Raw genomic sequence first — 72,089 nt, forward strand, 5'->3', positions numbered from 1 at the left:
GGTGGGTGATAAAGTGATTTAATATCAACAATGTCTGGGCTGCTCTGTTCAGCGGCGCCAGAACAATTACCATCATCAATAAATGATAAAATGCCAGAAGAGAAGGGCGAGCGTTTCTCCAGTCAACAGAAGGATGGCGGCGCTGATGGAGAACCTGGGCCCTCGCTCCGCCAGGAGGCTCAGCACAGAAGCAGAGGTTGAGACAACAAAGGGGAAAAGAAAAACATGGGATGATTTGCTCATAACCCACATGAGGGTGGAAACAATATCAGACTGATGATCAGTCCCGTTAAAATTGTTGTACAGTTATTACTGCCTTTGTGAATGGAGGAGCAATCAAAGGGAAATACCACATATTTTCAGCATTAGAGTGGAAAAGAAATGTTCACCCTGGTTGTTGAATGGCTGATATAACAATTCCTTCACTTTTCTGTATCTGAGAACAAGGCAGTCAGGTGATTTGAGAGCCTGAACTGTGATGTACTGCTGATGTACCTTTTGGCCACACATCAAAAAATTGATTACGAAGGAACCAAAAAAGAACAAAAATAGAGACAAACCACAGGAAAATCACAGGTCAGTAATGAATAGTGTGAGTATAAACATCTTCAGAGATAACTAGGTACTCAGGGATCTGTTGGTTTCTTCACCAGGTTTGAGACAGCTGTTCACTATAAGGACAGCTCCCTTTGTAGCCGAGACTTCCTCCTTTGTACAGTTTACCTCCTTGGAGAGAGAGGGGGGGGGGGGACTCAAACTCCACCCTGAGGCGGGCTGAGAGTAGACCAATCGTCATCTGGGCCGGATCCACTGACCCCTGACCCCTCGCAGCGTTCCTTCTGCTTTTCCAAATGGCCAGTTTGGACACTCCTGAAACAGTGTTCACCAGGACATGGACTGATTTATTTGACACAGTGTACACAGGACCAAAGATAAAAAGTCAAAAAGAGAAGCTCTCCCCCAGACCCTGAACCCACCGCTCCAGTAGCCCAAACAGCCCCTGCAGCCCGGCACACAGAACAAACAGGTGCTGAAGCGTCTCCCTCTCAGAGCAGAAGATCCCATCCCACCCCGTGCTGGGATCCAGGCGTGCAAGATACCTGTCTGTGGCTACCGCCCCATGCACTATCCTCCACTGGAGGTAATAATGTATCTATTCAATCGTGTCGAGCCCAAAAAGTCGGATGTTTTTCGTGCTACACCTAACGAAATTTATTACATAAATATAACGCAATGTAGGTAATAATTTATTTTTGCTCCTGTAGAAGCCACAAGTCTGTATGATATGATGTGTTATTTGCAATGTCATGGAGACCACACTTCCCATAGTCCCTAGTGTGACAGCGAAGTCTCTGATTGGTGGAGCTCGCCGTTACCATGAAAATGTTTCCCGCACTGGCTGACGGGTACATTCAAATTTTCAGCCAGCTGTGCAAACGTTGACATTTAAATACAGTTTTGTACTGAGGGTATGACCCTATATCCCTATCCTCGCCCAACCTTGAATTAAATAGACCATTCAGAGAAAAAGCAAAACTAGTATCCTGCTTTTATTTCGTGCTAGTCAGAAAAAAAATTAAAACCATGCATTTTAGGTTCTAATACATCCATTGTCGCCTTCATGACAGACAATATTCTTCAAGTAAATAAACGTAAACAGTGCATAAACTAACGTATAAAACAGCAGCACGGCTTCCGGGCCATTGCACAGAGAGTTAAAGTTAGATCCTCATCTGACAGAGAGGATGACATAACTGCATTTCGGAAATCTGCCCCTTAGCCATAGTTAATCCACAGCGTTGACTGACAAAAATACTACAATGTATTCTTTATGTGGAATATGCTAAGGTGGAGATGAACAGTGCGTCAGGCAATCCCGCTGTACCCACGTCGTCTATGTTTTACATTCAATTATTTTTCAAGTCACTGGAGATTCCCTAGATTCCCTATTTATCCCCGGGGCACACAATACCACACAATAAAGCCTTCCCTTCTGCAGTGGCAGAGGGACGCGCAGTCTAGCGTTTTGTGATCGCTTTGCCCTCTCCCTGGCAATTAGTGTGCTTACTGAATTCCGTGATAGGGTCGGTGAGGTAAAACTTGTGATTAACCATTGGTGTTTGAGAGACCATAGTATTTACACACAGCAGCGGCGAGATGGTGAGGAAAAAAATAGTTTTAATTTAGGACCAGATTTATCTCCAAACCCGTTGACTGCAATATGCATTTCACGTCAGATGTCCTCGTGCCCTTGTTACCTTTCCTTTATATTTCTTTCTCTTCCTTCCTTTCCCCTTCCCTTTCTTGCCATGTATCTTTTCATATTTCCACTCCTTTTGTATGACTTGAGGTGTGCCTGAGTCAGATAGGAAAGCGCCACTCAATGTTCATTCATCTGAGAAATAAATGCATGTGCCTGTGAGGGGGGTCTTCTATTCCAAATTAACCACAACCCATTATAATCATTCCTATTTTGACAAATCAATATTCATACAATTGTGCCCCAGCTGCGTCCCAATTTCTTGAGCTATCCATAAAAATTTGGAGCGTGAACCCTCTTTTGTGGAACTGCTTTAATAAATCCCAATCTGCTTTGGTAAAATTACTCCGCCACTTGCCTTTTTTTTTTTTTTTTTCTTCTTCTTTTTTAAGCAATCCCCGCTGTTTACCGAGAGACGTGAGCAGTTTGCGGTCAAATGTATACAGCATGTGAGGCAGGGGAGTGTGTGAGAATTCTTCTGGCTTTCTACACATCATTGCTCCTCTAAATGATGGTGCTTTGCTTCAACAGTTACTCAGGTAATTGCTTTGACTGAGTTAAACTGGAGAAAAGAGCAGCAATTGACACAGCGGGGAGTAGTATGAGAGCAGGCATACATACTGATGCCTCAGCATCAACATGTGCAAACTCAAAATGTGTCTCCAAGCTTATTTTCTAACCGCGGTTGACACACTACAAAGGATCATAACATCACATATTATTACCATCAGTTTCATCTCCATGGTTCAACAAATTGGGACATGTCTCAGAATATCACACTTCACCAACTTTATGATAGTTTCTCTCCAAAACTCCAGGCAAAACTTTTTGGGTTTTTTTTATGAGTTGAGATTTGTGTCACAAAATGGTCTTCGTGCAGCTGGAGTTTATTTCAGTGCAGTTCAAATACGGATACAATTACAATCAGATCCGTCGTACTTTCCATTACTGCTAATAGTAAGTCTATCAGTGTTTGTGTTTGATTGTTAATTCCTCCACAAAAACCAAACACCAAACACAATCACACGCAATCACATTCTCTGCTATAACCTCAGTTTGCAATTATAAATCACATCACACTCTTTGTAAAACCCGCTGTTCTCTACATTAGACGCAGCATGACATAAAAACAAAATATTTTGTTAATTTGAAAAGCAGCAGCATTCAGAGGTAAACAACCGACTCTCTAAATCAGTGCAATTAAAAGAATAATGACTGTTTTGATCCTAGTTTCACTGTTATCTCCTTAACCATGGTATAGACAGGTATGCAAGTTTGGCCTAAATCATATCTAACAATGCAAATGGTCCCAGGGACGAGAGCATATCAAATTTGATATGTGGCAACTTTCATCTGAGCTCCGTGGGTCTAAACGGAGCTTGGAGCTGAAGCAGTCTGACTCAGTGGAGCCTGGATCTGATGGAGATGCTACGTGCGCGCTCTCGATATTAAGAGAGTCAACCAATCAGTGGAATGCAATTCAATACAGGATCAATATAGAACGTGACGCTTCCTTACGCAGAGCAAGAACTACTGACGGAACGATATTTAAACAATTTCAATATTTAAACACACGATTGCTAAAAAGGGCGATGCTGCACATAATAAAGATGTCAATTTACTTAAACTGATATAAAACACTTGATCTGGACGTTCCATTTATACTTAATTGCGTTCCCTTAAAATATGTTATTTAAAAATGAAAAGAAAAAATAAACTGATAGGAAGCATACACCAACCTGCCATTTCAAACTTTTTGAAAAAAAAAAGACAAGACAAAAAAACAAGTTTTTTTTTCATCATGTTGTTTTTTTTAAGAGATGGATAAAATAATAATATTAATAATAGTAACAATTGTCGCAAATAATTGTATGTGCGTGTACATAATGGGCGTGTGCACACTTTATTTTATCAAGGTATGTTCAATCCCACTAATATCATATATAATGATAAAATATATAATATAAAATATTATAATATCAATATACAGTATATAAAATACTGTGTAGGCACCTACTATGTAGCTGCAGAAAATAAGATCTGAACTGACTGCGTAAAACTTTTTGAATAAATGACCTACTTTTGAATTAAACCCTTGTTTGATTTCCAACAAAACTTCCGATATTTAATGCAATGCATTTAAGCTGCAGTTAAGAGCTGATTGCTGCATACCTGTCATAAAAAGCTTATTCTGAGACCCTAAATGGGTCTATTCTATGGGGAACGCAGCCCCTTCATTGGCCAGTGATTCGCATTCGTGTAAATAAGAAAGATTGTCATATACAGTATTCCAGTGTATCTAAAAGAAAAACAATCTAAAATTTATATTTAGATAATTTAAATAATAAATTATTATAATTATTAATGTATTACAATAATAGAAGAATTAGTGTATAAAAAGCACATCAATTATAACATCATATCCAGTATATATCCAGTACATATACAGTGTATATATATATATATATAAATATATATATATATTCGATTGATACCTGCCTGATAATTGCCTGGGACAGCAGGTATGTTGGAAATCTTAATGAAGAAGATGGAAACAAACACATATATTCAGACAAGGTGACTAAAATATATCCATTTCATAAGTATTTTTTTCACTTTCACAATAGCTTTACAATGTGGGATTTATCACGCGCAACTCAAGTCAAGCATCGGTTCCGTGTCGGACGCTGAACAGTGACTCTTAGCCGTGAGTCCTCAAACTATCCTGCTCCTGATCTAAGGAACCCTCTACCAGAAGTCAGTCAGGCCCGTGGCATTCAGCCTCGCTTACGACGTAAGCGACCTTTAGGGAATACACAGCTGCTCTTACCTCCGATCACGCAGCAGCCTGCTCATGTTGTGCCACCTCCGTGTGAATTGTCATTTCAGCTCAACTGACATTGGAAAACTGGACCTGACACAGTTACATTTTTGATCAGACTCGGCTACTTTTTGGCCCGATTTCATCTTTTGCTTGGTAACACCGAGCAACCGGCATGATGAAAGGTTTCAAAAAGTTTCTCTGCACCACTATTTCCAAGCTGTAAGTCAACTGAAGAGCTGTCGTGTTCCTTTATTGTCCATGTCCATTTTTCTGTCTGTTCCATTAATTCTAAATGAGACGTTATTCACTGTGAAGCTTACTTTGGGGATAATGTTTAATGTCGTCGACAATAAAAGCACGCCTCTTTGTGCCCGTTCTTCATTTTAACAGCCACCCGTTGTCACGTATTTTCCAAACTTCTCTCAGCACTTGTTTTGAAAGCAGATGGAGTAAACTTGCAGACAGATATTTAACACCCATTTTTGTGTGCGTGTGTGTGTGTGTGTGTGTGTGTGTGTGTGTGTGTGTGTGTGTGTGTGTGTGTGTGTGTGTGTGTGTGTGTGTGTGTGCCGCTCCCCCAATCCCACGGTGGATTGGTTGGGTCCGGTGGCCCTGGTGTAAATGACCAGCACAACACCCGGGCAACAGTGCCTGCAGCTTTCTTCTGCTGTTTCACTGCATTAGCCACCCACATGTCCACTCAATGTCTCCCAGCTCGCCCATACAACAAGAGAATCAGCTTTTATGCTTCCTGGTTTAATATACAGCTTGCAAGTTCAGCACTAGGCCCAAGTCACTGCAGCGTTGTTTCATGTCGGACTATGAGTTTGTCCTCTGCATTTGACCCGTCCTTACTGTTGAGAAGCTGCAGACAGCCACAGTGGCTCTAAACAGTACCTCGAAATTGACATTCTAACTAGCAATATAAATAACTTATTATCCGTGGTCATAACAATAAAAATTATTATGGAGTGTGGTATTTCTGCACATGTGGCACTGGAGCAATTAATTTGAGCGCCCGGCGTTGACCTTTTTCTCCATATGGACTTTTCTGCGGCTGAGGCTGAGCGCATGCATATATTGCGGAGGGCTTATTCATAGAATATCATTTTATTTCCATCTATTGGTAAACTTTGGAAGAGTTGCGAGCAAGCCGTGCGGGCGACGGACAGATGCTACCGTTGCTTATTTTGTGGCTTATTATAGTCTACAACACAGAGAAGATGGAGGCTGTAGTCCTTGGCATGGTAATGTGTGTCCAGCATCCTGCCGTTGCTGCCAAGTAATACAATGCAGTTTCATGAAAGAAAATCCATAGTGTCCAGATGTTAATGCAATTCCTATATGGTTTTATTGTGTGCACCTGTTCTCTCTCTCTCTCTCTCTCTCTCTCTCTCTCTTTATTTCTCTCTCTCTCTCTCCATCGTTTTGCCGCTCAGTTTGGCATGTGAAGACACTCTTCTTCATCCAACTTTCAACGCTCTTTCTGATCCTCTCTCTCTCTCTCTCTCTCTCCCTCCCCCAAACAGCAACTGATTCAAGGCCGTGTGGTTTCCATCCATGAAAAAACACATCAAACATGAATGAAGGAGATGCTCTGACATTCTCTCAATAGTTCTCTCGCAGACACACACACACACACACACACACACACACACACACACACACACACACACGCACACACACACACACACACACACACACATTCACACCTGTCAGTCATGTGGAGGCAAAATAAATGGCTGTATATTTCTCAGTCAGTGCCTCTGTCTTGCTTTCCCATTCCGTGTGTTCTTTTTCTATCTCTTACTCTTTCTCTCACTCGATCTGAGCCCATAACTCTGTGTGTCGGGCCTGTGTGTGCGCACTATTCATGAAGTATTTTGCTGCAACCTTTTTCAACGCTGCAGGGAGCTGCTTTCCTTTGTTATCCTCAGTCATGACAATGGGTCTGTTTGGTAATATCTTAATTTATTATCAGTGGCTGGCTCGGCAATGCACAAGCCATTCACGTCTCCTTTTTTTTCCTTTTGTTTTTTCCACTAAAATGTCATGTTATATTGATGAAAAGTTGACATTTTGTAAAGGAGTCGCCTTTCCTTTCATGCGAGGCAGATCCAATTTAAATTTCCCTATAGCTTAAAATCAGAGTCGTCCAAGAAGGATTTGATGGATAACATCGCTGCGGCGTGTCCACGCTCCCAATGGATTTCAAAAGCAGACTTTATACGCCGTGTGAGAACTGATGTCAGTCCCTGCAGTCGGAGCTCGGCAGCTAGATTGATATCAGTCACAATGCCCCCCTCTGTTCTGCACTGAATGCCATGACATGTACCAAAACACTATGAATATTCACCAGCAGCAGCAGTAGTCCTAGAAGGCCAATCAGGATGCTATTTTCAGACGGCGTCTCCAGCCGCGCATGACAATTCCTCACTCACTCACTCACTCACTCGCTCTACGATCATCGGAAGGAAAAGGGAGGAAAGGGGACGCTTCCTCTTGGATGTTGACAGGGAATCAATTATATTTGTTCCATTCTGAATTCTTCCAAGCTTTATCCCGAGGAAACTCGGCGCGGTGTTTCTTCTCCGATGTGCTCTCGTCCTTTTCCACAAGTGGAATGAAGCGCGGAACTGTATACAATGTGCAAACATGAGACGTAATACAATCTGGTGCTTATGGGGCTGAGAATATATTTGCCATCTTTTGTGTGTGTGTGTGTGTGTGTGTGTGTGTGTGTGTGTGTGTGTGTGTGTGTGTGTGTGTGTGTGTGTGTGTGTGGGTGTGGGTGTGGGTGTGGGTGTGGGTGTGGGTGTGGGTGTGGGCGTGGGCGTGTGCATGCGCAGCGATTTTGCATAGTTGCATTCTCAACTCCCGCCGTAGTCGACGCACACACACACACACCGGGAACAAAACATCTTCACTAAGTGACAGCAGCGAGTGTATCCCCCAGCTCAGGGATCCGCATAGGCTGGCATCATTTTCTTTCCAGTTTATTCTTTTACAAATACATGTGCGGTGCATTTCATTTATTTGCTCTTTCAGTGTGGATCTTTGGAGTCAGACTCTGGCCTAACACAATAAATAGGTATGGGGGGGGGGGGGCAAATTCAATTTCACCTCTGCTATTCCTACAAGCTTACAGTGAAATGAGAACACACATAACAAAAGGGGGTCTGATAAAGAAGTCACCCTATTTTATTAGATTTCACTTTGTGGTGGCGTGTGCACGTGTGGGTCGCTACACAGAGTATAAAAGTGCTCACACACGTACAGAACGATACACTCTCTCACACACACACAGACACACACACAGACACACACACACACACACACACACACACACACACACACACACATACACACACGCTGTTTTCCTGGATATCTGGACTTGGGCCCTGGTGTGATGGCCACACACGGGTGGACACTTTGTTCTTAGTTTCAGAGAAGCCTCTCTTATAGAAAGTATTTAAATCACATGTATAGATATGCTTATGAATATTTTAACTACATATTTTGATTATGTATAGTTTTTGCTAATTATATATGACCAGAGTGAAAACACACAAGATGTAATAAGATGCAATTTATGGGATTTGCATGATTGTTTTGGGCTTTATAATTTGGAATAAATAATTTACTTTTCTAGGATATGTCAAAGTAGATCAGCAGCTCACATAAGACGCAATAGACAATAATAATAAACATTACATTACATTAAGCAGACGCTTTTATCCAAAGCGACTTACAATTATTCAAACACTGTTGGATGCAGCCATCAGGAGCAATTATGGGTTAAGTGTCTTGCTCAAGGACACTGCAGCAGGAGCCTGGGATCAAACCAGCAACCTTTAGATTACTAGACCACCAGCTCTACCGCCTGAGCTACCACCCCCTAATAAAGCAATAGAATGAAAAAAGAGAAAGAAATTGGCGATATGTGATAAACCAAAAATTACCCCTACAAAATGAAAGAAATGGCAAGATACAATAACACAGGAAACCTATAACATTGGAGTCGAGCTCTAGTGCTGAGGTTGCTGTGTAGTGTATCACTGCTCGTATTGTAGCATTGCAACTTGGACTACTGGATTGACTCTGCACATTTCACTACTATTTGCTGATCTGCCAACAAGCTTGTGTTCCAGACACACCCCCTATTCAGGTAAGTCCTCTCGTATGTGGGCGTGCTCTTAAGCCAGGTGCAACCCTAATCACATGAGCAGCTGTATTCTATCACCTATTTATGGTCCTGCCCTTGAAGCGTTAGCTTCAAGCGTTGGCCCATTTGTAGTCGCTCTCGTGTGAAGACGCACGTCTACCTCTGCACGTCCACCGAAGCAAGGACACTGAACAAGGCAAACCTGCCTTCTTTCTCTCACTCCATACAAAATGTGCTACTACCGCATCACTACAACTTCAAGGTCACCCAGAAAGCCTCGTTATACCATACGCCGACGCAATCCTGGTAACCTCAGGTCCCTGCAGCAAACATCTTCTGCAAAGACCTCCTTCTCTGTTGGCTTGTGGAATTATCGATCTGCAGTTAACAAGGCAGACTTAATTTCTGGTCATTTCTTTCATGCCAACCACCTCTCCTTGGAGCTCCTTGCTCTCACGGAGACATGGATTAAACCGGAAGATAGCGCAACCCTGGCTGCACTCTCCACTAACTACACATTCTCCCACACATCCAAACCATCTGGCCGTGGTGGTGGGACTGGTCTGCTAATTTCCAACACATGGAAATTTAATCCACTGCTGCCTTTAAACAACTTTACCTCCTTTGAATATCACGCCGTCTTGGTGACCGCTCCGGTGAAAGCCTATGTGGTCGTCATCTACCGTCCACCAGGACAACTAGGTGACTTCCTACATGAGCTTGACACCCTGCTGTCATCAATTCCTGAGCATGAGTGTCCATGCTCGTCCTCGGAGACATGAACATCCACTTGGACAGTGCGAGCTCGGCTGACTTCCTGTCTTTGGTTCGCTCGTTCGACCTAAGACAGGTCCCGACTCCACCGACTCACAAGGCTGGCAAAGAGCTTGATCTCATTCTTGCTCGGAGCTGTACCACGGACAACCTATGGGTCACTCCTCTTCATCTCTCTGACCTCTTCTTCATCCACTTCAATGTCCAGCTACCAAAACAACCCCCCACCTCCCCACCCATGGTTACTATCTGCAGCAATCTCCGCAACTTGTCTCCCACCCACTTCTCCTCTGTGCTCTCCTCTTCTCTTCCACCCCACGGCACTTTCTCCTCTCTGCAGGTTAATGATGCCACCCGACTCCCTCTGCTCCACCTTGAGCTCATGTCTGGATAGCCTGTGTCCACTATCCACCAGACCTGCTCGATCAACCCAGTCGCACCCTTGGCTGACTGACACCCTCCGGACAACGCGCACTGACCTCAGAGCAGCCGAGAGGAAATGGCACAAATCCAAAACAATTGAGGATCTTGCAAGCTACCAGACACTGCTGTCCTCCTTCTCTTCCAGCATCACTGCTGCCAAGAAGGCCTTCTTCAACGATAGGATCAACGGTGCCACAGACACACGTAAGTTATTCGCCACCTTCAAGTCTCTGCTTTACCCTCCACCACCTCCCCCAGCTACTAACCTCACTGCTGACTGCCTTGCCTCCTTTTTTACTAACAAAGTGGCAGCCATCAGCAGCCAATTCACTAAACAACTTACTCACAACCTGTCTTCTCCAGCCCTAGGCTCATCGTTCCCTGGTTTCACCCCCCTCGCTGAAAGTGAGGTATCTAAACTACTAACATGTAGCCGTCCTACTACCTGTGCGCTAGATCCGATCCCATCTAACCTCCTTCAAGCCATATCACCGACTATCACCCCGGCAATCACACATGTGATTAATTCTTCCCTAACTTCCGGCACTTTCCCTTCCGCTTTCAAAGCGGCTCGGGTCGCACCACTGCTCAAAAAACCCTCACTCGATCCCAATCAAGTAGAAAACTATCGGCCGGTCTCTCTCCTCCCATTCCTTTCCAAAACCTTAGAGAGGGCGGTCTCTAGACAGGTTACAGAGTACCTGTCAAGAAACAACCTTCTTGATACACTTCAATCTGGCTTCAAAAGTGGTCACTCCACCGAAACAGCCCTGTTGTCTGTGACAGAGGCCTTATAAACTGCTAGAGCTGCTGCCAAATCCTCGGTTCTCATTCTGCTACACTTATCAGCTGCTTTTGACACTATCAATCATTGCATACTCCTGTCCATACTCTCAAGTATGGGCATAACGGGCAGTGCACTTTCCTGGTTCGAATCTTACCTTACTGGGCACTCGTTCAGTGTGACATGGCGAGGCCAGCTGTCTGTGCCTCACAACCTCACCACAGGGGTACCCCAAGGCTCGGTGCTAGGACCCCTCCTCTTTGCCATATACACCACCTCACTGGGCCCGATCATCCGCTCACATGGCTTTTCATATCACTGCTATGCGGATGATACTCAACTCTATCTGTCCTTCCCGCCCGACGACCCTACTGTCTCGACGCGGATCTCGGATTGTTTCGCTGACATATCCACGTGGATGAAGGATTATCATCTTCAACTAAATCTGGCGAAAACGGAACTGCTGGTCTTCCCGGCCAAACAAGGTATTTATCACAACATTGATATTAAAATCGACTCTCTATCTCTTGTTCCTACCAAGGCTGCAAGGAATCTTGGTGTCATTATTGATGACCAACTGACATTCTCGGACCATGTTGCCGCCGTCTCCCGGTCCTGCCGCTTCGCACTACTCAACATCCGAAAAGTCAGGCCGTACCTGACCCAATATGCCACTCAACTGCTGGTACAAACCTTGGTGATGTCCCGTCTCGACTACTGCAACGCCCTCTTAACAGGCTTGCCGGCCTGTGCGGTGAAGCCACTAGAGATGATACAGAATGCGGCGGCGCGATTGGTGTTCAACCAGCCAAAGAGGGGACACGTCACTCCGCTGCTCATCAAGCTCCACTGGTTACCTGTAGCCGCCCGCATCAAGTTCAAGTCTCTTATGCTGGCCTACAGAGTGATTGCTGGGAATGCTCCCGCCTACTTAAATGCTCTTGTAAGAGCACATGTTGCCCCCCGGATGCTGCGCTCGTCAAATGAGCGTCGCCTGGCTCTGCCGGCCATACAGCCACGGCAATCCAGGCTATTCTCATTTGTAGTTCCACGTTGGTGGAACGAGCTGCCAAAAATGACCAGAGCGGGGACCTCCCTCTCTGTCTTTAAGAAGAACTTGAAGACCCAGCTCTTCAGTGAGTACCTCCTGTCCTAACCTACAATTACTTAGCACCACCTTGCAGTATTTATTGTTACACGAATGTTGTTGTTACACTACTCTGTCGCAATGTAGCTTGAATGTTATTCTCCCTTGTAAGTCGCTTTGGATAAAAGCGTCTGCTAAATGACTAAATGTAAATGTAAATGTAAATGTAAATGTAACATTAATATTAAACAAGAAAAAATGGCAGTATACACTAGACATGAAAATGAACAATACAACAATAAACCTCTGTATCATCAAGTCACTGACAATAGGAACTGGTGCAATTGTGCATACATAAAATACAATAATATTAGATACAATACTATTTAATGCAATGATGTTAAATGTAATAATATCTCCGCCCCAATCCTGTTTTGTAGTTTTGACTGTTCCTACATGCATCATGTGATTTGCTCGATGGATGTCCCAGCTGTCATGCCCCCACCGATCTTTTTTTTTTTAACCTCACATCTCATTTGGATGCTCTGTCTGTGCCTGGCCCCTTGTGTGCAATATTACACCTCGCTCCAGCCACAGCACAAAAAGTTAATTAAAAATGTATGTGCTAACATGACCCGTTGAAGACTACAAGCTAAAGATGAAACGGAGAGCATTATATGGGTCAAGGAAGCTAGCGAGGCATTATCAAGACTGTGTTATGGACGAGGCAAAGCACAAAAGCAAGAGTTTCTAATGGTAAAGGATGCAGTGTGTTTGTGGCGATCTCCAACAAGCTCCACCCCTGTCTGAATTGGTCCAAAATTGACCAAAACTTGGTTGTCACTGCTGAGTACTACTTTATTTTGTGTTTCATTTCTTTTTTTTTCTTCTTTCTCTCGTAATAAAGGCACTGAATTGATTCATTGACGTCTAGGGCGTTACCCTTAAACCTGTTCAGCACAGATTGAAATAAACTAAACAAGGAAGCTTGTAAAAAGGTGAATGTAAACCAAATATTAATGGGCCAAGAAAGTCACCCCCACACCCTCATCCTGTCTTTATTGAGGTGAAGCTATAAATGCAGGGACGGCTGCCCAATGATGATGGTGTTCCATGCCAACAGGCATTGGAAAACAAGATGTCACAAAGGTGAAGGTATTTAATGACAGTAAAAACATAAACTAGACAAATCTATGAATTGCTCATTAAAAGTAGAAAAGAAGAAGGACCCACCCTCCCACCCAGATGGAGTCCAGATGCTGCTGCTGGTGCGTGGAGGTGTACCTGAGGAAAGATGAATGATCCACTTGGAGAAGCCAGACGTATCCTTGCCACTGCAGCAGAGGGGGAGGATGCGGGGCGCACAAACCGCGCTGCAGAAATGACAAAAAGACAAGGAAAAGGGGGGCAGTACATGTAGCGACAGAGAGATGATGAAGGGCGATGATAAGTGGGGGGACATGAGCAACTCTGATGAGGATGGAAGGTTAAAGGTGAAATCACGTGACCACGTGGGAAGATTCAGTTGGTAGCAAAGGCAGTTTGGACAAGCAAGTCTCCCATGACTGAACTTTCACTAAAGCTTCATTAGGCCAAACTCGGTCAACCGATGCTGACTGGATCATCCCAACTCATTGGCACGGTGGTTGATTCATCCAACAGTCGGAAAGGACACAGAGACGGCAGAATCTGAATTAAGAATAATATAGGGATGGTTACAAAGTGTTCATTTGCTCACTGCTTCAGACAAAACTATTTGCGTGTTGCCAGATTGACAGATTATAATTGGTTGTTGAATGGTGGAACGTTTTCCTGGCTCCCTCTGAGGAATACCCTCCTGCCTTATCACTAAGGACACATGCTGCTGGAACACATTTTGTTAATCACAATCGCTTGCAAAACTGATGTGGGGTGCCCCATCGTTTTCTCTAATCTACTCACACGTGTGGGCATGTTTGTGTGTGTGTCCACTTGTACACAAACTGCATGTTTGGTTATGTACCCCTGCATGTATTTACTATATAATGTGTCCTTTGATTCCATGTTTGGCACAACAGCGCTGCCCTGACGTTGAATGTTGGAGAGTGTTAGCAATCACTGGGGTGTGTTTACGAAGGAGTGAGCCAGGATTTACTGTGTGCCAAAATCTAAGTTTAACGACTCATGTATTATGACATTTCATCCATATCACATCAAATGCAAATTTTTGAATAGATGAGCTGAGGTGCAAATATAGAGGCGGAGTGCCTGAGGCGTGGAGCTGGAGTGGGAAAAAAGAGCAAGGAAAATGAAAACGATTCTGAGATCATCTCAAACTTTTATCTGTTTATAATGCGGAATCATTGGATGTTCTATCATATATTTTGCATTTTGGATACAACATACTATCAAATCTTTTTTTTTTCCAATGGACATTGTTGTTCCAGATAAGCGTTTTTTTTCCCAACTTACTGATGCTCCTACAGTATGTACGCACCATCTAGTGCTCTTGTGGAAATTCTGTTTGATAGGAACACAATGATTTCCCCATTGAAATCTGATAGGGTTGTCTCCTTAACTATAACACTGCATCTCGCTATTTTGTCTGAAGAATGTGCTATAATCACCATGCTCTCAAATCAAACAGAAAGCATCAATAATAAAGGACCCATGGGAAGTTCTCCATTTCTCCATTTTTTTATCAGCCGTATGTGGCAGAACTTAAAGTAGGATCCATTCCCTCAGACTTGTGTTATTTTCCTGCCTGGTTTTATATGGATCCCTAAAGGGATCTATATCAATGTGCCCCCGTGCCCCGCTTCCAGGCATACTGTATATTTTCGGTCAGTCATTTTCGCTTTAATATTCACCAAACATGTTGAATATATGATGAGACTGGGGTTAAAGCTTGACTACTATAATTGCAAAGATATAATGTTCCTCAAGAGATGAATGAGCTACTAATGTATTCATGTGGAATGATTCATGGCTCCGAGTCCGGAGACATATGATTGGAGTTATTCATTTGTCATGGCCAGCTTAAGACACGGGGCCTTGTGCCAGTGATATTCCCCCCACGCTGCTGTGGTACAGGAAATCATCCACAGTATGTTTGTATTTGTTTTCTATGTAACATTAAAATCAATATTGGGAAAAGAGCACAGCATGACAAATTACCGACATAACCTTCAATTAAATAATTTATTTTCACTCAATCATTACTATACTTTTAAATTAAATATAACCTTGATTTGTCTGCTTTTGCCACTTTCCCCATGGGCATTGCACAAGACCCCAATTTTTCCCCTTGCAGAGGGCTTCCTGTTCTGTGTTACCTATGCCGCCCGGCCACCAGGTGAACTTCCACCATGGGTAGGTCTTGGAGACCCTGTTCCATGCAGGATAAACTAGATTGTGGGGTTCACCATCATAGCATCAGCATCACCTGCAATTCTTGGACAGCCTACCAGGAGCAGAAGGCTTCGGACAGAGCTCTGAAGATCATTGGACCTCACAAGGCTTCCCCCACAACAAGGCCGTAATCCTCGAAGGGGTGTGAATGTCTCATCTCAAATGAGGACATTGTCTTTAGTGGCGAGGAACACTTAGAGAAACTCCTGAATCGAGGGAGGTGCCCTCCATAGAGGAGATAGGGCTCGTTGGCTTCTGGGGGGTCTTAACCAATGTCCCAGAGAGAGAGGTCACTGGGTGTATTGAACTAGCTCTTCAATGACAAGGTGCAAGGTGTTATTGTAATCTGTTATCAGACATGCTGTAGACAATGGATGATGTTGGGCTGTCCTGGTTGTCACAGCTCTTCAATATTTAGAGGACTCAATGGACAGGGCAGGCAGGCAAGTTTATTAGATGATTATTTTCTAAATGGGTCCATAAAGCTTTGATGGTTGTTGAATTTGAGTGAGTAAAGACTGGTAACCAATTGTAAAGCGCAACTGAAACTCCTCTTCAATTTACTTAAACAGTTGAATGAGGCTCCGGTTGTGTTCAGAATGTTAAATAATCGCATCGTCTTATCATATCAAGCGCTGCCTATCAAGTGCTTGGTTGTAACACTCCCGCTTGGGTTGACTGGAATTTAATTGTTTTAGGAGTGGGAACAGTGCCAAACAATATATCCCCATGGTGGAACAAGGAAAACAAACTATGCTTTAGCTAGGCATGTTAAGAGAGTGGATCACAAATGTGTCAGAAGAAAATTTGCCAAAAAAGAAAAATATTTGACTTGAAGATTTCGATTTAGTCGTTTTGGCCGCTACCTATGGAGAAAAGCGGTAATTGCAGGTGCGTTTTTGGACCTGACTTCCCAGAAATCCGAAGTGTCCCCTGTCTGACCTCAGTCAGTTGGTAATAAGCACATGGGCCACGCCTCCATAAAAATTTGAAGTCGCCAGTACACATGAAAGCGATGCATGCCGTGAAAGACAGCACAGTTCATACTCGGAATACTGCAAATGCAAGGGCTTTGATCAGCGGCCATAGGCTAAATCACCTTTGTGTTTCCTCATTTGACTATAGATAGTGACTAAACAAACATTTATTCAAATAAAAATCTTCGAGATTGGCACTTTAAGGACCAGAGTACGTATAACAAAAAAACTCTCTTTGGGGGTCTGATTTTCTCAGGTTTTTGTATCTCATTTAAGACTCATTCTGTGCTGAGAAACTGTGGAAGCACACCCTGCAAGCGAAGGGCATATAAGACAGTTGTTGGGTTAGTGCAGGACTTCCTCTAACAATGGCAGCGATCCTTTCAGCAATCGGTGCAATCTACACAACACAATCTTCTACGCTGATATAAGTATCTGCTGGACCAAATTACCATCTGCAAAATTAAAGCAAATCCTGTCCCCTTTGAGTACTGTAGAACCTCACCAAATAACATCGCGTTCCAGACACTCGGGGCAGCATATGTCGGTATAACAAGTACCCCGACAACATCTTTTAACTATTTCCCATGTATTGTTTTGCCTAGGTCCAGACCTTGAATCCGCCCACTCCAGAGAGTGGACTGCTTCTTCTGGTCTGACATCATGACATGAAACAGCGGTTTCTCGGTTGAAAAAGGATCGGTACAATGAGTGTCGATTAGCCAATCTGCTGCACGGGCGGGACTTACGCCGTTGTCAAGCCCGGAACAATAGAGGAGTATTAACAACAATGGCAACGGACAAGATATGCACTGCTATCGAGGCTGTTCTAAACCGATTAAAAGTACAAATTACTTTGAAATCAAAACAGCACTAAAAATTTTTTTTTTTAAATCCTGGCAAAACCATTTTTGCCATGTCTACGCATCAGTGTCAACTTAAAATGACGTTGGACTCAGGCGGCTACATTGGTCTCTTGTGTTTGGTTTGGGAAAATTGAATCCCCCTCCCCCATAGAAATCAATCTATGGGGGAGACTGAAGATGGAAACGGAGTGTAACCAGCTGACAATCCGTCTGATGTCAGGCAATGTATTGTTATCAAACGCTCTTCAGCCTGTTGCAGAGCAGTTTGTCGGAGGAAATAATGCCTAGCAACAGCTTGTTAAGCACTTACTGGTGGATCGCTTTGGTAAAGTTCATTTTTTCCATATTGATTGTTTAAGGTGCAGTGTGTAGAATGTAATGTTTCCCCTGCAATAGCCCAGAACGGACAAATCAAACACAGGCTCCAGAGAGGGCCTTTTGCTTTTTTCGCAAGTTTGGCGGCCACCATCTCTTCTACGGAGACCGCCATGTTGCACTGCTACGGGGAGGGGAATTCAGTTGGTTGCGATCTGCAACCTTGCCGCTAGATGCCACAAAATTATACACACTTCACCTTGAAATAGTACTTTAGCAAGTTTTCCCATGGCTGTCCAACTATATATTTCCCTAACAACTTTCTTAACCAAGAATTTGTTGTAACGCAAGAGTTTGCGTTGCCCAGAACATGCAATAAAAAAGGAAATAAAAACCCTCGCCAGATCGTTAAAGATCTGCATAAACTCAGCTTGCGATCTCCATTTTAAAAAAGCAAAGGCTCTCGTCTAATCTGCCCTCAGCTCCGAACTGCTGGAGCCCAGGCTATTTCCCGGGATAGCTATGACAGCTGAAGAGAAGATCTGTCACACTTGGCTAAACCCCTTTATTAGCGGCCTATCCCTCTGACATACACATTGTACTATTGGCTTCACCGCCTCACACTGGATCAGCCTAAAGCACTCTAGTGAGAGGAACCTGAGCCTTCTCTGTTCTCCACGATAACACGGGGGAATCTGGAGGACGAGACTTTAAAGGTGTATGTCGGCTTATATTGAGCGCTAAAGGTCATTAACATTAAATTGACCATTTCAAGGTGTGTACAGGTACTTGCAGGTACTTGAAAATGTTATACACTGTACTGCATATATTTTTGTTGATAGAATTCAGGGATTTTATTCTTCTGGTTTGTATTGCTTAATCTTTCACATTATGGTTTGATATAGTATCTGCTGCTTTAACAGCAAATGGGATGACCATGGCAAAAGGCTAACCTATTCTGTTTTTCTTACAGTGTCCCTATAGGTGGCGCTCTCCCAACTATCAATGCTGGTTATTTAGCACATTGATCCAAAAAACCCTGAAATAGTACAGTTTATGGAGGATCACATGAAAAAAAAAGACTTTACTTCCACGTACTATCCAAAGCGCAATTAAACAATGACAAATTTACTCGTGCGGTATTTTCGCTGTCCTGCTGTCAGATTTTTATACAAACAAACAGTGTAAATAATTAATTCAATGGCGTCTGATACAGTTCAGCTGTATCTATTTTCAAAGCTGCTTATTTAGTTTATATAACAATACACAGTACAATCAATACTCCCAGGCCTGATTCATTTCCTTGACTCCTAATGGTCTTCAACAGCGAGGTTTCTCTGGGAGGAGAAGGGGAAAATGGATCAGAGGAGGCTAGAGGAAAATAAAACGAAAGGTAATGAGTAAGAAAACAGGGGGGGTTGTGCAGATTTACGAAAGAGCAGAAGGAGTTAAGACATAGTTGTTGTTGCCAGACCTAGAAGTTATTCACCCCTACAAAAGACCTACAAAAAAGCACTTGCTGTATGAGAGGTCTGGCGCCCTTCTCAATGTGATCAATGTTCCTAGAGAGCATTATAAAGCACCTCCTTAAGTGTCTGTTTATTCAAGATTCAAGATTCACGAGGTTTATTCGTCACATACATATACATACTTTCATACATATAGGCAGTGAAATGTCAATGCAACGCACCCGGTGATTACATACAATATGTTCTAGACTGAACACAGTAGCTACATAAGAATTTCTACTTGACGAACTAACTAATTCCTAAAACGTAATGCAGTAAGTCGAATGCTATAGAATAAAATAAAATATATAGAATAGAATAAAATAAAATAAAATAAGAACTCAAGGGTAATGCAGGGTGGGGGTACAAAATAGATAAAGGGAATAGGCTTATGTATATGGGATAGACTTATGTATACGGGATAGACTATTAATGTATATGTATAATGTATGTATATATAGATATGTGCATTAAAGTGGCATGTGAATAAAGTGAGGTGGTGTTTGTATACAGTTTGCGGTAGAGTATGCTGCATATAGAACAATAAGGTAATGGAGCCTCAGTGAGGCCCCCTGGTGAGGTCAGCATTGACAGTTCTTATGGCTTGCGGGAAGAAACTCCATCTCAGTCTCTCTGTTCTCGCTGTGTGACTCCGGAGGCGCTTGTCTGACCGTAGCAGCTGGAACAGTCCATTGTTGGGATGATGAGGATCCTTCATGATCCTGCGGGCTCTGCTACTACACCTCCTGGTGTATAAGTCCTGCAGCGAGGGGAGGGTGTTCACCAGTGCTACGTTCAGCTGAACCCACCACCCTCTGCAGGGCCTGCCTGTCCTGAGCAGTACAGTTCCCAAACCAGACAGTGATGTTGCCTGTCAGGATGCTCTCCACTGCTCCAGAGTAGAAGGATTTGAGGATCCTTACCGAGACCCGGATTTTTTTTAGCTGCCTGAGGTGGTAAAGACGCTGCCTCGCCTTTCTCACCATGTGTGTCTGTTTGTAAAGTCCATGTTAAATCCTCTGTGATGTGGACTCCCAGGTACTTGAAGCTGCTCACCCTGTCAACAGAAGTCCCATTAATCACCAAGGGCGCGTGCTTCCTCGGTTGTAATCCTCGCCTAAATTCCACAATCAGCTCCTTAGTTCTGCTGACGTTCAGGTGGAGGCTGTTGTCCTAGCACGAGAGTGACAGGTCAGCCACCTACTCGCGGTAGGCCTTCTCATCGCCGTCGGTGATCAGGCCCACGACAACGGTGTCATCAGCAAACTTGATGACGGTGTTGTAGCTGGACCTGGCCACACAGTCATGTGTGTACAGGCAGTACAGTCGGGGGCTGAGGACGCAGCCCTGGGGGGGATCCTGTATTCAGAGTGAGGGAGCTGGACATGTGCTTCCCCACCCTTACCACCTGGGGCCGGGTTGAGTGGAAGTCCAGGATCCAGGCACACAGCGGAGTATTCAGGCCACCTCCTTCAGCTTGACAGACAGTCTGGTGGGGACTATGGTATTGAAAGCTGAACTATAATCAATGAACAGCATTCTCACATAGGCCCCCTTCCGGCCATCCAGGTGCGTGAGCGTGGTGTGCAGTACCTGGGAAACCGCGTCATCTGTGGATCTGTTCTGCTGGTAAGTGAACTGCAACGGGTCCAAGGTGCGTGGGAGGGAGGTGCAGATATAATCCTCAATCAGCCTGTCAAAACACTTCATGACCACCGAGGTGAGGGCCACCGGATGGTAGTAATTCAGGCAGGCAGGAGAGGTGATCTTCGAGAAAGGAATGACGGTGGACCTCTTGAAGCAGGACAGGACCACTGATTCAGCTGGTTAACACAGGTCTTCAGTACTCTCCCACATATGCCATCTGGGCCTGCAGCTTTCCTGGTTTTCACCCGCATCAGAACCTCCTGACGTCATGCTCAGACACTGAGAATGCACGCTTATCCCCAGCGGTGTCCCAGAGCGTCCTGAAGCGCAGCTTCTGATTGGTCCGTCCACCGCTTCACTTCCCTCCTCACCACCAATTCTCTCGCCATCAGAGGCCTGTAACCGGGAACCAGCGAAATCGTGGTGTGATCTGATTTCCCAAAAGCAGGGGGCGAGACGGTCTTGTATCCGTTCTTGTAAGGTGTGTAGCAATGGTCCAAAGTTCTATCTCCCCTGGTGGCACACGTGATGTGTTGGTGGAAATTAGGCAGAACTTTTTTAAGGTTTGCCCTGTTAAAGTCCCCAGTCAACATCACAGCCACGTTGCAATGTTTGTTTTGAAATCCGCACAACACATCATACAGGTGCGACAGTGCTGTGCCGGTGTCTGCTTGCGGTGGAATATAAACGGCTGTAATGATGACCGTGCTGAATTCCCGGGGGAGATAAAATGGACGGCATAAGATTGTCAACTGTTCCAGGTTCGGCGAGCAGGAGCGGGAGAGCGACTTGATGTTGTTGGGGTTACACCAGCGGTTGTTTACCATGAGGCAGACGTCTCCACCTTTGGATTTTCTTGACTCCCCCGATCTGTCGCCGTGAAACACGAAGAAGGACTCGCCTGACAAATGGCTTCATCCGGCTCCAGCGGGTTCAGCCATGTCTCCGTCAGGCAGAGAACGCAACAGTTTCTCGTATCCCGTTGGAACTTAATTCTCGCTCAAAGTTCATCCATTTTATTCTCCAGAGACTGAACGTTGGCAAGAAGGATGCTTGGCAGAGGTGGACGGTAAGCTTGCGTCCTCATTCTGACCCGAATGCAGCCTTGTTTACCACGGTGCTTTTTCCGTGGGTCCGCTCATGGAACAGCGGCTCCATTGTTGTTGTTATTGTTGAGAGTGTTCGCGCGTAAAATTTTGGTCGGCCACTCTAGTTCCACGGATAAAAAGTCCCAAAGTTGTTCATTTAGGGAAGTTTTTATATCCACGAGTGCAACGTGGCCGTAAGCGATAACTGCCAATGCTTTTTTGGTGGACATTATGATAAAAAACGGAAAAAAGAGCGACCGGAGCGTCGGCGCAGGTGACCGCAAGGGGCGGCACCACGATCGCCAATCAGTGTTTCTTATAAAGTGCCAGCTAAATAGATAATGGATGAATATCAAATATGGGATTTTTTTTTGAACAACTGATTCATACGGATTACCACTTGAAACTACACACCCTAAGCCTACACCTACTCGTAAAAAGTTACTGGTGGCTGGTGACAGTTACAGCTGACTCTTGACCTCCACCTGTAAATCTCCTTGTTGCCCCACCTTACTTTTTTTCAGATGTTGTGGTTCCAGTGCAGAGTGGGTGTGAAAGTGTCAGAGGAGGAGCGAAAATAAGGTGATTATATGTGATTAAAAGCATCGATTGCGCTTTGGTTACCGCACGTACGTTACCTTTGTGTAAATTGAATGGAACATCTGTGGTCTAATAATATCCTCTTTCACATGCATATTTCATGTGGTTTTTTTTCAGCTATTTCTCAAATCAGCTTCGGTGAGTCATTTAGTCATACATTTAGATGTCACCACATACCTTGGAAAATCAGGTTCCATTTCCTGCTCAAATTACTGCTCATGTTTAATTCACAACCGATACATACAGTATATTCTAATTTGACCACGCTAAATTATTCAGCTGAGAGATGACATAATCTGGGAGAAACATTAGTCCTGTGACTTTATCATACCTAGGAATGATATGCAGAATGTAAACTTCACATTTAGCCACCATAATAAATACGACTTATTGTTCCCACTTTATACATTTTGCAGGGCAGTGATTGATGAAGATGTATTACCTAGGACATTAAACTAAGCTACACAGCGAGGTATTGCAGTAAATTACCTACATTTGTTATGACTTGAGGACGCACGTGGTTTTGAAAGGAGAACTCCAGGTGAGGACAAAAGGTTGGACATGCACATACTGTTTTAAATTAGAGCTGCTGTCCTTGGACCAGCACTCACTGGATAAGCACTTCAAGTGATGATGCAAATTCTTGTAACAATAACCAAGGTTTACTGTAATACCCAGTTTACTTAAATAGGATATTTAATCATGGGCAAAACGTACAAGCAGAGTTTTAGTATTGTTTAAATACTTGTGTTACTCTCTCACTCTCACACACACACACACACACACACACACACACACGAGCACACACTGGGCTATGAAGCACTCTGCAGGTGGCATATAACAAGTAACGACAGCCACAATACAGACAAACACCACCATCTGTTGTGCTGCTTGGAAACATAATGCACTTGGCCAGTTTGTGCTGCTTTATTATGCATAAGCTAGGACTGTTCCTGTTCATTTATATGACGCCATACGGCGAACAGGTGCAGAGTTAATCCAATACAAACCTAAGGTCACTGATGATACGCCCCTGGCGCCATCACCGCTGCCCATGTCATAAATCCCGCAGAGGTGGGAAACGATGACGGGAATGGAGACAATGCAGGTGGTATTGGTAAGAGTGGAGCTGATCACAAACTACGTGCACACTGCTTATATGTATCCAAATATACGACTGGTGTCAATAAATGGATTCAATGAAAGCACATGCGATTTGCATTGAATTATATCAAATGACATTGTGGCACTTCTACCTTCGCAGCACTATTGTTGGCATTTGGTTTTTGGTGGCAACGTGAATAACAACAAAATAACAAAATAAGATTATCATATTTTAACAAAATAAACTGTATTCAATCAATGGACAAGTGGGCGTGTCTTGCAATATTTAATAATAAAATCCGTTCATTAAAGTGTAAAATTTCCTTTTAATTAACACATCACTAACATTTTCATTCTAAACATTTAGACACTTAGACATTCGAAAGTTTTCCCTTGCTTTTTTTTTAGTTGTGTAGTATTTGCAATGCAAGTTAGTGAAATTCTGCCCGTCTCTGATGATGATGATGATGATGATGATGATGATGATGATGACCATACCCAGGATAGAAAATGATCATGCAGGTTTATAATCCAGCCAAATATAATGGCAGCTGATTTAAATAATACCACCTTTCAAAACCAAGTCACAAAGAACTGTACCACCCAGAAAGCAATAACTAGATGAACCAGAGGCAGATAAAAGCAAAGGCCCATGTCGGGTGAAGAGGTGAGCGGAGCTGATTCACTGGGATGAAAAACAAACGCTCACCTTGGCACAGCACTTCCCAACTACACAGTAGTTCAGTCATAATGACATCATGGTGATAATGACAACGAGTGGAGTAGACAAAGTGAGGTCCGAGAGAAGCGCTGGAGCTCATGGTGAGGAGGAGGGTGGCGGTAAGGTGACGAAGATGACAACACACAGCGATGTCAATTGAACGTGTCAAAAGTGTGAGGCAACAGGTCGCAGAGAGTTATTCCGTCGTGTGAAACATTGCCCTCTCACCAGCGGCTGTATCGCATCGCTTCATGAAACTGAGAACTAATCAATGGATCGCCCGTGTGCCAGTCCAGAAATAGAGCGGATAAAAATGGCTGGATGTCACCGGGGAAATCATAGGCTTGGCCGTCGCTCATATCCATCTCAACCAGTAGCAGCTGTGAGCAATGTTGCTCACCAGACGCAGTGTGTGTGTGTGTGTGTGTGTGTGTGCGTGCGTGCGTGCGTTTGGGTGTGTGCGTTTCTGTTTGAGGGGTTGTTAGGGTAATCAGAAAGCAGGATATGGAAAGGGTTGGCCACTTCTGTAAGCGTTGTTAAAGAGGGCCGCTGAGGAGCCTCGAGCACTGCTGGATTATTCAAAAGAGAGGAACACAGGGAGAGCGGGAACGAGAGGCTAATAGCCTTTTAAACCCTGCGCTGTGTAAGTCAGCTCTGCTGGCACTGACGACTGTCCCGCTACGAGCCGCGAAATGAACTATGATCTGCATCGATACTTGGGTAAAACGGGTGTAATATGAGGACTGATCCAGCAACGCTCAGGGGGAGTGGAAGACACCATACCAGACAATAATACCAGTGAAATAATCTGCAAATTATTTATGTTACATTTAGAGGTGTTACACACACACACACACACGCACACACACGCACGCACGCACGCACACTTACACACGTACACACAGCTACCATTATAGTGTGTGAAATCTTTGGCCTGATTTTAATTGCCTCATAGCTATGTTTTAAGTGACACAGTGAATCAAACATGAGAACAGAAGTGAAGATTAATTATTAGCTCTGTAGAGAAAAAGGTTATACAGACATGGCCAGTGGTTGTAATGTGAAATATAATTATGTTCTTTGTCCCCAATGACATGATAATCATCGGGGCTTCTTGCTACAAAGACTGAATGACTGTAATGCCCCGAATGTCTAATTACATGTTGTCAGCGAAAGTTATATGCATTGGAAATGAATGCTACTGCGTGTCTGTGTGTGCGTACGTGTGTGTGTGTCCGTGCCTGCGTGTGTGTGTGTGTGTGTCTGACCCCAGAGGTGTTTTATATAGTCAAATCCAATGCCACGATGAGGGCTATTGTAATAGATCACCAGAACAAATCGCGTAAGCCCTCTGATCATTTGGGCGCGCATCCCCCTCTCTGGCACCTGATTGAGTTTGCCTTAGTGGGGATGAGGAGCAGGGATGATGGGTGGTGACACAGAGGGACGCTGGGATTGATGTGGAAAAATGAGAAGTCAATTGCGGGCGGGCAGGGTCAACTGCGGTCGTGTGGCACATATTATTGTGTGTATTATTACACACACACACACACACACACACGCAGGCACACACACACACACACACACACACACACACACACACACAACTTACTTTATCCTTTCCCCCTGGTACATGCTGTATTCTCTTGCATAAAAAAGGACCATGGCCACTATCAGTATCACATTGGCAGAGTTCATCATATAAGCAATATATTACTATACTACACCAAGCCATGAAAAATGTCTTCTATTGAACTTGTGTCAGTATTATACATAAAGACTATTAACTATCATTACATATCATAAAACGCTCTCATTTCTCCTCATTTCCTTGTGGGCTTTTTCGCCCTGATACTGTAGATGGTGCACACACACACCAACCTGCTTCCATTCACACGTACACAGACAGTGACAGTTCATCCTGTAGCTCATCTGTTTCTCAAAAGAACAGCGGTGCTTGAATCCCGCACGCCATACAATATAATTGCTCCAATACTCAATGCATAATGAAGGCGAGGTTTTGCTAAATGCCAGGCTCATTATCGAAAGACGTGAAGCCTTTCCACTGGAAAGTTCCTGTCGCAACGAAAGCTTTAAACGGTTACTTTTGCCACAGTCGCTGACACGGGTGCATTTCGAAAGAAGCTGGATGAGGAGATAGAATAAAAATATTTAAAATCAGGCTCATTTCATTGATTCATATTGCCGGCAAACTCAAGGTGCTGAAATTCTAGAGCCATGTCCAAACAACTGTGACATACAAACAAAGTCGGTTCTTTCTTCTCTCAAAGGGACATTTACACGAGGCGCCGCATGAGTCCAGGCCCGAGCTGCGACCTGAAATAGCCGTGGCCTTCGCTCAAAAGGCATTATGTAAAAGTGCAGCATGGATTCAAGTTGTGACCGACGCAGGTTTTTTTTTTTTTTCGAGTGGGCAGATGCAAGTTACGTAAACATGTTGACATGAACCACGCGCACCGCGGCAGGTTGGACGGAGAACCTGCGGCGGCTTCCGATGTTTGACTGAGCCACAAACAAAGAAACTCTAATGGACTACATCCTGTATATACTATCCTATATACTATACCTCTATCTGCTCTCTCTCTCCCTCTCTCTCCCTGTTTTTGAAAAATGTGTACTTTTACTTTACTCCACAGCCCCCTTCATACTCGGTCCTTCCTTCCCTCCTTCCTTCATTCCTTCAACTGTCCATCTTTCCCTACATCCAACCTTTTCTCATTTCTCTGTGCGTGCATTCCTTCCCTCCTACCCTAGTTCCTTCCTCCGCTTCTTTCTTCTTTCCTCCCACCCTCCCCTTCTCTGGTGCCTCTTCCTTTCCTTCGTCCATCCATCCGTCCTCCCGTCCCTGTCTTTTTCGCAAGGGTTTCTTCCTTCCGTCGATCCCTTTTTCTTTCTCTCTCTGCTTCCCTCCTTCCATCCATCCCTTTCCCCTTCCTTCCGCTGTAACCCTTTCCCTCCTTCCTTCCCTCCCTCTCTTGTTCCTCATCCCTTCCTTCCTTCCTTCATCACTATTATCGCTTTCCTTTTATTTGTCCATCTATCTTTTTTTTCCCCCATTAGTTTTTTCCTTCATTGTCTCTCTTTTCTCACTTCCTACCTTAGTCCCTTCATTATTTTTTTTCTATCATAGCCTTTGTCCTTCCTTCCTTCCTTCCTTCCTACCTACCTTAGCTCCCTTCTCCATCCTACCGATTCCATGCCTTTCCATCTCTTTTCCTTCTCCCTACACTCTAATTTGTCCTTTGCAGTCTTTCTTTCTAGGCTGATCCTTCCCTTCAGCTTGACAGTATTGGGCCATATGAGCACTGTGAGGCCTGGGACCAGCTGTGTAGTGACAGACACCCCTCCTCGTCCCATCCCCCTATTATGCCGCCGCGGCCGGCATCGACCTGGGCGGCACGTAATGGAAAACCTGTGTTTCCTCCCCGCGCTAACCCCCGTGCCCCCTGCCACAGAACGCCCCCCCCTCGCCATATTCCACACCCTCCGAGTCGGAGACGAGCTCAGGCAAGAGGAGGGACCCAACCCGGAGTCACAATCTCCTTCTGCTTCACCCCTCGCGGGAGCACCAGAGGGGAGGAAGTAAAAAAAAAATACACACAGAGGATGTAAATCGTACTGCGTAACGGGCTGCGTCCATCATTTGTAATCGTGCCCATCGCGGCCGATGGAAGGCATTTACAATTAAGAATGTTTTGCCCAGAACCTTATACGGCACACTGAAGGGTGTTGCTAAGGGTGATATTGGGATCAAGAATGTAGGGGTTTGGCTGCGTTAGGGCTCTTGAAAGAGAACCTATTTAATCAATAGTTTTATTGCAGGGAAACATTTCTCAAGTACCTCCCTGCTGAAGCGTCCGTCTCAGAGGAGCTTTGTGAAGATGTGCGTACGGGTGAGTGTGATTAGAAAGTTTTTTTGCGTCAATCATTTGCTGTAATTTGGAAGCCCATTTCATTTTTTTATTTTTATTTTATTTTTACACAGGCCTTTCAATACTCCCACTCGCAACGGCTCATATCATCATACAGAAAAACACATCCGAAATCCTGCTGGGCTAATGTGCAGCTTGAAGAAAAATGGTCAAATGAGGTGCTTGACTGAGGGACAGCAAATGCAAAATATGAACTCTATTCTATTCTTACCCCCAAGCACCACAGCTGTCTGCGAGGAAAAGACACCAACATGAGCACTGTGGTGCAAAGATCAGCTTTTAATGGAACACACAGAGGCTTGCATTTCCTGCAAGTGTAACAAACCTCCAATTTTCACTGTAGAGGCTCGATTCAATTTCGGGCAATGCTAGGATACTCCCAACCAACAATGGGAATATGTACTTTTTACTGCATTCTCTGTATCATCCAGAACACTGAGGTTAAACAGGGTTCGACGCTTCTATTTTCACGTTGCTATTCAAACCACTTCAAGTGCTTCAATGTTCAACTTGATCCTGGTAAGAGTTCCACTGCTGCAGGACGCTCAGGCCTGATGCAAAATGTGGAACTTGTAACATTGTTCTTCCAGGGTCTTGATAGGGTTTTTATAGTACATACAGAAAATTGTATTCAAGACATATTGAAGTTATTTTTTAAATGTAAAGGTCAAACATCTGGAAAACTCTGGTTTTCAATCTATCTATCTATCTATCTATCTATCTATCTATCTATCTATCTATCTATCTATCTATCTATCTATCTATCTATCTATCTATCTATCTATCTATCTATCTATCTATCTATCTGTGTCCCTGACAGAAAACTTCTGGCAGACAACTCTTAGATTTATTTTTAAGTGATCGTTATTTATTTTGCATAGATTGGGATTGGCGTCTGGGCTCTACAGCTCATCACTCCCGGGGCCGCGTACAGGAGCACAGTGACACAGTGAGCAAGGAGGCAGCAAAGCAGGCACGGCAGGTGGAATTGGCTGCTTCAACAAGCCGGCCCATACGGGCGTTGAAGCATGTGGCTCTGTGAAGTTGTCGACAGAACTAGCTCCGTAAGCCTCGTTTTTTTTCTTTTTCATTTTTATATAATTTCATTTTATTCGATTGTTTTTCCTTTTTTTTTTTTTTCCTCTGAAGAAGTAATCGAATTGCAGTGCAATTTTAAGATCTGTGTCCATTATTTTATTCCCCATTGAAAATTCAAACCTTTAACTGTATTAATGGGAAGAAAGTGCCCGTAGGGCTAGAAATCCAGTGGAACTGAGAACCTATTTTGTTAATCCACCTGAGAACTGCACTGTGCGTGGCTGGGCTGAACTAACTGAACGGGAGTGGCATACAAATCCTCTTCCTTTAATGAAGAGATATCAGAAATGAAGAGAAGTGGAGCAATATGGGGGAGGTTCAGTCGTGACTCTTGTCTAATCCACATTTGCATTCAGTGCGGACAGGCACTCTTTGATGGAGCACTTCACTGTTATCAATTACATCTCTCTGAAGTTCAGCACTCTCCAGTGCTTTGCCTGCGATTCTGAGGTTTAACCATTAACTGCCATGAAGATCCCAATATGGCTTAACTGTCGTTCTTAAAATGATATGGAAATTATACCCGAAAAGGCAAGGAAATGATTGGAGGCCTAAAACATGAGAAAGAGTGCCCTTTCGACATCAAGCCCCTTCTTTAGAAAATAGAGCCAGTTTTAGTCATGAAATTAGAGCTTTGAGTCACTTTTATAGGTTGTTTTGTCAGGCCAATTGTTCCTTATCAACCTGGAACTTTTGATGGACTGAAATGTCGGTTTCTGCCATATTAAATTTGTTAATGAGAGAATACTCGGGGGAATTGATTTTAATAAGCTAAGATTAAAGAATTTATCTAATAGCAAGAGTTATTATGCAAAGATGTGGTTTCCTGCTGTTGTTCGTGTGTCAATTAATTATTCACTGGGCTATTGTGAAATTTGTTTACTGCTGTTGGTTTAAAGTTGATTGAAGTTGACATTTAACCATCACGTGGTGTTTTCCTGTGGGTTATTGAATAATTATGATTGTAAAGCACACACAGCAGACTTAATATAATGTATAATTGCATTGTGTAATTATCATTATGCAGTTATGTATGTCGGAGTTTAGTAAAACAGACAAGTGATTGCCTGTGGTCCGGTAATTGTTATTCGTGCTGAGAGGTATTTTGAAAATTCAAAGCGTTCCTTGTGAATACCTAATCAGCTCGGATCCATTTGTGTTGGCTTGCATGCAGGACAGTTCTATTGATGTGGATTTGGTGTCTAGTGTTACTTCCTATTTGATAAGTGATAGTCTCTCCCACAGGAGAAAGGTCAGGCCAGGCTCTGTCATTTAGGGATGGGTGAAAAAAAGTGCATTCTGGGTTATTTGTATTAAGTAAAACAATCGGAATCCTTAGGGGAGGGACAAGACTTTTCCACACTCACCGGTACCCATGCGATACTTCCGGGGGGGTACGAGTGATCGTGGAACATTTTGTACTTGATGGCAGCCAAGCTCTATGTTGCAGCTGCTCCAATGGATTACAGAGATTTAACTTGGAACTTGGTCCTCCATTGGGGCGACCAAGGGATACTACCAACACCAAAGCCGACAGATGACAGCCCATGCATAATACATTAAACTCTTGTCATGAGTGGTTGGCAAACATCTCAGAACATCCCTTCAAGATATCAAATTTTCTAAACAAGTTCTTTGGTGTCATGGTGGCTCAGTGGTTAGCGCCGTTGCCTCACAGCAAGAAGGTTTTGGTCTCAGCCTGAGTGAGCGCTCTGCAGGGAGTTTGCGTGTTCATGTTGGTTTCCTCCCACCCCAGAAGACATGCACTTCTGTTCACACTCAAATGACCCCGGCCGAGGCATTGGCCCCTAGAGCTTGAATTGGTCCCCGGGTGCTGTGCTGTGGCTGCCTATCCCCACTTAGAAATAGTGAGGATGGGTAAAATACAGTGGAAAATTTTGACCATGGGGATTAATAAAGTGATGCTTCTACTCCTTTCATATATTTTGAAATCCAAACAATGAACCAGCATAACAACCACACAACAATCCAAATATTTCTCAGTTCTCCATTTTAAACAGGCAGCTGCTATCTAGTGCACACAGAGGGCAGAAGTACGCACATGCCGCTGGAATGGAGAAGTGAACTGGAGTCTTCATCCCTGCGGTCTGCAGGGATGAAGACTCCAGGACTGCAGGTTTAAACACTTCCATCTATATTGTTCAGTAACATTACTATTTGATGGTCATAATCATGTGTGTGTGTGTGTGTGTGTGTGTGTGTGTGTGTGTGTGTGTGTGTGTGTGTGTGTGTGTGTGTGTGTGCGCACGTTTGTACAAAGAATTCATTTTTGTGACGTGTGCATTTCACACAACCCTGGGGCTGTGTTCTGACATCACCCTGAAGGTCCTGCTCCACATGTTTCACAGAAGGTGTGCATATGTGTGTGTGTGTGTGTGTGTGTGTGTGTGTGTGTGTGTGTGTGTGTGTGTGTGTGTAGGTGTGTGCGCGTCTTATCCCTCTCGAGAATCCTCACAGTGTGAAATTGCACCAGGCAAGAGGTTCAAGGTACTGTCGAAAACTCTGACGTAAACGAACAGTGCTGTCCAGCACCCGAAGCCATACTCTGCACTGTAAAGGTCATATTTGCGAATGTGTGTGTTTGTGTGTGTGGGTTTGTGTGTATGTGTTTCCAAGGTTCAAAGTAATGTTGCTATATTGGCACAGATGTGCTTATTAATACAAGAATAAAGATGTGAAATTTTAATTTTAATGCAAACTGACAGATGCCTCCAGGCTTGAACAGATACTTACAGTACTTCAAACTACATGCTGCTTAAGCACATGTTGTATTGAGCTTCCTGTGATTTACAACCTCAACAGATCTCAAATCACCTCCATGTGGAAATGGTAGAGAGAAATGCATTCTATAGAAGCACAAAATGTACTCGCCGATAAGACACTGGCCAACTCCTGTCTCATAAACCCTGTGAAGGAATAAATGAAGCTACTCTGGAAGCTCCTCATGCCCGTACTTAATGTCAATGTTATTATGCCCAATAAACTCCCAGTGACCTACTTCGGGAGGACATACTGCGGGGAAGCATTCTGAATTCAAGCTCTCAATCTTTTTCAAATACTATTCAATAGACTGTTGTTTTCTCATGAGAGTAAGTCGCCCATTTAGCTACCAGAATGATCATACGGCAAGCAGTCGCCGCACCTTAAAGTAAAGTCAAATTGCCTTTTCTCCTTGTCCACCGCCAGGCTGTGATTAGTTTACTCCCCTTTCACCTACAGACCAAACTTTGTTACAGAACCCCCTCGCTGTGGGGTCCCTTGCAGAGCCGGAGTGAGTTGGCTGACTCGGGAGGCTACAGACAGAATAACTTCTGCAACTTTATCAATGGGTTTTTGTGTTTGTGTGTGTGTGTGTGTGTGTGTGTGTGTGTGTGTGTGTGTGTGTGTGTGTGTGTGTGTGTGTGTTTCCGCGTGTCCGTGTGTGTGTGTCAATGACGACTTGTGGTTGAGGTATGTAGGGGAGGTATGGGTTGTAATCTTCTACCTGGCAAACTACGAAGAGGGCCTTTGCTGTGTGTGTGGGCTGCCTGAAATGGACGACTCCCCAAGGGTTACAGGTCCAGTCACGTGGAATGAAATTGTTCTTCACCCCTAAGAGTTGGATCAGATGAGCCAAGCTTAAAAAAAACATTTTTATACTATAGTTTACTGTAAATAAATGGACTCTCACATTGAAAGGTGTTTCCCGTGTTAAACATACCTGATTCAACATTTTTTGTGAATGATAAAATACTTCACCTTTTTAACCTCGTCCACATCTTGTTGAAATAAAAATTTGCTTAATTTGTCTCTGTCCTTATCATAAAGTCAACATTACTGGAGTTTATCATCCAGATCATTATCTTCCAGATTCTTGGGAAACATTGCTGGAAGGCAGAACATGTAAACATGTGATATTTCCTTCATCAATACAGTAAGTGTACACTTGATATAAGACAGAGCCTCGCCAAGGGACACAAAAGGCATTTCTACGTCAACTCATGAATTTTTGATTTTTGGTTCGCCATTTCGAATGTACAGTATATCTAATGCGAGCGACTCCAGTGTCCCCAGGGAACATCTGAAATTATTCTCCAATTAATTTGATAGTTAAAGGCAGTGAGCTGATAATCTAAGCGCACACCCACCCCCTAAATTGTTGTTAAACAGCGTGTGATTGACGCCCGTTGTTTTGTACGTACATCGAGAAACCGGCGAGGAGGGAAAAAGAGAACATTACGGTGACAGACTCCTTCATAATACACAGAGGTGATGAATTAAACATACCGCAATGTTCCAGAGGTCAAGCAAGCAGTGGATGTGTAATAAAGTAAATATGGCTGAGACAGAATGTGACTTTTCCGCCTGTTTCCTCTGACTGATAGATGGGTGTTTCGGCTTTCCGCAGCACGAGTAAATGGAGCAGTTTTTAATTGTGAGGCAAAGTGTGAGAGAGGGACCCATTCGTTATATGAGTGCTCATAGTTTACATGAAAAGTTGCCCTTGAATTAATAATCACGGCATTGAAAGACCTAGAAAGGCATTTCTAAAAAGATAGAGAGAGAGGAACAAAGAGCCAGAGGGAAAAGACAAGAAGGGCTAATATGATGATGATGATGATGATGATGATGATGATGATGATGAGGAGGAGGAGGAGGAGGATGACGTCAACAACAAGCTGTGGCAGCGGTCACGTACTTTGAGGCACAAAAAAAGATCAAAAGTCGTCAGTCCATTTTGGGTTCTCTTTTCAAATGCAGGAGCCTCGCACACCTCCAGAACATTCAGCTTCACTGTCCACCAAACAAGACTAATGATCCATATTCATGTGCGAATGAGAAGGGGGGCGATCAATGAGACTTGACTCCCTTCAAAGGGAGCGGAATCGAAACCCCCCCCCCCCCCCCCCCCCCCCCCCCCTCGCCTTGTCCTCTCCTCCCCCTGAGGTAAGAGAGAGAGAGAGAGAGAGAGAGAGAGAGAGAGAGAGAGCGAGAGAGCGAGGGAGAGAGAGGGAGAGAGAGGGAGAAAGAGAGAAATAGAGAGAGAGAGAGAGAGAGAGAGAGAGAGAGCGAGAGAGCGAGGGAGAGAGAGGGAGAGAGAGGGAGAAAGAGAGAAATAGAGAGAGAGAGAGAGAGAGAGAGAGAGAGGGAGAGAGAGAGCCGCCTTAATGAGTACTACTCCTCTCTCTCTCTCCTTATCTTTCCCACACACACGCACATTCACACTGTGGCATGACGTTATACGGTTTATAGTTGTGATTAGTATGCATTGGACTCTGTATAGAAAAATATGACAAAATAACTAACACAGTAGTGAATAGTAACGTTTTAGAGAAAATAAATATAAAAATAAGAATATCTTGCCCACACAAGGGTGTGTAAGAAGAAGTTGTAAGGACATTCAGAGCATTGAGTTTTTGTTTTGGTATTTATTGATCTGCTTTATCAGGACTTGATGTGATGCGTGACCCTTTAGTAGATGTCTATGAATTAGTCATTATTCTGCTATTGCAAAAACCCAGCTTATGACGCCTTTTTAAACATCATTTACCAGTAATTGTAAAAAAATGTTTGGCCATATTGGAAAAATCATTCATTGGTTAATTTGAAAATAAACGTTGGCAAGCGAGCCCCTTCCAAACCATGCCAAAAGAACAGACAAATATTGTTGCACACCAATAAAAAAATAAAAAATAGTGTAAACAGATGTCTTTATCTGAGAGTGAAGACATGAAAATATTGAAAGTCAATATTTTCTTATATTTACAAACTCATGCCTCTACATAATCACACACATATACAAACATGCACACACACACACGCACACGTGCACACACACGCACACACACGTGCACACACACACACACACACACACACACACACACACACACACACACACACACACACATTTTTTTCTTAGCTCTTTCGCTCTAACCTAAATTCTCTTTTATACCTCAGATTCAACTTGTTCACCCGCCAGTTGAAAGCAGCCACTGGCAGGATTTGAGGGAAGTGAAGCCTTCTGTTGTTGGTTGAACTGCTGATACTCGCTCATTCCATTTGGATTAACCCTCTTGAGCAACAAAGACACACCGGGGTGCGATTGCACTCTGATTGTACTATCATTATGCAAAGGGATGCCACGGGGAAGGATGAGAGACTCGCTATGAAAGGGCAACTGGCAGTATAATATCTGTAAACTCTCTTAAATGTTCAAAAGAATAGAGGCACAAAAGATCCCGGACTGAAAACGTAGCTCTATTCTTTAAATAATCCCTCGGATGTGGGAAGATTTTAAGCCATAGTCGTTTGACTTGGTAGAGTGTATTTAATGTGGTAAATGCGGGGTGTGTAAAATGCAAAACAGCCCGTGTATTCCGGTGGATTATACCATTACATCCGAGGCGAGGCGTACTGTACGTAAGCCTCAGCAGGCAGGCATTCATGTTTTTCTTGCATACTTTATGGTACAAATGCTAATGTCTGCACCCCGATTCTTATTAATGAATCAGTAGCGTCAGCTCAGTGCGGCTCTTCTTAACCGCGAGAACCACGTAAGGAGCTTTGAGGAGGCTTTGAGAGAGCTTGACAGTGGGAAAATGAGGGCAAGAGAGTAGTTAACAGAATAACAGAAGCATAACCAGGCGCAGATAAAGGTTATATGGTACGCTCCCATGAAAAAGCAAGAGTTGGCTGGACCTCAAATTTGAGGTTCTGCCACAGAGGTTTGATGGGGTTATGGTCAGGACTCCGACTGGGCCATTCGATTTTCTTCGTTCGAATTCACTCCTGCGTTTTTCTGCCACCGTGTCCTTTGGGTCGTTGTCCCGCTGAAAGACAAATGTCCTCCCCGGTTTAAGCCTCCAGGCAGAGGGGAGCAGGTTTTTATCCAGGATCTTTCTGTACTGTGAACCATTCATCGTCCAATTAACCCTGCCCAGATTGCCAGTTCCCGCTGCAGAAAGGCAGCCTGTACCATGATGCTACCACCACCACCACACTGTACTGTGGGGAATCGGAGATGGTGTTAGCCGGCAGATGCACTGTTAGATTTACGTAACACATACAATTGTGTGTTCAGGACGACCTTGTTTCGAATGCTCTTTCGCCTTCCTTTTGGCTTGTCGTATGGAAAAGCTGTACCACACTGCTGGACCTTAAAGAGAGAGTGGGTATGTATCTGAAAACAGGTATTGCACCAATTCCCTACAAAGGTGGAGATCATAAACCAGTTTGACTGAGCTGGTAAGGTAACATATTCCACGTGAGCAAAGTTGACTTTATAATTGCAAAGGGTGCGAATACTTTAAAAATGTCTTGGCATGATGAACAATGTTTTGTTAACCATCTGGAAACTGTGATATATTTTGGATTTATAATCTGTGAAAATAAAACGTGGAAACAAGTTTGGAGGGTAACCTCTATTCCGAGGCACTGTAAGCTGTGTGGAGAAACCCCACCGTGGAAATGAGGCTCAAAGTGTGAACACGGGGTCTGGTGCGGCCGAATACTCACGTCCCATGAATAAGGTATGAGGCTTCCGTCAGAAAGTCCAGTGGAGGGCCAAACGCATTGGGGTTACCCGGGCAGATCCCCACGGGGATCCTGCTCTCATCTATCGCTGAATAAAGCTTCAGTTGAATGAAAGGGAGAGGGACAGGAGCGATGAAGAGATGCTGAGAGGAAGAGAGAGGCGGGAGGAAGTGAGAGAGGGAGAGACAAGGTTAGCGAAACAGGCGGGGAAATCGAAGGAATGCTGAGAACAGGCGGGGAAATAGAAGGAATGCTGAGAACAGGCGGGGAAATAGAAGGAATGCTCAGGGGCTCGGGGGAGGGGGGGGGGGTCAAGGTGAGAGAGGAAGACAGTCAAGAAACAAAGGTCTAAGAACAACTGTCGGGGAGGGCGACGGTGAGAAGTTGTGCGGCAGAAAGAGGGGGATGAGAAATGAGGAACAGGATAATCGGTGAAGCAGAGGATGTGGCCAATAATGACGAGGTAGAGAAATGGTAGCGAGGGGAAATAAGGGGTGAAAGGTAAAAGAGTGATGGTGGGGGTTTAAGAGGCGCCTCCCGAGGGGAAAGATCCATGCTATCAGCCACGACTGATGGCAGAAGTACGCACATTATCAATATTCAGTCCCAGACAAGGGAGGGTTCTGCCCTAGAAACAATTCCAACCCCACCGTCCTCCATTCCCAATTTAAAAAAAAACCATGTATGGAATGTGCCAAAGGCTTCGAATAGAAATGTACAGTTTTCTCTGAGCCTACAGAAACAGGGCACATAGACAGAGCAGATGTTTGTGATAAAAGCTCTGATAGTACAGCTACTTTTTCTATTAGTTGTCGCCGAACAGGGATTTGTTGGTATTGATCAAGCAGTCAACGCACCTTCTGTAATGAATGACCTCAACTGATGGCTAAAGATAGGAGAAAAGCACGGCACGCCCTTGGTTTCTGCAGCAACGCCCCTCCACATCCTGCCGTCTTCATGAAGGAGAGCCAGATCGCCATATGTGATTTGTTTTTCTGTTCCCAAAAAAATCTGAATGGAAAGAAATGCAATGACATTCCAACCAATTTATATGAATGTGAACATGAAGGACTTCCAGCACGGCTTCCAAAATGAGGCAGATCCTTGGAACAAATGCATTTCATCTTTGTCGGAATGGAAAAGCACATAATAAGGATGAAAATATTTATTATTTGAAATCAGTTCTAAGTATAAGCTATACGTGATGACATTTTGTGACATACTGATTTTAAATTGCCATAAGGTTTGGAATTGACCTCATCGAGCCGCAACAGAACCACATGGTGAGGCCCTGTAGTGTCTGTAAAGACCTGCTAATAGAACACTGGAGGAGATTATACTGCTGCATGGGAAGAGGTTCATGTATTACAAACATGGTGGCAAGTGGGTGTGTACCATTTCCGGCTACCAGTTAAAATGGTAGTCGACATTGTAAGTTGTGCGAGATCTGCTACTTACAGACAGTAGGAAAAAAAAACGAACAAAAGGAACCCCAGTGCTTCCACCATGCCTAGTTATCCATGTCCACTTGTGTATTTTATATTTTATAAACGTCCCGCTGTACGACTGGTGAGGTAGAATTTTCAAACTCCCGTAGTCCTTCAGCATTGGGTTCAGGTTGCATTCGATTATAAGGGTGTGTAAACACCCAAATGTTATCTTTTTTCTGTTAATATTATGAATTGTGGTATTTTCAACTTCTTAGTCAGAGAAAATGAATAGGTTAAACTCTAAATGCTCTATCGCAAACCTCTGTCTTTCATATCCGCCACGTACTTAATCATCCAGTATTTCACAAAGACATCGTACAACTAACTATTGTATCGCTCTGTCTCTTGAGCGACTCATCAAGTGTAACAATGCTTCTGTTCGTTTTTTTTGTTTTTTTTCAGCAATAATATTATTGTTCATGTATACATAAATTCACCAAAAAGGATCAAAACCAGAAGTTATTTTCAAAAACACTGACGAGATGCAAGTATCCCTCTGACTGTGTGAGCCGGTAGTTAATTGATGGGTTTATCTAACATAGAAACGCAAGCTGTCGCCAGCTCCAGCTGTGAACTACTATGCTTGGCCAGCGCATACTCTGCTCGATCATCCACTCCTCCTCTGCGTCTCCTCTCTCTCCGGCTCTGTTTTGACACACACATACGGCGAGGCTAAATCAACACACTGTGACAGCTCATCGCAGTAAAACAGGAGCTTTCGCCCAGATAGACCACGTTTTATTGATTTCCAGCAGAATGGGAATTCAGGCCGTATACGAGGGACTAATTAATTCCCTATATTCCGGGCAGTGTTCTGACAAGAGTCTCTGATGGCCATCGCTTCTTGGCGGATCACTGCTGCCGTTCGTCGGCTTTCTGGGCGAGTCTCAAACAATGTCATCATTGACGCGTGCTGCAAAAGAATTGAGGGGAACGGTGGAAAAACCTGACTTTGGAACGGAGCAAGACAGCCTGCTGGTGTGTTGGAGGTGGTCTTATCATCCTACTATATGGACCCTCAACACAGGCAAGACTTCAAAGGAATGGGAGGTCTCAAGGTTCGCTGGAATGCATTCATTGTACGCATCTCTTCTTACTTCAAAGCAGCACAGTATCTGTGTGTGTGTGTGTGTGTGTGTGTGTGTGTGTGTGTGTGTGTGTGTGTGTGTGTGTGTGTGTGTGTGTGTGTGTGTGTGTGTGTGGGTGTGTGTGTGTGGGTGTGTTTTTGCTCTGTCTATGCGTTCATCTTGTCTGTTTCTCTCTGTGTGCATGTGCAACCAAAGTGTAAAAAATAATAATAAAAAAAATGAATTAGTGAAGTTCGCAAAAATATCAAGTGCTTTTATTTTTGCACCTGGTACTTTTATTTTTATAAGTTTAAAACTTCCAGGGTAACATGGTGAAAGGGTAAAGTCACTGAGACTTCTGGTTCCAACCCCTGTATCCATGTGGACCAGAGAGCTGATTTTGATTTGGAGCGAAGCTGGAGTCTGGGTGCCAAAGTTTTGTTGTTTTTTTATTGCCAGGCACTGGAGCAACAAAAAGCTGTTGACAGACCTGAATCGCGTCTTGCGTTCTGCCTTCCATACAAGATCAGAGGGTAACAAATGGTGCCCTGACTCTACGTTCTGATCAGTGCACAGCCGATCTCCGGGGGAGCACCAACACCAGCATCGCCAACAGTCAATACAGTGGTACAAAACCCATACAGTAATGACGTCACCCATGGGTTCATTTGTAACATTTGATGCCAGAATCGTTGGTCACTGAATGAAGATTGGTTTTGTTGTTGTTTTTATTTTGCGGTACCCATTTTGAATGTATTTTTAGTTCTCTAGCATTGTAGTTGTATAAATCCAGTTCCACTGTTTGGTGCATGGTGATAACAGGGTTATTCCTATTTTTTTCATATATATTGTGTGTATTTTAAACTACTATTTGAGAAATGACGGAACTGTTTTGAGGACAGTTTGCGCCAGAGGGGGGCTGTGCCTAAGGGCTCTGTATGTTTTTTCACCTACCTCAGACTATGTTTCAATAGATATCGACGATGTTCATAACGAGCAGGGTGACGACCACAACCGCAACTCGATTATGCTTTCGATAACCTCCACTCCTTGGGCCCCAAGTGGCGCAGTCAGACAGCCGAGTGCATCGGTGGAACAGGCAGGCAGACATGTAGGTGATGTCACAACGAGACTCCTCTCTCAGGATGAGAACAATAGATCTCGACTACATTCCAGTGGGTTTGATTCCAGCATCCAGGGTACTACTCTCGATTCATCCAAGGTGAATGTTATACTTAAATCTGACGCCAAAGAACCGCCAGTGTATATGGGGAATGGATCAGGAGAAGGGGCACTGAGCTCACAGAACGGTCAGATGAGATAATCTATAGACTCATGGGTAAGGCTAAGGAGAGGGTCAGTTTACGCAGCGACACATCACTCAGTCATGTTAATCATCCAGAACTGATATGGAATCCTCAAGCAACACTTGAGATGTATCGTATTCAAGTTTGCCACTTGCAGACTTTTATAGTACCATACCAAGACACAGTGAGGGCCCATATGATTACTGGCTTCGCATGAACAGAGCAGCGTACGTTGCGGAAGAATGCATTAAGCGGGCAGGAGTAGCAGACAGCCTCAGTAGTGAGATCGTGCTGATGTTTACAAGACACTGCCCAGACCCAAACTTGGCATTTATATTTAGAAGGAGACCTGCAGAACAGTGGACTGTGAGCGATTTTCAAGTGCATTTGGATGAGCACCAATGTGAACACAAAGTTAGAGCCGGTTACTCCTTCCATGCACCTCAGAACACTTTTCCTCATGAATGCAATGTGCAATCTATGGGTCCCGCAAGGGCTGGGGGCCAACTCCAGGTGAACCAGAACTCACTTGTTACCGACAAAGGCGAGTGCTGTGCTGGGCTCCCTAGAACAGCAGCTTTTATACCAACAGCCTAGAACTCTCCTACAGCACTTAACGAACTGTTTAATGTTTGTGGAAAGCCAAGTGGAAAGCCAAGATGTGTGAACTCGTTGTGAGATATAAAGACATATTCTCCAGACATTCCCTAGACTGTGGTGAGGTGAAACATTTTGTACACAGAATCCACCTCGTGGACGAGAAACCCTTCGACCTTCCATACAGACATGTTCCGCCGGCTCAGTATCAGAAACTGCGCATTGCTCCTAATGAGATGGAGGAGAGAGGGATAATTTGTAAATCTGCCAGCGAGTATGCTTCACCCAAGATTCAGTCCTTCCTTTGACTCGTCATGTGGTACCAGAGGTTCACCGAGAACTGCTCATCAATCGGTAGACCGTTGTTTGAGCTAATGTCAGGGTGCAAGGGGAAGAGGAAACAGAAGAAGGGGGGCCCTCCTGCTAGGAAACTCACCAAGGCAGACTGGACTGTGGCATGTGACAAATCTTTGGCAGAGCTGAAATAAGTGCTGATGGCATAGGTTATGTTGGCACACCCTGACTTCAACCGCCCATTCATCCTGTTGACCGATGCATCCTCTGATGGCCATGGTGCCAGGTGATGGTGATGGTCTTGTCGCAGGTGGTGCCTGGCGAGGATCTCGCCCGGCCGATTGCTTTTGATAGCAAATCACTGAATAAGGCTCAGAGCAGGTACCTGGCACATCGGCTGGAATTCATGGCCCTTAAATGGGCAGTATGCTTCAAGTTCAGCCATTGTTTGAAGGGGCACTGTTTCACCGCCTGGACAGACAAAAACCCTCTTACGCACATACTAACAACACCCAAGTTGGATGCGTGTAAGCAGTGGCGTATGCACGTATGCATTCAGAACCCGGGGGATGGTGTTGAAGGAGAACATCTACCACAGCATCAGTGGACCCTGCTGAACCGCACTGAAGTCGGCCGCTTCAAGTCATCTTTGAAGAAATGGGGCTTGGCAAACAGCGCAGCATGTGAATGTGGCGAGTCAGAGCACACTCCCGAACACATAACAACCTCCTGTGTCTGTACAAACCACCATCAGAGATCGGATCTTCCAAGTGGGACCAGAGATGAGGGCATGGCTGCACGACACTGAGTTGGACATCTGAGGATGATACACGAGAAGAAGTGGTGAGTGGCAAAACTCGCAGCTTACGAGTTCGATATCAAATACGGCCCAGGCCCAAAGAACACAGTCGCCGATGCGTTGAGTAAGGAACCCTTATCGGGCCAGAGGATTAGTCACCGCCTGACTAGAGAGCCTTACTCAGTGCTGTTGGGGGAGTCGGAGAAGCTAGCAAGTTGTGCTATTCAGGACATGTTCCGTACCAGCGCAAGCCAGAACACCCAGTCAGGGAGTAGGAGAGAGCTCAGCAGGTCCTCTGACGGCTTTAGTAGTGAGAAGAGCGAGGTGCCTTCCACTGAGGTAGCCGCTGTGCTGCGGAGCCATGTAGAGTGGGAGACAGGAGCGAGGACGAGGACTCTCTCTATGGTGAACCATGTTCAGCAACTTGCAGATGCAGGGGAAGACGCACTCCCGTCATACACAAAATACGAGCTGAGAGCCGAGCAGTTGGAGGATCTAGATTTAGCCAAAGCCGTTGTCTTTGTAGAGAGTGGTCGTTGTCCCTCCAGACATGAGAGAGCAAACGATACGAGGGGAGTCGTCAGACTTCTTAAAAAATGGAATAAATTGTTCATCAAGGATGCCATCCTATACAAAGTGTCCAAAGACACCCTTACCAATCGCAAGAGATACCAGTTTGCTGCTCCCTCACATCTCTCTCCATGGTAGCCCAGTGGAACCTCTGGCAAACCAGGTAGAGTGTTCTGAACTGACCCAATGTGACCTGCGTCCTCATGGCAGCCTTTCACAACCTCACTCTTCAAAGATGCCGGTACGAGTTAAGTCATGTGCCCGCTGTGTCATAGAGAAAACCCCAGAACCCGAGGGCCGTGCGCTACTAGAAAGCATTAAAACCACTGCTCCCTTAGAACTTGTGTGCATAGACTTCTGGTCTACCGAGGACTTGAATAACAAAACCGTGGATGTGTTGGTGATAACCAATCACATTACAAAGCTCGCTCATGCGTTTCTGTGTCCAGATCAGACCGCAAGATCCGTTGCCCGGAACTTGTGGGACTATCACTTCTGCATCTATAGCTTCCCACAACGTATTCACTCTGACCAGGGAGCGTCATTCGAGACTGAACTTATTGCCAACCTCCCAGGTCTCTGGAGTCAAAAAGTCTTGCACGGCGGCTTACCACCCATGTGTAGCAAGCGAGCGTTTCAACACAAACAAAGCAAACAAAGCAAAGCTGGCCTCAGATGCTGCACACGCTCACAATGATGTATAACTGTACTGCCCACGAGACCACTGGCTTCCCTCTGTTCTATCTCATGTTCGGCAGAGTTCCTCGCATCCCGGTGGACGTCATCTTTAAAAGTCTACTGCAGAAAGGGGAAGATGTATCCTTCAATAACTACATTCATCCTCTGCAGAAAGACTTGAAGGAAGCTGTTATCCTTGCCAAAGCTCACACCACCAAGGAGCAACATCATCAGGTCGAGGGTTACAACAAGAGAGACAAGGGGGTCAGTTTCGGAGTTGGAGACAGGGTTCTCGTGGCCAACAACGGTGAGCGTGGATGGCTAAAGATCGCAGACAAATAGTAAAGTGTTATCTATACTGTAGTGGACCACAACCCACAGACACACATCTACAAGATCGAGCACCCAGAAACTGGAAAGCGGAGAGTAGTTCATCGCAATCTTCTACTGTGTGTCAACTTCCTACCACTGGACTGTGGCGGAGAGGAGGAAGACAGTGATGCCTTAGGTCAGTTCTCTGAAGCGGACTCTTATCTAGGAGAGCAGCCTAGTGAGGTGGTACATTTTGACAGAGCTGCCTCCAATCACGGCCCCTCTCCACCTAGGAGTTGCCAGGGTTCGAGAATCAACTTGGATGTGTCAGATGAGGAGGATGGCGGTCTGGAGACGGAGTCTGAGGGTGTAGAGCAGCAAGTAATCCAGACATCGTGCATGAGGTCCAGTCAGATGGCATTGAACTCACGACAGCCAGGTCTAGGGTTGGCAGACTCTTAAAGCCGGTGTATCGCCTCATCTATACCATGAACAGTCAGAAGGTGCTAAGCACAGGCATAGACACATTTAAGAAATGGGGGACTTCAGTTTTCAGTGTTCGGTCCCAGCCTTAATTTGTATGCACTCTAACATGACCGTTATATGAATTAGTAAGCCTGTCCTACATTTGGGCATTTATAGTTTTTGCTCTTAGTCTGAGGCTAGTATAATCCAGTTTAGTTAGGAATTGTAGTTTTGAGGTGTAAAAGGCACTTAATTTGGTTGTTATTGTGGAGGGAGTGGTAAGGCCTTCACTCTCTCTCGTTAGTGCTTAATGGGACCAAACAGTTGATCTTCAACGACAAGGGACAGCCTTCGTTGGATGTGACAATTTCAGTATTACTGTAATTTGTGGGACATGGTTGTTCTTTTTTTTTTACATTTTGTTTTCATTTGTGTATTTTGCCGAATTCAAGAGGGGAAAATGTAACCAAAGTGTATATATGTTATAAATAATTAGTGAAGTTCGCCAAAATATGTTCTACAGTACTTTTATTTTTGCACCTGGCACTTTTATTTTTATATGTTTAAACTGCACGCTGAAAGGTTAAGTCACTGAGACTTCCGGTTCCGGTCCTCTGTATCCATGTGGACCAGAGGGCTGATTTGGATTTGGAGCAAAGCTGGAGTCTATGTGCCGAAGATTTGTTGTTTTTTTTATTGCCAGGCACTGGTGCAATAAAAGGCTGTTGCCGGCTCCGAATCGCTTTTTGCGTTCTGCCTTCCATACAAGATCAGAGGTTTACACATGTATGTTTATGTATGTATGTAATTTACAGTATGTATGTAAGTATGTATGTAAGTATGTATGTACTGTATGTATGTTTTATGTTTGTATGTATGGATATAAATTTGTATGTATGTATGTGTGTCTTTTTGTTCCCATGTTGTATGCGTGTTTTATTTTATTTGATATATTTTTATGAATTTTTACAATGTGTGCAATGATGAAGTACAATAACATGACTTTCCTTATTCTTAAAAATACAGCCCTACCTTTGATGTCGGGCGGAGGGTGGAGGACGTGTTATTACTCAAAGCAGAATGCCGTAATCACTGGGATTGAGACTCTAATCACCCTCTCCACTACGACTTTGATCACAGTTTCACTGCAGTCAGAGCACCCTGGATACGGACTTCCTACGGTCTTTATTATGCAATCAAACAGAATAGGTTTGAGGGCAAAATTTTCCACAATGCAATCAAAAGATGCTTAAAATACATTTATGATTAAAAATGTATTAATGCGAATCAAAGACTTTTGTTGGCGAATCCAAAAGTTTTGGTTGTGATTCCAACAGTCTTGTTTGGTGTTGAGCTGAATCTCGTGGGTGGGACCTACGCTGATAGATAGATGACACATCTCTATTGGCCAGTCTCAATCGGAGTGGCAGGTCGGCAACATCCACAGTTACTAAACGAGAGCGGGAGGGGGTTTTTTTAAGTCCATGGAGAATACAGAGAGAGGGGTATGCTGAGGCTCAGGTATGTTTACACATAACTTCTATCTTAGTAAAAGGAAGAACGTTATGTTTGATATGGTGCATGTGATGTTGTAATGGGTTATAAAATAGATATAGTTTTGTCAGCCTGTAGCTGCTAGATTAGCTCAATAAGCTAGTCACTCGCTCGTCATAGGTGTGGCGAGATCTACTTTGTTTTTCCAATTGAGTAATATTTTCTTGGCGGTTGTTAACACGATCAAAATGGGTTGCTGGTGTTTGAACGGTGGGTCAACTGTGGAGAGGTCACCGAGGAGACATATAGCAAGGAAACTGAAATGCTGTCACCAACAAGGATCGATAGCTTCTGGGTGATGTTGGTCAAGAATGTTTGACTGTGGGCAGAGCCAGATGGCATTAAAGTAGTCATCTCTGGTAGTGAGGGAACAACGTAAAGATAAAGTGTTATCTGTATTTATTAAAAGTTTGTATATTCTGGATAAAGGATTTTTTAAATGACCTATATGAGTAAGATGTTCAATCATGGTGGTTGTAGGATGTTGTTTGTTAATCAGATTTTAACTTTTAGAGACTGCTGCAGTTGAATGAATTGCAGGAAACTGTGACCACCGATATTATACCTTTGGATGAGGGTTGGGAAAAATATAAGTGAATTGTCTTCAAAATTGTGTTCCAGATGAGTAATTCCTTTTGTATGTTTTAAACCACAAAATACAGGCTGTGCCAAATTGGAGTAAATTCGTTTGGAGATGTGTGTCACCACCGAGTTTGTTGAATTTCCACCAGGCTGACAGAGTTGTGATGGTAAATGGGTTTTTAAAGCAATTATGTGTCTTTATAGATTCAGTAAGGAATGGGAGATTAGATATTGATAAATCCTGACATTCTGTTTGTTCAATGTCCCGCCATCCTTGGCCGCAATGTTACTCTGGTTGTAAGCACTTGATTATAAATTGAAAATGTTTGTCAAATAGTAGTATCTGAAGTTTGGGACTGCTAGGCCTCCACAGTCTTTGTTTTTCTGTAGTGTTGCTAGTTTAATTCTCGGTTTCTTGTGTTTCCAATATAATTTATTGATTATAGAGTCTGGAGTATTAAAGCAATTTACTGTTGGTTGGACTGGGGTCATTCAAAATATGTTGTTTATTTTTGGTAGTACAGTGGTACCTCAACTTACGACTGTAACTCATTCTATAAGAACGGTTGTATGTTAAAACAGTCGTATGTCGAAGCTATTTTTCCCATATACACCATGCTCATATTTTTCTATGATTTCCTTTTAAGTTTCAATGGGAGTCATTGCCTTTTCCGTTTTCCATCATCCTTCTTCTTAGGACTCATCATGTAGGGTGAAAATAAACAAAATACAGAGAACAAACACAGCAAAATATGAAAAAATTATCGATAAGCCACGATCTACGTGCACACACGATGTAGGTCGCCTGCTGACTGACTGCTGCTGACTATTGACTGACTGCTGCTTACTGCTGACTGACTGCTGACTGACTGCTGACTGACTGCTGACTGGCCGCTGACTGGCCGCTGATGCGCCATCTGCAAATTTCCACACTCGTATCTTGGAGCAGTCGGTCGCAAGTCGATACAAATTTTGGCGACTATCGCTACTCGTATCTTGGATTAGTCGTAAATAGATGCAGTCGTAAATTGAGGTACCACTGTATGTTCATTTTTACTGCTGCTATCCTGCCAATTAGTGAGATGGGTAGGTTGTTCCATCGATTTAGGTCTTCTTTGATTGATTTGAGCAATAAAGTAAAGAGTAAACAAATCTGACAGATTGGTGGGGATATCGATACAAAGGTATCTAATGTTGCCTGTTGTGATGGCTAAGGGAAATTTCTTTGGTACAGCATTCAATGACAAAATAGGTAATGTCTTGCTAATCAATTGAAATGAGATAGAAAAAAAAACCACTTATCACAGCGATCAAAGGTCCACAGGGTAGGATAACACACACCCTGCAAGACATCAATAAAATATTAAGAGACTTTGATAATAAGCTATATCACTCAGATAATGAATCAAATATATCAAACATTAACTCATTCCTCGATAACATCAACCTCCCAAAACTATCCACACATTAGGCCATCCCCCAACTGTAGAAGAACTCAGGAAAGCTCTCTTTTCTATGCCTAGAAATAAATCACCTGGATCAGAGGGCTACCCATTGGAATTCTATAAACACTTCGGTCACTCATACAGTATCCCCACTATTCATCAGAACGATTCCGGAGATTGAGTCAACCTCTACCATGCCTCTGCAGATGGAATACTGCTCTCATTTGGGTTTTGCTCGAACCCAATAAGGACCCAAACCTCACCTTCGGCTATAGACCCATAAGCCTAATTCATTGTGATTTAAAGGTCATTAGTAAAACACAAACCAACAGAATTGAAGAAGTCATTTCATACATAATTCTCCCAGACAAAACAGGCTTCATCAAGGGCAAACACTCATTCAGCAATATGCACCGTTTATTCAGTCTGATCAGTATCTCTCAAAGGAACAACCTAAATACTGTAAGCATTTGACAGAGTAAATTGGATCTATTCTATACTAATATCTATTCTCCACCCTCAACAGATTTGGGTTCGGAGGGTCACTCATTCAATGGATTAAAATTCTGTATAACTTAATCTGTTTCTGTCATCACCAATGGTTACACTTCGTCACATTTCACTCTACGTGGCACAAGACAAGGATGTCCGCTCTCCCCTTTACTATTCGCCATCTTTATTGAACATCTCATGGTTGCCATCCTTCAAAACAGTAATATCATTGGCATACAAACAGGAAACTCTGTTCACAAAATCAGTTTAGAGACAACATTTTGTTTATTTACAGAATCTAATATCATCCATCAATCTTATATGTAAATTTTCAGCCATCTCAGACTATTCAATAAACTCGACTAAAACCACTGAGTGGTCTTACCACTCAGTGGGGAAGACTGGAATGCTGTAACCCAGAAACTTCCCTTAGCCATCACAACAGGTTCTGATTTATTTTTAAAGGGCTGAATTGTTTGTCTTTGGAAAATTACCTCTGTTGTTTGCATAGTTGAAACATCTATTCGGCCTAGTGACTGATTTGAATAAATTTGATTTTATTCTTTCCATTTTTTTATTAGTTATCCAGTTTACTAAGAACAACATATCCAGATATGAATGATCTTCAAGACAGATGGCTTCTTTTCAAAGCAGTAGGTGCACTTTAAAGAGGACCTATTATGCTCATTTCCACTCGCTATATCATTGTTCTTGGACTCCGCTAGAGTGGCTTTGCATGATTCACAGTTCACAAAAGACATTATTTATCTTATAATGGCCCTTTACCAGAGCCTGAATTCAGCCTCTGCTGAAACAAGCCATTTTAGCTCCTGTCTCTTTAAGGCCCACATCCCTAAAAGCCTGCTTTCTTCTGATTTGCCAACTTTTGGAAGCACGCCGTGGGCCATACCCTTTGTAAACTTTCACTGATTACAGCTTATTAGTTCACCATAATCTGTTTCTGAACAAATTTGAGACGAGAAATAAGCAACCCAGTTGCTGAATCTTCACTCATATTAGATCTACAAGACCTAATTTAAAAGTTTCACAGCGAGGAGTTTGGATCATTGTGGGATACGGCCGAGCTTGGGGTTTTTGAATTAGTTTCATTCAATTACAACAAAAACATCGGAAAATGAAATAAAATAAATACATCTACGGTTTTGTTTTGATGGCGCACCACAGCCTTCAGTAACCTTACGTGGACACACACACACACACTGACACACAGAAACACACAGCAAATACTTAAATTTCCTTCGTCTACTGTTTTGTCACTGTAGACGTCTGACTTAATTCCTCTTTCTATTAAAAGACTTGTGCTGTGCTGTTCTATTTTGTTCTGACTTTCGTTGCCGTTCTACAGGCTTGTGGGAGATAGACACCTCATCGGGACTCTGCTCACTCTCGAATGTACACACTGGTTCTGTCCTCTGACCAGCATTCCCAAAATTAACACAAGCCGCCAAATAAGTTGAAAAAACCTTTCTAGAAGGAAAATTTGATTTTTTCCTTTGTGTTTTGTTTTTTTATCTCTCAACGTATTTTCAAAACCGAGTTTGATTTATAAATAGTCGATAAATGTTAAACCGTGAAGTTAAATATTCACGTTAGATTACATGGGGAAACACAGTTCACTTACCGAGATGCTGAACAGCGTGAACCGACGCCGATCGATCGTTTCCTTTAAAGCAACCGTCCAGGTGAAGATCATTCGTCCATATTCCATGTGATGTGAAGTCACAATGTGAAACCGTTTTGATAGAGTTCAACACTTCTTTTACACACACTTAGAGACATTATTGTGTAGGTGGCGTATACCAACAAAGAAGACAAGCTGACGTCACCAAGTTTTGGGAAAACTTTGAGGGTGATTATCTCAGAAACACAGTTTGCTGCACCCTCATCTTCACCAAGCCATAGCTTTAAAAATATTTGCTTGATTTGCACACGTGACACCTTGTTTTGAAGCTCTGATTCTCTACTTTCAAATGATGTGGAAAAAATTCGAACGGCATGAAAATTACCTAAAATCTGCAGTGGGTCACATATAAAGTGCCCCTCCAAGATGAGCTAGATTTTACACCACTACCAGCAGATGCACTGGAATTTGCTCTTGTGCCAAAAGCAAAATGCAAACAATGCAAGACAGTGATGGCATTGCAAATTTTGGCTCTGCCCATTGACCACTGCAACACATCAAACTTGGAAACTGAGGTAAAAATGTTTCCTATGTCACTTAGGCTTGTGAGGCTTTATTACATTTCACTGCATATATGTATGGAAGTATGTATATGTATGTGACAAATAAAAATCTTGAATCTTGAGATCAAAATGCACTTACATTTTGTGTAAGAAGAAGAATGTAAATTGGTTAGGACTTAGTGAGCAGGACGAGAGTGGTTGAGGAAAGCTTTGTTTTGAATCCACCACTTATTTTGAAAATTCACTCCTCCTTATGACTCTGACGTAATCTTCCACGCTGCAGGTTTAACAATTTTGTTGTCATTTTCCAGGTGCCTGCATATATGCAGGTGAGGTCCAATGTCCAACATGCACATAAACATTTCCATTTTCAGACACAGAACTACATGCAAGCTTCTGCGGTGAAAGGTGATTGTGTGTCAACTTGTCTTATGTATCTTTGTTTATAGGGTTGGTAGAATTCCTTGGCTCCAGGATGGCTCTGTGTTTATTATGGTTATGATGGACTTTTACATAAACATAGAATGATATTAATCTCACAGGTCAGAGGTGAGGTAATAGACAATCTAGAACTGTATGTTTAAAGGACAAGGTAAAATGTATTCCTTTTGTTTTCACATTAGTAGAGGAAAGGATCTAGCTTGCCAGCTTGACACAGTCAAGACATGTGCAGATCTGGATCATATATCATTGTAACCTGTCTGGCCATGTATCATTTCATTAATTTGTTAAAATACAGTGCATTGTGTAGTTCATTTAAATAATTTGAAACTTTCAAGTGAGGAAAATATTTTCATTGGGTAACGGCACAGACTGCAACAAGACCTTCAAAATCTGTGACGGTATGATTGAAAGAGTTCTTAAACTCTGGACACTTTGAAAGAATGGCGGCCCAGTGAACCCTTTGAAAGTCCCCTTCCTGGGAGGACCGGAGGTTGATACTGGAGCACTAAAAAAAAAGAGCTCCTGTCTAGTAGTATGTTTTCATCATTTGTTTAGTAGATATGTAGAGTATGTTGTAGAACAGCCGAACTGAAATTGTTTATAATTACTATCCCGTCAAAAAACTGGAACAATATGCTCTGTTGTTTGGTTTATTTTTGCAGCATCCATTAATTTCCCAAAAACAGAACAATAACTGCCTGTTTGCTTCTTCATGACACAGTTTCAAAGTGGTCAGAGCTTAAGTAAAATTAGCCAAAATTATTTTTTTCTAGATGTTTGTCTCCAGCTTGTCTAATACTGTTTTATCATTTGTTTTTGGCTGTAGCAATGGTAGCTGGGATCGAAAAGTGACTATTTGAAGCTTAAAGTGAGAAGGGCAAAGTATTCCCTCAATGATTTGAACAATGAGCGGTTCAAGTATGTTATTCCTATTTCTAGCACTTATAATTACTAATTATTTTTATCTGATGGACACTTTCGCAAGAATACTTTCATGAGTGAAAATATCAAACGATACTTGGGGTTCTTTACAGTTTGCCTAGAGGGGAAGTCAGTGCCTCAATCAGTTTTTCTTTTAAACTTTCATGCACACAATTTTAAGAAAGACATTCAGGACAGGGATTGAAATGTACCACCTATTTTAGAGGTAAATATAAAAAATGAAGTACCTGAGATAAGCCTTCTAGGTGGGCTGTTATGTCGAGATCAGTACTTATAATTGCCAATTTCTTTGTTGTCTTTCATCCAGAGTTACGGGTGAAATATAGTATGGTGTGAGCATTGCCCAAGGAGGACCAGCAGTCCAGAGCCAGGGTTTAGGCAGGGGTGGTGTTACCAGTACCTTATCACTTGGAACCTTAAAAATGGTGTGCATGACAGAGTTGTCACCATTTATCAAATGGTACATTGGGTAAATCGCTTCAAGCCATCTAAATGAGGCCAATATTTTTCCATAATGTGTATGTGTAATAATAATGTCTATGGTACATTGAATAAATGCAAAGTGATCCAAGTTTGTGAACAATGTTGCAGCTGTGTTAGACAGTGTCTCAATATATCCTCAGATTTTCTAAATTCCAATTCATCAATATCTTAGTTCCTTGTATTAACTTGTTTTTCTGTTTGGATCAAGTAACTGATAGACTTGCCCTGCTAAAAAATGTAGCTATAAACCAATCATGGTAAATGTGTGAGAGATGTGTGAATATGTATCAAAAGTGTAGATGTATAAAATATCAGTTGTGAAAACATAACAAATGAAAGCTTAATTCTTGTTGCTTGTAAATCATTATTTTAGGTTGAAGATGCGTCTGATCTGTCTCCCTACATTGAAGAAATCATGGATTGTGGCTACAACGGTCCAATCAACTTTGACCATAAGGAAAGCATGTTAAGATTTGTTTTGCATTTTGATGTGGAGTAATATTACATTATTGATGAATTATGTACAGGTCAATATCATTTTATGCCATGCAGTAATGTCCATTCATTAAGCAGGGAAATTGAAGCCGCTCAAGTTAATGTGCCGCAAAATCTCTGACGGCTTTGAAAGGGTTTTATGTCATACAAACATAAGTGTTATGGCAAATTTTACAGTATACATCATCATTTGAAATGGCTTTCATAAAATGAAATGTCTTTTATTATTTTCCTTTAGGAAAAAGGGCTGCATGTGACCACAAAATTCACACCAATGCTGCAACAGATGCGTGAAGGCCTTGAGGTGAATAACCTGATTAAGATCGTGCAGAGAAAGCCGAATGAGAGTCGCAATCTCTTTATCGAAGTGGTGGATGACTAGGTATGTTGTAATTCAGCTCTGGGTATTTTCTTGAATTTTTGCCATTTAATAACCTTTCCATTGATTTGCTGGGCTGTAATTATCTTTTGTTCTTAGGTGGACTCGCATTATATTCTATTACACCTGGCCCCAGAAATTAGCCCACATGGTACAACTAAACGTTTGATATAGTTTAGGATATCCTACACTGATATGAATGTCATACATGTATGAAATCGGGAATTTATACTTGACTGTTTGATATACACATTTCAAAAATGTTATCATAGATACTAAGTGCACTGGTACAGGGCATTTTGCAAAGATTTCAAGTTATCCTTGAAAGAAAGTGTATCTTGGCAGTAGCGTAACACATTTTTATGATCTGGATATCAAACTGTCAGCAACAAAATACTGGTTCCATAGATATGACTTGCTCATCAGTGTAGGATTTTGTTGGTGATTTGTGTAGTGAACAGGTTTTATATATTTAAAAATATAACTCTGCACTTACCTCATTGGTATATTTAAAAGCTTTGAAAGTTTGTCACTTCAGAAGAAGATATTGATTCAAACATTCCCTTTTCTTTCAAAGACACACAGCCAGAAGATGAGGTTGAAGGAGAAACACCCTCCGTGGCCATGCTGTATGTTATCCTATTGTTAGTGCTTGTACAAATACAGTTACACTTCCAACAGCCCATCCGGGGGATAATGAGTCCTTTAAAACCAACTTGAAAACTGCCATTAATTATGATGCAAGCTTTGAAAGAGTGTAGCCTGTAAAATAAATGTCCATTGTCATTAGTTAATCCAGTTAATTATAAGTTATGTTCAACACATCTAAGCCTTAACCAGTTAAATGGTTAGCTGTGGACATTAAGAATCCAAACTTAAGCTGCTTTCACACATGCACTGTAAACCTTGAATTATCCGGACATTACCCGGAGGAGCTGTATGTGTGAATGCAAATGTCCGGATCATTTGACCTGGACATTAACCAGACTTTACCCAGCCAGCACCCGAGTACAAAGTCCAGGTAATGTCCAATTGAGTGGTATGTGTGAACAGTGCAGGTAATTGTCTGGATCATTCATAGCAAGCGAGTGGGCGGCTCCTGGTTGATGACGTCTCTATCATCACACCAGCCCATGGATACCGCCACTTATAAGCATATTTTAAGAGCAAGTGAAAGCTTTGTTGCCAGCAGGCCACCACTGTGAAGATACCATGATACATTCAGGGAGTCAATATTTCATGAATGTCTATATTTGAACAGGCTGTATAATCGATTTGAACACAGAAAATAACTCAGAAAATGCCTGTGGCAAACCAAAGGGGCGTGGTCAAGCCGCCGCCACAGACAGGCGGTGCAGGCTCCCATCCCAGGGCCGCTCACCTGTTGGGGATTGGGCAAATCAAGGGAGGAGCTCCCCTGATTCGTCCGATCCCGGACCAGGAAGTGATTTAGCCCCTGTCTTTCCCCACAGCAGGATGACGCCACGTCGAACCTAACCCGTGCCGACAGGACTAAAACCCTGAACTTATATAAATTTATACGGACTAACCCCTGTGGACTCTTCTGTTGTTTCACGAGTGAGCCTTTTCTTTTCCCTTTTGGCCCACTGGCCAGAGTTTGTTGCACTTTTTAATAACTATTTTATTAAAAAGTCCAACAAACAAAAATCTCATTTTCCTTTTAAAAGGTGTTTTTTAAACTTATTTGGCTGCTCCTGGCATTTTAAGAAATGCGCGAGAAAGCGGGTTTTCCTGTGGTGGGTCACAAATGCATGCCAAACGGCACTGTTTCTGCCTTCTCCCTCTCATTTCCTGGCCCTGGGCCGAAACACAGCTCTACAATGCCATTGCCAATTTGATCACTTTAACTTTGAAACTTGAAGGACTTAAGGCACGGTCACACCGCCAGTGACGTAGCACTGCAAAGCATCAAGCTTTTACGAGCGTGGCTTTATCCATCTGCATGGGGGGGAGCGATGTTTGGGGACGAGCTGACAGCTTCATGGCGAGAAGGAAAGTTGAGCAAACTTCAACTTTATGCAAATGAGCGGCGCTAAGCGCCGGGCGACAGCCAATAGGAAGGAAGATACGCCCTCAATGGAGCTGTTCCTTGAAAAATGGATGCTCGCAGCACTGCATTGTTCCTATTAAGTTAAATTGAAAACGATAAAATAACAGCGATCGATTAAAAAAAGGTAGTTTTTTGTTTCTTCAACATGGATGATTCTTAATTTTAAGGGACAGATTATTTATGTCATTTTTTTTTAGTGGTTATTTGTTTTTTGAAGTAAACAAACTACACAATTTTAATGAAAAAATAAGTAGACACAGCCCCATCTATCTATATAATGTATATTTAATATGGAAAAAGGAAAGGGGTTTGAAATGTTTGGCGTGCGCACACACAGCCAGTCCATTTTGAGCCGACATGCCCACAAACGCCAGGTGCACAGAAGCCCCGTCGCCGGCGGTGTGACCCTATTATTACTCTTCAGGGAAGGTTTTTATAAACAATAAATAATAACAAACATCAGGTACTGACTGTACACATTTGTAATTCTAAAGTGCAGTTAAACAATAAATAATATTTGAATAAGCAAACTCTAAATAATATCTAAAACAAACAAAAGTACAAAACAAAAATAAGTACAAAAAGAGATGAGGTAAGAGATGCGTGTCGCTGGCCCACTTTGATTATGATGGCTGATGCATAATCAAAGTGGACCAGTGACGCAGATCTCTCTGATCTCTCTCGCTCTTGTTTTTGTGTAATGGGCTGTTCAGCACAGCCCACAGAGCGATTAACCCACCGCGTTTTTTTTCAGGTGCCGGTCCGACTGTTTTTGGATACTGAGCCAGAACTCCCTTTGTTAGTATCTGAGGCAATTCTGAGAGGTTGAAATGATGCACTTGAGAATTTGAGAGTCCGAAAGCTGAGATGTCCCAACTAAAGGATGAGGACTCGGTGGTGGGGTTCATTTGGTCCTGTAGTGCAGCAAGTCTTTCAGCTTACAGGAGGCATTGGATGTCTGGTACAATTACTCCATGCTCAGTGTTGTCACTTTGTTGTTCCTGAGGGGGTTACTTATCAGCTTGCTGGATCTGGAATGACCAATAAAAGCCATCCATATACATCAGACGTTGATAACTGGCAAGTAGAATGACCATCTTCAACAATCATTTTCTACAACCCGTATATCAGATCAGAGATCACGCACGTGCTCTGTTTATAATAAGATGCTGTGTTTTCATCAATGTTTTGCTTCTCCAATCTGACTCCTTTTGCAGGTTGGTTTCATATTTCTTTACACATACCTCTGCCAGGTATGGCTCTGACACAGGTGCTTGCAGCATCCCAGTCACCCATAGCTGATTCGATGTCAGATTTCCCGCTGTGTGCAAGGGGTGACAATCCCCGCTCTCTATAACATGCTGCAAATCTGATCGGAGTCGCAGTATGAAGACATGCCCCACACAGAAGAGGTGGACAGCAATGGACAGGTTAATAAAGCCCTCTTCCTCCAAACTGTGGAGCACATGTTACACTCCAGACATCTGTCCATAGGCGTTCCACTCTAAAAACAAACAAAAGGATACAGATGAGACAAGACCGTGTAAAGCTTTCACTACACTGAATTGAAAGCCGAAAATGTCCACTATTAAAGAGCAGCAACACCCGAAAACTGTTATCACAATAAACTTCAAAGCATTTCCCATCTCTATTTTTAGATCGATTTAGAACTGCAAAATCACTTCATGGCATAGAAGATTTTGGAAACTGAATGGATTAAATATTAACATCGTACTTTTTACCCAAAGGGTTGGTTATTTGCATTCTAATATTTTCTGAAACAGTTGAGCTCTGACATTCAATTACTTCTGGTTATGGACTCTTTTTACAGCAATAAATCTGCCACAACCTGTTCCTCGCACAGTAAAAATGCATCTAGCGAACAACCCTGAATCGGTTCATATGAAAGACAAGGTAAAAAATAATATATTTTACTGTCTTATATTTGACAAGCAGGATTTCCACTTAATTCTTTTTTTCAACGGGTCTCTGTGCCGCTGAAGTAATTGTAAATTAGTGCAGGTAAGCCTCAAAATGTAATTGAATTATGAACAGAGAAGTGATCAAACATTCACTACCAGTCCCCACAGCTTTTGGGAACATGGCTTGGTATTTTGCTTGTTTTTAAATGACTCATTTCAGTTCATTTCTATTGCTACAAACTCAATCCAGGAAGAATCCAAAAGCCCCCTTTTGTTTTTATTTTTTTGTCCAGGTAAAAGATCTGTAACAAAGTGGGACACTCGTGTATTAGTTCACAAGATGAAATAGTGAATTAGGGGCTGAAAAAAAAGATGACCTTCCTTGAAAAGCCATCAACTGCTCCAAAAACCACAATGTTGTACCTCACAAAAACGTAATTGTTAGACAGCACTGATATAACGATTGGGTGACATAAAATTATCAATGATCAGAAATAGTTCCGTAGGAGAAATAACATCTTATTAGCTTGTTGTTTGTGTTGACGTGGACAAGAAACATGGCAGCGGGAGCAGAGTAAGTCCGTCTTGCAATGCAAGACACCTGCACCATCCACATGCTGCAATGATATCTTTACTCTTCTCCACGAAATGCAATGCCCCATTGCTTGTAGAGATCCTTTCACTAGCCTGTAGCCAGCATGGGGCATTATTTTCTTTATAGACCTAACCTTCTGATCTAGCACATCATCTGGTATGTCAGAATAACATTTTCTGACAGAGAGGTTATGCTCATGCATCCGTCTGTACAGAGTTGACCTTGAAATCCCATGGAAGTCAGTCAAAGAAGTCAGTGATGACCCAGTACTGAGTAGATTCAGGAGGGTTCGTTTTTCTATGTAAAGCCGGGGTCGCCCCACACTCCCACTCTATTCAACCACAGCTACATCATCCCATAGTAGAGGGACAATACTCTAAGGGAGATAAGCACCGACAACCTCAGTCAGCTGTTGTAGACTGTCTAACACACACTCAGAAAGGTCAATATAAGCTGCCCCAGCTCCAACAAACTGCAACTCCTGAGAGAAAACAAAGTGCAGGTATTCAAATACAATGAGTTGCCTGTTGATGACAGAGGTGAGTCTATCCCTGACTCTCTCAGGAACTGCCATCACATGGGTTCTTAGATAAAACAAACCTAAGATAACATGAAAGTAAGAAAACAAAGAGAGGGATGTTCCACATGCAATTTTAGGCGTGGACTTCAGAGTATTACAGTTTACAACTTGTTTTGATTGCAAGAAATTTAATCTAGCAATTTTTAAATCATAATGTACTTATATCAAGTTGCAAAACATTGTAATATGATCATACAGATTGAAGCATAAATGTTATTAACAATTAATTCGGGTCATGCACCAGCTTTACAATACTGCAGGACAATACTGGAAAACAAGTTATATTTTATCTCTTATTTCCCACAATGACAACACCATGACCAAATGTATACAGTACATGAAGACATGAAGACAAGGGAAAGTATTATCACTGAGTGGAAAAGGCCATAATACTTCACGTAAATAAATAAATAACACCGTGTCACTACACATTCCTCTACCATCTCCTATCTATAATTCTAGGACTGTCTGTCTGTCTGGCTGGCTGTATGTACGTAAGTTCATTTATGTCCTTCTATTATCTCGGCAACCTTTCATCCAATCTACTTCAAACTTAGCAGGTGTATTGCTGGGGACACGCGACACGACACAGGAGTGAATGATTGACATTTTGTGTGTCATCCTTCACTGACAACTGTGACATTAAAATGTCTTAGAAAGATTTAAATTTCGAACGGGCATGTTCTAGTAGTTATAAAGGTAAGTGACCACTCCGATCGAGACTGGCCAATAGAGATGTGTCTGACATCTTTCAGCGTAGGTCCCGCCCACGAGATCCAGCTCAACAGCAAACAGGACTTCTGGATTCGCATGAATACATTTTTAATCACAAATTTCTTCTTCTTGCAATTAAGCATTTTTTTGACTGCAGTGTGGAAAGTTTTCCCCTCAAACCTATTCTGTTTGACTGCAAAATAAAGGCAGACAAGAAAGTCCATACCGGAGAGGGAGGCAGACAGGTGTGAATCTGATCAAAACAAGACCTGATGTTTCCTTCACTCTCCAGAAACACCAGACCTTCCTTCTCTCCATTTCTCAACTAACCTGGACGGAGAAAAGAAGTGAAGTGGGCCAGTTGTTTGCCTTGGTTTTGTTCTATTTCCCCTCACAGACAGGCATACGGATCAGGTTTACTTTGGAGGGCTGTGTGACAATATGATGGGTGGGTGATAATATGGCATCAAACAGACAGATAGTGTGCAAAGAAAGATACAGAGGCAAACGGACAGCTGCACACACACACACACACACACACACACACACAAGCACGCGCACACACACACACACACACACACACACACACACACACACACACACACACACACACACACACACACAAACACACACGCATATGCACAAATACACCATAGCCCCTTTCCCACTTGCACTGAAAGCCGTAAATCTGCCGGTAATGTTCTGCATTGCTGTCATGTGGGAACAGGAGCCGGTGTCGATGTTCCTTAAAAGTCGTTCTGTAAATTTCTGCACTCTCGACCTCATTTACAGTAAAATGCCGACGTGAATACAGATGTAATTGGAAGTGTCTGGGAATGGAAGCAGAAACATTGCTGGGACTCTGCAGTGCAGAGCCGGAGAGGGAGCAAGTGGACAGGGAGAGGTGGAGGTGGAGGTGGAGAACATTCCTTTTCCGGAGGCAGAGAGTGTAGGACAGGTTGAAAATTATCATTTCCAAAATGATCAATGATCATGATGATTTAATGAAATTGAGTTAGGGTTATTGTGTCCAGGGACAGGGGCTCTGTCCCCGTTCTGTCAGCGGAGGAAACCGAGTCCATCCGGGAGGGGTGGGGAGGCGGGGTGACAGGAAGGGAAGCGCGCTTCCCTCCCCTCCCGTTCCCCCCCGTCCCTGGTCTCTGAGATGCCAGGAAACACACCAAACTGACTCAGATTGTATGCCCATTGCTGAGAGAATTGGACGTAGCATCACATCTACACTGGACATAGCGTATTAACCTTAACCCGTCACATACAGTATTTGTAACAGTCATCTAATGTGGGAACAGACTCCATACGAAACTTCAGGAGGTCAGTGTGTGAATGACAACCTACTACCTTTGCCAGATATTTTTTATTCAGCAATGGTACGGAATTCATTGGGGAAAGGGGCTTACAACTATATACGGAAGTAAGGAGTTTCTAGCAGGTCAAGGTGCATCCATGTTCAAGGTCTGTTGACTGAGAACCTGTCAGTTTTCAAACTTCCCGAAATAAATCTCTGCCTCCATAGTATTGATTGGGGGGGGGGGGGGGGGTGTCAGTATATCCCTATTTTCATAGAGAGAGACAGAGAGAGCGAGATGGACAGACACTGGCAGATATATCAGTATTCGATATGCCTGTCATTATCATCATCAGTTTCCCTTGCCTGACGTTTCCCATCGAAGCCGTGAGGAGGCCCATGACACATCTTAATCAGTGGGGTAATGAATGGAGGGTGAGTCTCATGGAGCCGAGCCCTCATTTGACAGAGGTGATCAATAACTCCTTATCACGCTGCCTTGTTTGGCTACGCCTGGCCTGCGTCTTCTGCAAAGTGTCTGACGCAGATAGCATGATTAGGCTTTTCTTTGTGCTGTAAAATGGTTACATCCACCATAATGGTCCGTACATTATACATAGAGATCCTACATCAGATCCTACATGAGTCCGAAATTCCTCAATTACCCCAAATACAATTTTACGATGCTACATTTCTTCATTTCAAAAAAGAGAGCTCATGGACCAGCCTTGGCAGTTTTTTGTTTGTGTCCCTCTCACGCATAACCACCTTGGCCAAGCACTGAATCAGCAACTAGCAGCATCCCAAATATGTTTGCTGGAAATGTTGGATCAGATTTGATGCCTGTCTGATTTATGGTAATAAGGCTTCAAAGGAGGCTTCCAAACACACTGCACTTCTCGCTCTCCCTTTCTCTCTTTCTCTCTCTCTCTCGCTCGCTCGCTCTCTCTCTCTCTCTTCTGGGTTTGGACATGAACCGCCTTTACAAGCAAGAAGACAATGAGAGCCCAGCAAACCAAACTATATGCCATAGAGTAAATGAGATTACATCTCATTATGAATGGATTTATCTGCTTTGAATGCGGCCCAGCTTTCCCCGTATTGTGACGTTCCATTACCATATTACTGCGCTGCCACATGGACAGTACCATGGGGAGACTTTTAGGGTGATTTTGGTAAACGCTATGCACAATGGCACTTTGTTTCCGTCCTGCTATGAATGCAGAAAATCCAGATGTAATCAGAAAGTGTACCTTGTCCATAAGGCACTTCCCTTGGAAGCGTACAGCTCTATGTTTCACAGAAGGCTAGAGAGGGATAATGTATCTACAGTTGTACAATTCATTTCACCGTTCAAATTGGATGTTGAATAACTTCATAAAAAGTTGTGAATTATACAATGGATGTAATAAATGATGGAACAGATGTTAGATTAGCCAAGACTGCCTATCAGTCAGAACATCTGAAAGAACAAATGAGTGAACTGAATCCCTAATAAGGTCATAGCTAATTGCTCATATGCTGATAAATAATATAGAGGGACATTTTCCACTAAGCAGCAGAGATTAACAGATAGCATTTTATCTGTTAGAAATTCCATCTGTGTGGAACAGTGGTGCGCATGGCAAATCCAGAAGTTATAATCCTCAGATCGTCGCAGGTCGTCAATGGTCTGATAAGGATTCCTGTGGCTTCGTCTTACTGGGTGGTTGGTGGTCAGTCGTTGGGCGGTCGTGGTCAGTCGGTGGTCGGTCATTGGTCAAGGCCTGAGTGGAGGGAGGGGGGTGGGGGGGGGGGGGGGGGGGGACAAAGAGACAAATGAGAAGTGGAGGATGAATTTTAAATAAAAAGAGATGAGAAGAACTCCTCTAATGGTGAGTGAAGAAAAGACAAGGGAGTATCAAGAAAATGATAGAGAGAGAGAGAAAGGGAGAGAGAGAGATCGTGAGTGAGATATGCAGAATAATAATAGACACAAAAAAATGAAAAGAATTTGATAGGGACATAGGGTCAAAGGAGGGGAACGTGTCGTGGAAAGCTATGCAGTTAGAATTTGATGAAAAGCAACATGGATTCTTCATGTTGGGAGTTTAGTGTTCAACTCCTCAGTAGCACATCCCAGTGGGATAACACAGCTTAGTAATAATCATTAGTAATGTAACATTCATTTGAAATATTTAGTCTATGTAATGAACTGCTGCAAATTACCATCAGTCAAACCAATTTTCCACTCCCCTCCTGTCCCTGAAACTGACCTGACGTATCTCGCAGCTGTATCCATCCTTGTGGAAGCGCCACCCGAATCTCTACGGCGGATAAGTAATCACTTTCCGCGCACTTTGCCTGTAATCATTTGTCCCGCGATTCATGGGTTTCACTCACACGATGCCTCCCTCCATGATGAATATGAGAATACAAGATCAAGAGAGCGAGAGCTTAGCCGATCCATCGGCTGGGTAACGGATGTTTACTACGCTCCCTTAATTAGACCTCCCCAAATCCCCAACACTCCTGCTGGCAAAGTTTGACACAACCGCTGCTAATTGCTAACAGCCTCAGATGAGATAGAGTAAATACATTAGCTGCAGGACAAGGGGATTAGAATGCAGTCGGTAATTTAGATCTGAAGCTCGGGGACATGCAGCGGGCTGGGAAGGAAAGGTTTGTGTGTACCCAACTTACCGCCATAGAGCGCAGTTTAAATGTTATGTAAAGTAATTCAGCATCAATAGGATATCGAACCAGGTGGCTCTTTTGAGACAACGACTCTTTCCTATAGCCTCGAATGTCGAATTCCGGAATTGAACTCCTGAACAACAGATTAGTGGAAACTAATTTAAAATACATCGAAGTTTGGCACTCTTCACTATTGCTAATCTCCCCGTATGAGTGCTCCGGTGTCTAATCACGCACAGTCTCCGGCCTCAGGGTTTAAATCATTTATTAACCCTGTGCTAGGGATCATTACAATTTCAACAAGTGAGCCACTATATGGACCTCTGTGTACTTTCCACCTCATTCTGTTTAGTGCAGACAGCTAAGTGAGAATGGAGCCAATATTTGTGCTCCCTCGGGCGGTGTGGCTTTATCCTTTTCTCCAGTAAAGCGGAGCTACAAATAGAAGGGTTCCCCACTGAACCACACTGACCCGGGCACACCTGAGACAGCCCTCAGCCAATCGGCTGCCAGGACACATGTCACTGCAGACTTGCAGACACTCTGAAAAAACATATTAAAAACTAGGACAGTGCAATGGCCTAATTTTCTATATCTATCTATCTATCTATCTATCTATCTATCTATCTATCTATCTATCTATCTATCTGTCTGTCTGTTCAAGTTCAAGTTCAAGAGATTATTTGTCACATACATATACATACGTTCATACATATATGCAGTGAAATGTCATGACACCCGGTGATTACGCACAATAAGCTCTATAAATACTAAAAAATACCAAAATGTGCGTAATCGACACAAGGTGCTCGCGCAGGCAGCCGCAAGGGGAGTCTGTCTGTCTGTCTGTCTGTCTGTCTGTCTGTCTGTCTGTCTGTCTGTCTGTCTGTCTGTCTGTCTGTCTGTCTATCTATCTATCTATCTATCTATCTTCAACATAGACATAGATGGACAGCCAAAAATAGACTATGGGCTATTGTTGGAAAATTTCTTGGCAACAACAGTGATGTTCCTTGGAGAGCGAACCTCCACACATTCTCTGTCATTTCAGTGAGGACAAGCATAGATACTTGGTGGTAGATTGTGAAAATGTGAGAATTCCAGGCAGAATGTCAAGGGGGAGGCGCAAAAAGTAGAGCTCAAGTCCCCTCCATGCAAATTTCAAACATCCCGAGAATTTTTGGCGATGAAAATATAATCTCTGTGATTGATATATGATCCACAAGAAAGGTATGCCTGTTTCTTCACAGGATAATAATAATATTATTATTATTATTATTATTATTAATTATAATAATAATAATAACAATAATAATAATAATAATAATAATAATAGTAATGCTAATAATAATAATAATAATATTAATGGTAGGGATAATGCTAATAATAATAATAATAATAATAATAATAATATTAACCATACCAATAATAACAATAATAACAATTATAATAATTATAATGATAATAGTAATGGTACAAATAATAATATACATGGAGAATAAATTAGTCATTGCAAATTGTGGCTTGTGCAATTATTTTTTTAATACAGAGACAAATTGAGAAGGGAAGCAGCATGGGCAACATTGGCAGAAATTGACTGCATAAATGCTGGAGGAAGAGAGAATAATTCATGGCCAAAATGCTTTTTTGCTGCAGGCTGAAATTATCCTGATTTTCCTCGCTAATGACAAAATAATTTTGATATTATATAATTATTTTAATTTATCTCATGTTGTCACAAATATAAAAACACATTTCCTACAATTTTAATTTAATACAATGTCTTTTATTCGTCTATATCCGTTATACATCAATCCTAGCTGAGGCAGAGGGCTTACCTTTAAGGTTGGTATCTATTTCAACTATGTATTATGTTGCTCTATAGATTTCCATATTATTTACATTCATAGACAGTATAGTTTATATTTCTTAAAGATGAAGATTGTCTCAGAAATGAGAGAAAGGTGTAGGAGTGGGGCAGGTAGAAGAGAAATCAGGAGAAAAGTATTTTATTTAATTACAAACTACAATGGTCTTGTGGTTTAGTCTAACGACAGAGTCACCTTCACCCATTGCACGTCCACAAAGTGTCCAAAATGATTGAGCCTTGCATCACGCGGACAGTCACCATAAGGCAGTGAGGTGCTGTGAGTTCATAACCTAAGAGAGATGATCACACAAAGGGCACAGTGGAGGTTGACTTGATCGTTTTTGACTTTTTTTCCAATTTGTTTTGAACATTGTTTTGAGATTGTCCTCTCCATTAATGTGTGAGATTGCATCAGGAATGCTTAGAATACAATCATGTTCCCTCGTTGACGCTCCCCCATGGATTCGCTGCATTGGTACACTATTCATTAGTCTGCAGATCACGCAGGGTTAGGCTTTGCCACTGAAGCTATGTAAATAATCAGCAATGCATATGAATAGAAAGACAAACAATCTCATGAGGGCAAATAAAGGCACCACGTATACCCAAACACACACACATAAACATACTCAAACACACAGAGACATGTTCGCGAATAGGTCTGAATAATGTAGAAATTATATTATATGTTAATATATATATATATATATAAACACAAATACTTTTATTATATATATATATATATATATTAGTTATATTTTGTATTGTATTACAGGATATTTCACACAAAAATGCACAAAATCTGTACATTATACACACATGTGCACACACACACATGCACACAAGCATACATTGTCATATTCCCAATCACAACATTTTAATAAAGGTACATGTTTTTGTATGAACCAAACATGCTTATGTCAGATCGTTTTATGTCAATGCACTCTGACACACACACACACACACACACACACGCACACACTGATACACCAATCTAGAGATATATGTATATCAAATATTCAAACAACCACCATGGCTTAAGTCGGTGTTGCCGTGGTAACTGCATAAGCACTGGCCCTTCCCCATCTCCGTTCCTACTTAAAAGTGACAGTGTGATCAGCACGGAGCCTCTCACAATCACCTCAGACCATTACTGTGTCTGCTCCCATCCCGAACGGCCCTCACCACCCTCCCCCCTGCCACCACCAGACAGCCAGCCCTACTCAAGTTGGATCCAATCTTGTCAAAGTCAAGTCCTCCCAGTGCTGAACTGGAGAGAGGGCACAGCCCTGCTGGTGCTTGGCTGCCGAGGCTCAAACCCAGGTGTGTATGTGCACGCACGATCACCAAGGTCTCTATGTCTGTGTCCGTCCCCGGGGAACAGCTGGGTGTTTCTCCTGCCCTTGCAGGTGCGACGGAGATTGTGACATCAGGACTATTTTAGTTTGTTTCATTTTCTGCTGGTGTCTAACAGCCACTCTGGGAAATGCGCAGTGGGAACAGATAAGATGAGAAAGGAAGGTGAACGGGGATGAAACTCCCGTCTTGTACATTTGGTAACAGCACATGTTAGCCCTCAGGACTTCAGGAAAATGGGATTTGAGAGCTTAGATATATTAAAGCCCCATTCGTGAGCCGAGGATTTCTTTTTAAAAAAAATGAGCTATCTTGCAATCCCCCAATTCCACATTTCAAATTGACACAGAGTAAAAGGACAGTTCCCGAGCCCAAAATCACACACGAACCAAAGCAGAAGAAAGAAATCCTAATTAGGCCTATTGGTTAGGGATCGTAGATCATTAAGAAGTTGTTGTTTGTGTCATGAACGTGGGATTATAAAACAGTTCCAGACTTTCCTGAAGGTGGCGTCTATTTTCTTTTCCTTGCTGATCTTTAGACAAAAGCCAGAAGGCAGCAACCTCCCCTCTCTGACAGATCGGCACCCATTAACACCACACACACTTCTTATTAACCCAAAACCATTAGCTCGCAGCGATCACCATTAAGGCGCAGGAGTCTGAGCCCCTTCAGAAATCAACAATCATCCTGGCTAATCCCCAACTTCTAAAAGCAACGAATCAGAGAGAAAGGAAGGAAAAAGAAACCACAACAATTCAATTTGGCAAATGGAGTCAGTTGCTGCTTTAGTATAAAGAGGTCTTGAACTCCAACTATGCTCTGAGTTGCCAAATCAAACAGGATCAGAGAGCTGCATCTGCATCCGCATCTGCATGTGTGACAGGAAGTCACTCTGTGTCATGGAATCAAAGAGCGTGTGCATTGTGCATCCTGCACATGCTTTTTAACTGGATGCACAGAAGTCATTGAAATGAAAATAGAATTCTCTATTAATCTCACTCAGGAACATCAGGGAAGAGCGACAGTGAAAGGAGATGAAAGGAAGACATTTGATTCATTTCATTTTATCCTTGGGTCCAGCTGAGACGCTCCTCCTCAGACAGAGCAGAATGAATCTGCCTCAGTAGGGCTGCATGTATATGTGTGTTCGTTTGTTTACCTTGTGCACGTGTGTGCACGTGTCCCTTTGCATGTGTGTGGAGTGTCTGTGTGTGACTCATCGGCGAACAGTGTTTAGACTCAGACTTATGGCAAGAGCCGCAATTTGCACTTCAGTTCTAACCTTGTAAAGTAAAGTATGCTGTCTTACGGATCGGAGTATGTGTAAGTAAATCCAGGAGAAGCGTGTCTGTTCAGTGTAGACGTGGTGGCAGGGTTATGACAGATAGGCTTCTCCGTGGTCGTATGACTGCAACACTCTGTGGAAGGTCTGATCCTTTGGATGCAAGAGGAAGTTATCTTGTGAGAAAGCGAGTGAGTGTGCATAAAAAAAAAAATATATATATATATATATATATATATATATATATATATATTTTTTTTTATCCTTCTCATATATATATATATATATACAGTGGTACCTCGACTTACGACCGCATCTACTTACGACTAATCCAAGATACGAGTAGCGATAGTCGTGAAAATTTGTATCGACTTGCGACCGACTGCTCCAAGATATTACCGTGGAAATTTGCAGTTGGAGCGTCGGCGGCCAGTTAGCAGTCAGTCAGTCAGCAGTCAGTCAGCAGTCAGCCAGCGGGTGACCTACATGGTGTGGGCACGTAGTTCGTGGCTTATCGATATTTTTTTTCATATTTACTGTGTTTGTGCTGTGTATTTTATTTATTTTCACCCTTCATGATTTCATAATTCATATGGGAAAAATTGCTTAGACATACGACTGTTTTAACATACGATTGTTCTTATAGAGCGAATTACAGTCGTAAGTCGAGGTACCACTGTATATATACATATATATATATAGCACATATTGAGAATAAACCGCCATGACTATGTTTATTACTTTGCTTTAACTTTCTTTATGCCTTAATTCCTTGAAACACATTTTAAAGACCATGTGATAATAATCTAGGCATAGATTTACAGTCCATAATTGTGTCATTATAAAGTCATTCCGCAGCCGCATTCATAATGTATCATCACATCATGTTACGATACAATTATAATGCTCCCGCCGTGAACCAATAAGATGCCTCGTGAGCAACACGCCCATTGTCTTTTTAAAACAGAAAGACGGAAAAACTCCTGTCACGGTGACACGGGATGAAATTCTTTTTTTTTCTTTTTTCACACGATGACAGTGGGAGAAAATTAAAGTGGCATTCGGTCTTGTGCCCTGCTTGTCAACAGGGTGGAGTGCTGCAATTAATTTTTCATGTGGGAGATTGATGCACCGGTTTGAATTTTGTGGTTTATAAGGACCAGTCTCTTCTGGCTCTTCCGCCAGAGAGGATGGAGGAGATGAAGGAGGCAAACGCACACCGCTTAGTGCGACAAGGTACAATAGATGTTGCAATCATAGTGCTATTCACACAGATGCTTTGGATGCTTTTTATTGTCTTGGGGAAGGTACCCTCCACAGGTGCTGTAAAGTGCATATTATTACATGTAGTGCATTCGTTATTTTATACAAAATAGCAGTCGCATTACTGCCAGAGCGTTCTTCAGCAGCCCTGTGTGGTCAAGCATGTGACCACCACTGACCAAGACTCTAGTTTTAATGCGTTGACTGTGGTGTCTTCGAGGGGAGGTCAGGGTGGGAGTCCTGCGCCGGATCATCCGCCAGACTTAAAAAATAAAATTAAAAAAAAAACCTCTCCTCATCATACCTGAGCTTCTCCCAGATCCAACGAGGAAAGAGGCAACGGGGAATAAAGGGAAAATGAATAAGAAATTAAGGTGAGCTGAAGGGTCTTTTTTTTTCTGGCTGAGGGAAACGATCCTCAAGTGTTCCTCCTCCGTGGACCTTGTATATGACTTATAACCTTTTACGCGTAACCTTTCAATGTGCTGCAGATCAGCTTCGAGGATGAATAAATTTGGGCGGGATTCAAGTGGAATCCTGAAGATATTTCACAAAAAAATCGGGTTTTATCTCAAGCTCCACCAGACTGTGTATCCTTATTCCCTGTGTTGCTGCATTTTTTTGTTATTTGATTATGCAATCTTTTAATACATAGATCAACATATCCAGACCCTAAATAGCCCTCATTAAGCACCATGCAACCACAGTTTGGGTGTATTTTCTTCTACACACGCGCATACACTTTACACTCCGTGTTGGGTTTTGAATAGACCGTGTCCCTCAGACTGCAATCTCAAACACTCTTTCGACCTCGAGTCGCCCTGTGCGGCGACTCAAGGTCGGAAAAATCTGCTTAAAAAACACACCTGGGAAAATATTTCTCAAAAGTCAACGTACGGCTGTTGAGAGAGGGAACGGTTTCCAAAGCTGAGCTATGGAGGGTGCACTGTATTGCACATGCTGAGCTGACAACATTACTCACCCCGGTCCCTGGTTGAGGAGCGGCTCCGCTCCGGGCATCGTTAGGGGTAGACAAGGCGTGACATTTTGCAGGGTTTTGGGTGAGGTGGTCGGGTGTTCTGCCTTTGTCGCTTTGCGTGCCGGAGCAGTGCTAGGGGCACATCTAGAACATGGTCGTGTCGCCCACCGCCTTCCTGAACACAAGACAGAGGGGGCTGCCAAGTCTCTGTTTGGCACAGCGGGGATAAACTCTGCCACAGCGCGAGGATATAAATCCCCAAAGAAGGACTTCAGACAGCTAATGGGGATTAGATGCACAGATAGGGTAGATTGTGGGAGAATGTATGAATAATTGAATGTACGGAAGCAAACAAACAAGCACATTATCGTGGGAAATGTCAAAACGTAAGTGAAAAAGTTCATGAGGGAGAAAACTGTGGGTGTGTATTTTGTGTGCTTTTGTTTGTTTCACACTAGATGCTGATTGATGTTTGGTCCCAAATGTTGTTGCTGTTGTTGGTCTGCGTGTGTGTGTGTGTGTGTGTCTGTTTGTGTGTGCGCGTGTCTGGTGTGCGTGTGTGTGTGTGTGTGTGCGTGTGTGTGTGTGTGTGTGTGTGCGTGTGTGTGTGTGTGTGCGTGTCTGTGTGTGCCTTTACTATAAGTGCGTTTGGTGGGGTTTGCATTGGAGAAGGTAATGTGCTTCTACACATTAGAACAATGTGTGTGTGTGTGTGTGTGTGTGTGTGTGTGTGTGTGTGTATGTGTGTGTGTGTGTGCGTGCGTGCGTGCGTGTGTCTTTGTGGCTGACCCATGGCGGTCATAAGGAGTCTGGACTCAGAAGGGACACCAAGGTTACAGCACTTAACATGACAGATAGGGTGCAATTACCTATCACCTTTTCCGTTGCATTCTCATCAGCTTATCAGATCAGAGGGTTTAGCGCTCTAAGAGCCAATCACAAGTAATCTTTATCTCATATCTTTTACACGGCTATTGACGAGATGTTGCAAGGACAGATGTATAGAGACACAGCGGCAGCTCGCTGTGATATTAACCGTGACATTAACCTCTGCCCGCTCACCAGAGGCATCGACGTGTCCTGAACACTTAGAGCCACTGTTGGTTTCAATCAGGGATCACTGAGTGTGAGCACCGCAGACACAACATCAATACAGCTGCACGGGGACGGCGGTGTTCAAACACCAAACGTTTGTTCTGCGCGCTGCACAGTTTAGGTATCTCAAAATTGAACCTTGATTAACATTATGTGTTTGTATGTTTTAAAAGTTGAGTTTTCGCCTGGTTTAGTGAGCACACCCCTTTTTCCATGACCCCCCGTGACCTCTGCTCCTGACGATGGCTCACATTTTCAGATTTTACTATTTGAGACGTTTTTTACAATACGGTGAGAGACCATAAAATGATTTGGTATGTGACAACATGCATTTCTGTCAAGTAACTTCATTATGCACTATTTCGTATTTGTTAATTCCATTTTAAAAGGCGTAAATGCCATTGCTTTAACTTGGAATTCATGCAAAATACGGCAAAATCAAGAACCTTTGACAAAGGTATTTGTTTCCGTAGTTGTCAGCGGGACTAGGAGATGGTTTTACGGAAGGTTCCTCACAATGTCATTCACTTCTAGAAATATGAGGTATAATTAGGAAAATGGTGAGGGGTAATAGGTATAGATATAGTCCTCTAATAAAGGACATTTCAGAAACATATCATTGAGAAAGCCATTTTGAAAGTGGAAAAATCGACTCCGCTG

This window comes from Zeus faber, assembly GCF_960531495.2.
Source record: "Zeus faber genome assembly, chromosome: 15".
NCBI classification, from domain to species: domain Eukaryota; kingdom Metazoa; phylum Chordata; class Actinopteri; order Zeiformes; family Zeidae; genus Zeus; species Zeus faber.